General features: G+C 36.3%; 6 protein-coding genes across 10 annotated transcripts; 1 reads left to right on the top strand and 5 right to left on the bottom strand.

Moving 5' to 3' along the window:
• Positions 1–9,780: 9,780 nt before the first annotated feature.
• Positions 9,781–23,485, bottom strand: slc25a10b (solute carrier family 25 member 10b). The gene is made up of 11 exons (XM_065274350.2): positions 23,033–23,485; positions 19,839–19,958; positions 18,489–18,603; positions 16,953–17,001; positions 16,812–16,853; positions 16,677–16,720; positions 16,474–16,544; positions 16,310–16,402; positions 16,076–16,153; positions 11,449–11,505; positions 9,781–11,371 (listed from the first exon to the last, which is right to left on the bottom strand). The coding sequence occupies exons 1-11, from the start codon at positions 23,120–23,122 to the stop codon at positions 11,270–11,272; spliced, it is 861 nt and encodes a 286-aa protein (XP_065130422.1). The 5' UTR covers positions 23,123–23,485; the 3' UTR covers positions 9,781–11,269.
• A 1,702-nt stretch (positions 23,486–25,187) lies between these two features.
• Positions 25,188–27,219, bottom strand: cldn31 (claudin 31). The gene is made up of 2 exons (XM_065274368.2): positions 27,138–27,219; positions 25,188–26,658 (listed from the first exon to the last, which is right to left on the bottom strand). Exon 2 carries the CDS (start codon positions 26,523–26,525, stop codon positions 25,869–25,871), a length of 657 nt encoding a protein of 218 aa, XP_065130440.1. The 5' UTR covers positions 26,526–26,658; positions 27,138–27,219; the 3' UTR covers positions 25,188–25,868.
• Positions 27,220–31,459: 4,240 nt separating this feature from the next.
• LOC135752424 (GTPase IMAP family member 9-like) lies at positions 31,460–38,180 on the top strand. 4 transcript variants are annotated; one of them, XR_012336537.1, is made up of 7 exons: positions 31,485–31,517; positions 31,910–31,977; positions 34,005–34,111; positions 34,220–34,314; positions 35,694–35,887; positions 37,358–37,493; positions 37,984–38,180. XR_012336537.1 is itself a non-coding variant. In XM_073814284.1 (5 exons), exons 4-5 carry the CDS (start codon positions 34,072–34,074, stop codon positions 35,116–35,118), a joined length of 939 nt encoding a protein of 312 aa, XP_073670385.1. In that variant the 5' UTR covers positions 31,460–31,517; positions 31,726–31,809; positions 31,910–31,977; positions 34,005–34,071; the 3' UTR covers positions 35,119–35,135. The 4 variants fall into 4 exon arrangements, 2 of the variants coding, with proteins under 2 accessions (XP_073670385.1, XP_065126976.2); XR_012336538.1 differs by lacking the exon at positions 37,984–38,180 and having other exon boundaries at positions 37,358–37,627; XM_073814284.1 differs by lacking the exons at positions 35,694–35,887; positions 37,358–37,493; positions 37,984–38,180 and adding an exon at positions 31,726–31,809 and having other exon boundaries at positions 31,460–31,517; positions 34,220–35,135.
• Positions 38,181–39,207: 1,027 nt separating this feature from the next.
• Positions 39,208–42,573, bottom strand: LOC135760395 (GTPase IMAP family member 8-like). Its single transcript, XM_065274372.2, has 3 exons — positions 42,444–42,573; positions 40,377–41,216; positions 39,208–40,169 (listed from the first exon to the last, which is right to left on the bottom strand). Exons 1-3 carry the CDS (start codon positions 42,460–42,462, stop codon positions 39,445–39,447), a joined length of 1,584 nt encoding a protein of 527 aa, XP_065130444.1. The 5' UTR covers positions 42,463–42,573; the 3' UTR covers positions 39,208–39,444.
• Positions 42,574–45,725: 3,152 nt separating this feature from the next.
• On the bottom strand, positions 45,726–51,480 carry LOC135760393 (GTPase IMAP family member 8-like). The gene is made up of 5 exons (XM_065274369.2): positions 51,408–51,480; positions 50,839–50,877; positions 49,264–49,899; positions 49,070–49,171; positions 45,726–47,109 (listed from the first exon to the last, which is right to left on the bottom strand). The coding sequence occupies exons 2-5, from the start codon at positions 50,840–50,842 to the stop codon at positions 46,088–46,090; spliced, it is 1,764 nt and encodes a 587-aa protein (XP_065130441.1). The 5' UTR covers positions 50,843–50,877; positions 51,408–51,480; the 3' UTR covers positions 45,726–46,087.
• Positions 51,481–54,473: 2,993 nt separating this feature from the next.
• On the bottom strand, positions 54,474–57,337 carry LOC135760462 (4-galactosyl-N-acetylglucosaminide 3-alpha-L-fucosyltransferase 9-like). 2 transcript variants are annotated; one of them, XM_065274451.2, is made up of 3 exons: positions 56,948–57,337; positions 56,486–56,848; positions 54,474–55,944 (listed from the first exon to the last, which is right to left on the bottom strand). In XM_065274451.2, the coding sequence occupies exon 3, from the start codon at positions 55,941–55,943 to the stop codon at positions 54,828–54,830; it is 1,116 nt and encodes a 371-aa protein (XP_065130523.1). In that variant the 5' UTR covers position 55,944; positions 56,486–56,848; positions 56,948–57,337; the 3' UTR covers positions 54,474–54,827. The 2 variants fall into 2 exon arrangements, with proteins under 2 accessions (XP_065130523.1, XP_065130522.1); XM_065274450.2 differs by having other exon boundaries at positions 56,486–57,337.
• Between the last annotated feature and the right edge of the window lie 14,752 nt (positions 57,338–72,089).

The raw sequence follows: 72,089 nt of genomic DNA, 5'->3' as shown, positions 1-72,089 counted from the left end.
TGAGTTCTATGGTATGTTCCACAGCCCGGCAAAGTTTGTTTTTGTGGTATCATGTCTGTGTTTTTTCTGCTAATTTTGCAATTTATTACAGGAGACTTTGCACAGGTAAACTGTTTTACTTTGTTAATTTTATTTTGTGAGTTCATGTCCCTGGTATTAAAATTACGTACTAATATATATGGTTATCAATAATTTAAGAATCTCTACATGGAATGTAAGGGGGTTACACGGTAAAATTAAAATTCGAAAGGTTTTTGACTGGCTAAATAAGGAACGTGTTGATTTGGCAATGTTGCAGGAGACCCACTTAAGTGACAAGGAGCATTCTAGCCTCAGACATAAATGGATTGGTCAAATTTACTTCTCGTCATTCACTACAAGTAGCAGGGGGGTTGCCATTCTCGTTAACAGAAATTTGCCTTTTAAAATCCTAAACAGTACTAAAGATAAACGGGGCTGTTACATTATTATCAAAGGACTATTATATGGAAAACAGATTACATTTTTAAATATATACTACCCACCAAACTTTCCGACTGAGCTTCTTACAAAGGCTTTTTCGGATATGTTAGATACGGCTTCTGAGACTGTTATTGTAGGGGGGGATTTTAATTGTTTATTGAATCCTTTACTGGACAGACTTCCATCAAAGAATTGCCCACTATCTAAACAATCCAAAACAGTATCTGCCATATGTAGAGAATTAGGTTACTCTGATGTATGGCGGATTTTTAACCCATCGCGCACGGAATTTACATTCTACTCTCCTCCCCATAAGTGCTATTCTAGGATAGACTATTTTTTTGTTCCCAGTGCATTTTTACAATATGTTTCCAGATGCGTTATTATGAACAATGTTATCTCTGATCACGCAGTAGTGCTTTTGGACTTGTTAGTGGAAGGGGCCCCGAAATCTACTAAACACTGGAGATTTAATACGTTGCTGCTCAAAGATAACAAGTTTGTTTCACACCTTAACTCTGAATTTAAGATCTTCTGGTCGATTAATTCAGCCTCTACCGACAACCCTTCGCTGTTATGGGAGACTTGTAAAGCCTATGTAAGGGGTTTAACTACATCTTACTCCATTACAAAAAGACGGAAACAAGTAGAGAAGCAGGATCTTTTAGAATTAGAACTCAAAAGAGCCACTGAAAATCATGTAAATGATGCCTCATCAGATAATTTCGAGAAGTTGGCTGCAGTACGTACTTCCCTAGACGTTTTATTGACGCAACAGGCCAACGCTAAAATATTGTTTTCAAAGCAAAGATTGTATGAACACGGTAACAAACCTAATAAATATCTATCCTATCTATTGAAAAACAATTCAAACTCTCAATTTATTACCTCAATTATGGATATCTCGGGAAAGCAGTCATTCGACTCTGGGGTCATAAATGCTACATTTAAGCGTTTTTACTCTGAACTATATCAATCTGAATACTCACCTCAACAACATAATTATATGGTAGATTTCTTTGATCACCTAACCCTTCCTACAATATCAGATGCTCAAAGACAGGCTTTGAATGCCCCCATTTCAAGGGAAGAAGCCCGAGCGGCTTTACATAGTTTGCAGGCGGGTAAATCCCCTGGACCAGATGGGCTAGCGAGTGAAGTATATAGAGAATTTGAGCATCTGTTAATAGATCCCCTGTTAGCTATGTATGATCATTCATTTATGACCAATAGTCTGCCACAATCCCTTAGAGAGGCTAATATTTCCCTTATTCTAAAAAAAGGAAAAGACCCAGAACACTGCACAGTAAAATCCCCAGTGTTAAATTAACACTGCTCGGTGTTTATATAATCCACACCAAGATTGGTGTTAAAAAAACACTAAATCAGTGTTAAAGTTAATAAGATAATGAAGTGATTGAGTCATTAATAGTGAACACCTGCTGGTCATTCCGTGTCAAATCAACTCAATTTTGGAATTGTTCCTGTCTTAAAACTTTTATTTTGTTGACTCTTTTTCTGGAGAAAGTAATACTAAAATGAGGAAGAAAGCCAAATTATTAAATGCAATAGATGAAATCACCATAGTTAAATGAACACTAACATCATCTCTGTTTGAAAACTAAAATTACAACTTGCTTGCAGAGTTACATGGATGATAAGTTTAACTTCTAAAGAACTGCTGTTAATCTGGTTAATAAAGTAAGTCACCATTGCTCCGATTAGTGTTTCCTTTAGTTGGGTACTTGGGTCTTGAAGTTTAGTGTTAGATTTCTTCTGCTAATTATGGCAGTGTGTTTATAAAACACATCTGTTAAAGCAGAGGAAGATGAGAGAAATGAAGTCTATAACTAACACTATGTTAATTATTATAAAACTTGGGAGTCAATGATATCGTAAAAAAAAATTATCACTGAATGTAAGTGTCTAAGTTATGTTCTGCCAAACCTGTGAAGCTCCCATGAAATCCAACAGTGCTGTAAAAGTCCACTTACCCTGAAGAGTTAAATGTTGTTTACCCAAATCTAATCTGTGGTGCAAGACAGACACACTGAGACATCAACAATCAGCCTATAAAACACAATCATGGTGACAATTAACAACAAAGCTTCATGCCGCAATGCATGCTGGGAACCAGGAATGTAGAAAACTCATTCATAAATCCCATCATGCATTGCAACGTGACAAAAATTTAGCAACTTTCTTGCCATTAACTGTCACCATTGTTGAGATTTTTATCAGAAATCATGAAGTCTCTCTTAAGCAAAAAACAACAACAACAAAAAACACTAAAGCAATACAGCAGTCTCATTCAATACACTATCATTTGCATAGAGCTTTTTTATATGTCTGTTTCTTCATAATAAATTTGTGACCAAATGTTTCAATAATTTGTAGAGTAGAAAATAATAAAAATAAACAATCTGAGAAGGTCTGGAAGGGCTTCCCTCTACATGAAGCAATGAACAAGTGGTTTTACTAAAACATTGTTGCTATTGCTAAAAGAGGAGAGTTAGATCAGTGAAGGTCAAGGGTCAAATGCCTAACTAAAGGAAACACTAATCACAGTAATGGTGACTTCAAATGACCTCATAACAAACACAAACTTATGATTTAATATGATATATTTTGTGGCAAATGTCTATTTGACTTGTGAGACATCACGTCAGAAAGAAGATTTGTCTACTAAATCACGCGTGTGGATGCTGGAATAGTTGAGCACTTTTTTTGTATTTTGTTCTGATAGCTGTTTAGAAATTAAACTTATCCATTTAGAAAATAACTCTGCAAGTTATCTTTTTATTTTTCAAACAGAGATGCTGATAGAGAGGCAAACGTGAAAGATTGCAGCTTTTGGAGGCATACACCCAACCATATTGATCTATTGCATTTAATAATTTGTCTATCTTTATTATTTTAGTATTTTCTCCAGAAAACGAGTCATCAAAATAAAAATTTAGAGACAGGAAAATGTCCAAAATGTAATTGATTTGAATGACCAGCAGGTGTTCACCATAAATGTCTTAATAATCACTTCATTATCTCATTAACTTTAACACTGATTCAGAGTTATATTTTTAACACCAGTCTTTTTTAACACCGATCTTGGTGTGGATTATATAAACACCAAATAGTGTTGATTTAACACTGGTAGAGTTAATTTAACACTGGGGATTTTCCTGTGTGTGGGTCATACAGGCCAATTTCTTTATTAAACGTTGATTTTAAATTGCTCTCTAAGATCCTTGCTTTGCGGCTGGAGAAAATACTTCCATCTATCATTGACGAAGACCAAACTGGCTTCATTAAGGGCAGAAGCTCAAGCAATAATATTAGAAGGCTTCTAAATATCATTGAGCTTTCTCACAAAAGTGCTGCCGATACCCTCATTTTATCTCTCGACGCGGAAAAGGCCTTTGATCGCGTAGAATGGCCTTATTTATTTTATAGTTTTGAGCGATTTGGCCTTGGTGATAATTTTATAAGATGGGTGCGTTTACTTTACTCTGCTCCTCTTGCAGCTGTTGTCACAAATGGACATAGGTCAGACAATTTCCCTCTATTCCGCGGAACTAGGCAGGGCTGCCCCCTTTCTCCGCTGCTCTTTGCTATAGCAATAGAACCATTAGCTCAGGCGATCAGGGAAGAGGCGACTATTTCTGGTATATCTACGGGTACTAAACAACATAAGATCCCTCTCTACGCGGATGATATCCTGCTCTTTCTGTCTGACCCTACATCCTCAGTGCCTGCTTTAATCGATATTTTTAGCTTATTTGGGAAGTTCTCAGGATATAAAATAAACTTCTCCAAGTCAGTAGCTCTTCATTTAAGACATCCAGGCCCCAATATGAGTAACTTAACCTCTTTTCCATTTAAGATCTCAGACTCTGGCTTTACATATTTGGGAATTAACATTACCCCTATAATTAGTGAATTAGCAAGAGTAAATTTCTTCCCACTGCTTGATAAAATTCACAATGATCTAATTAGATGGTCTGATCTCCCCATTTCCTGGCTGGGCAGAGTCGCGGTGGTAAAAATGAACATAATGCCCAGGCTTCTCTATCCACTACAAATGATACCAATCTTACTGTCAAACAAGAAAATAAAGGAATTAAGAGGGTGGCTCAGTTCTTTTATCTGGAGCAAGCGGAAACCGAGACTCAAATTTTCGAAGCTACAACTTCCATGTTCTGAAGGAGGTTTGGGCTTGCCAAACATTAGGAATTACCAACTGGCTTGTCAGCTAAGATACATCGTGGAGTGGTTCACAGAAGACTTTAATTCTGCCTGGCTTGACTTAGAGGCTCTACATTCCTTATGCCCCTTACAAAATTTGTTGTTTGTTAGGAGTACCAGGATACTTAAGTCAGTTTGTGAGAATGCGATTGTCTTCAATACATGGAAGGCCTGGTCCAGCATACGCAAGATCGAGGGCAGGGCTAAGATGTCCTCTATGCTGGCCCCTATTTATAAGAACCCAGAATTTATGCCCAACCTTTCCGACTCTGGCTTTAAAATCTGGCACACGTATGGGATACGCAGACTAGGTGATTTGTTTGATGAAGGCTCTTTATCAGCTTTCGATGACTTGGTTTCTAAGTATAAGCTCCCTAGATCTAATTTTTTCGGATTTCTCCAAATCAGGAATTATATTTTTAAAAATACTAACCTGATCACTAACCCCTCCATATCAAGTATTGAAAAGATGCTCTTAAATAAATCTTTGGTGTCCACAGAACACATATGTAAAGTTTTAGACCAAAATACTAGATAATTATTTATAGCATGTTAAAATTGCCACTTTGCAAATGACTTTGAAATAACTTTTGAATGCGACATGATATAGAGTTCATTCTTTTTTTGGGTGTTTACTGTCTGCTGCTGCTAACAACCAGAACTGTCTGCAGTGTGCTAGAGCATCCAGAACCAGAGTTATACACTATCAAAGACAGTATTTACAACATAAAAAAGAAAATTTGGTGTTTTTTCATATGAAAAACAACATAAATAACAATATTTGTCACAAAGAGCAGCTTTTTATGTAACTTCAAAGGGTTTTCTTTAAAATGATATAAAGAAATTGCATTTATTCCACTGTATGTGGTTATGGGGACACTTCAAATATTTTTAGGCAGAAATTGTATACAAAAAGGGTATACATCCTCCCTTCAGATGGAGTAAAATAACTTTTGCATACATTATGATAGAGAAAAAATTCCTTTTTCTTCTGTAAGCTGACAATTGCTGGAATCAAACAAAACTATCTGCAGTTAGCCGAGGCACCCAGGGCCAGAGTTATAGAAAAAAAACACCAAAAAGCGCCTATTTATTTTTGTGTTTATTAGAGGACTAACAACACATACAACCATGTTGAGCACTTTCAACAGTGTTTTATGTAATTTTAAAGGGTTTCCTGTAAAATGATACCAAACTTTTGTATGTAAACCTCTGCATGTGGGTATGAGAAGCTTTTGAAATTGGGTAGGCCAAATCCAGGCGAAAATCCCCAAAATAGCTTCAGGGTGGAAGAAGTTAATGTCATATTCTGTTGAGCAAGTAAGAAGAGACTCAGTATATCTCAGTAGTGGCATAATAAGCAGATATTGTTCATTGATTGAATTAACACAAATCATGATTTTCATTGTGTCATTATACACAAGCGCCACTCTTCCGAATAATGGTAACCACAAAACTTAAAGGGGTCATATTATGATATTTTTTAAGATGTAAAATAAATCTTTGGTGTTCCCCGAGTACCTAAGTGAGCTTTTAGCTCAACATACCTCACTGATAACTAATTACAGCATGTTAAAATTGCTAATTTGTAGGCCTGAAAAAAAGTGTGCCATTTCTGGGTGTGACTTTTAAAATGCAAATGACAACACACTAACTCAACCCCATTCAACAGTCTCATGCGCACACATCACATGCAACACACTCATGCGCCTACAACACTCTCACGCACAACATGTACACAATTGTCTTTGTTTGCCATGTAGAAATATAAACAGAAATATGCAGACTTTGGTTATAAGAAATTTAATTTAATAATTAAATTTATTTAGAAGAGGTGTTCCTAGACTTTATTGACAAAAGATTCTGTTTTCAGAATAAAAGATTGTATCCAAGTCAGTAACAATTGTACTTTCTGTTCAGGACATTAAAGGCGTCATAGCATGAAAATGTTAGCATTGTCACTTAGTAGGTTTGAGCAAAAATGTGTCGTTTTGGGTGTGTTTTTTTAAATGGAAATGAGCGGATGAAGTGCAAACACTGATCACAATGATGGTGGTTTGTTGTAATTCAAACTCAATTGTGCTGTCAAGTCCTTCTTTTCTCTCTCTTTCTCTCTGAACTAAATGGCAGTGCAGTGGTTGGATACTGCAGATTAAGGGGGCGGTATTATTCTAATAAGATATCCTTATGACATCATAATGAAAGCCAAATTTCAATGACCTATTTTTGCTCACACTTACAAAGTGGCAATGTTAACATTTTCATGCAATGGCCCCTTTAAATCGTGACAGGATCCAGGTGGATGCTGTCTATTGAGGAAAGAGTTTGTTCAGAGGTAAGTGAATCTTCTGTATTTTAATGTAATCAGGTGTGGAACAGTAGAATAAGAGCAAAAGGTTTCAGAATAGAAAACATTTAGGGCTGAGTTTTGTTTTTTTAAGAATCTTTAACTTCCATAGTAGAAACATTAACATTAGCTTCCATAGTAGAAAAAACAAATATGTTGGAAATCAACGGGTACCGTCAACTGCATGCTAACCATCATTTATCAACTACTTCTGTTTTCCTACTATGGAAGGTAATGGTTACAATCAGCTGTGTGCTTTCCATTATTTATTAAAATATCTTCCTTTGTGTTCATCAGAAAAAAAAGAAATTCATACAGGTTTAGAACAACATGACGATGAGAAAAATATGACAGAATTTTAATTTTTAGGAACTATCCCTTTAACTACAGACCAGTGGTGTCTTTGCAACAGTTAAATTACACTTTGTTGCTATTGCTGTTGCTAGTTTTGGTTTTTGTAATGTTTTTGCTCACTTAAATGTTGTTACATATAGTCCTCATTCAGTTATTATCAATTTAATACATAATATTTGAATCTTGTTTTAAATGTTTTAAATATGTTTTGTTTCAATGAAATGGTTCAATAAAATATTGTAAAGATACAGTAAAGTACTGCTTTGTAACTATACTGTACAAATTTGTGTACTGTAAAACTGTATTACAGTACAGTACTGTAAAACCAAAATACACTACTGTACTGGCAACCGTGCTGCCAGTACCTGTCACGGTAGGTAAACACATTGTTTCCTCCGTGTCGTGTGTGGTATTTACTCACCTGTGACATCATGTGTTAGTTATCCCAATTCCCTTCAACTGTGTTGATTGTTTCACCCCAGCTGATCATCATTACATCCACTCCATTAATACTTACTTGACTCTCTGTTCTCTGCCAGATCCTTGTTCTTATGTTGGTCTTTGTTCCGTTTGGACTGTGTACTGTAGCGTGTTGGATTGTGTCGCGTGTCGTCTTCGTGTTGGATGTTCCGGTCTTCTTTGTTGGATTACTCACCACAGACCCACTCCACCAACGTCACCAGCAACCACCAGCACCCGCTCACCACCGTAGTCCTTCGTTACCATTACCATCATATGGACTCTGTGTTTGTTCCCGTTCTGTGTGTTATCTCCAGTGTTTCAATAAACCTGTTTATATTTCCTGTGACTGCTTTCTGTGCGTTTATTGTATCGTTACAGTACCATACTGTAAAAATACAGGGATATCGTTAACAGTGTAGCACTGCATCTTTGAAATGCTTTGATATGTCTGATTCTTTTGAGTATTTGGATACTGTGCTTTTCTCCTATTTAGTTATGCATTTTTGAGTTTATATACAAATACAATAATAAATGTAATAATACTATTTTTGATCTGTCAAAAAGATTCTGCTTAGAGTTCTCTGTTTTGGGTTGGAATGAATTCTATGTTGAGACATGATTTAAAAGGATCATTGCATGAAAATCTGACTTTTCCATGTATACGTGCTATAATTCTGTCTTTAGTACTTCTATCAACCTAGAAAACATGAAAAAGATCACCCATTAACTTTGTTTTGGTAAACCATTCTCTGCAAGAATGTGAATTAGGTCATTCAGATTTCGCCTGTTTTGTGACATGGTAGCAAGGCCAATTATAATAATACCACCCCTTAATTTGCACTATCCAACCATAGCACTGCTATTTAGTGCAGAGAAAAAGAGAGAGAGAAAATAACTGAGAGCACAATTGAGTTTCCTCCAACTAAACATAGGCAAATTGTCAAAAAGGCAGCTACCAACTATTTCTGTGCCAAATGAACTTCGCCAGAATTCGTACAAGTTTCAGAAAGTTTTTTTTCAAATATGGGTCCAGCTGATGTATCAGGGGTAAGCCATGCATATCATTTCTTTATATGGGCACTTCCCCTGGTAAAGCACACGTCAATAAGCGGGAGAGCGAGAAGCGAGTATGCTAGAAGTCACAGGCATCACTTCACGCGACAACTTTGTTTTAAATTAGGACTCAACAATGGCACGAAAGAAGAACTGTGTTTTTGGATGTAAGGAGAAGAAAGCCAGCATTATGGAAACAATGTATATGTTTGTTTATCTGGGATAGCAGTAGAGGTTTGCGTATGTGTTTGTTTAATGCTGGATTTGGTTGGAAAGTCCCAACCGGGTCATGAGTTGCATGCAGTAAAACTTCTGTGTTATGTTGGAAATCGGCGATTGCATATATTGTAAATGGCACGAACATGTAGGAAATCATAAGTTATCCAGTATTGTAGTTATCCAGTGTTGTTTGGCTCATGACTTGCTCCTCCCGTAGCCTGTGCCTCCTTCTTTCGAATTTTTTTGTATGTTCAGATATGCAGAAACAACATGTGTTATGGGAGCTTTAACATGTTATAATAAATTGTCTGTGGGGTATTTTGAGCTAAAACTTCAGATATGCACTTTAGGGACACCAAAGAGTTATTTTACATCTTAAAACAATCTTATAATATGAACCCTTTAACATGAGACCAAAGCCTATCAGCAACTATAAGATATTAAAATATTCAAGAGTTTGTGTTGAAATTACACAGTGAAAGAAACACATGTTAACAAACACCACTGATGGTGCAATCCCGTGAAAGATGACATCATTTATAACCTTTAAAACAAACTAGATTACAGCACACTCTCCTGTCAGTTAGAGACCATGTCAGCACAAGTTTCTTGCATTCAAAATATACAAGTCCACTCAATGATCAATTTCCAAAATATTAGTATGTTTATTTTTATCAATTGTCTTTTTATACAAAACAGCTCAGATATGACAGCTCGGATTGCAGTTCAGACCAGTTTTTGTTTGCATATTTCAATACAAGCTAAATCCATTCAGCTTTCATTTTCATATTACAGTTAACAAACACGTCAATGTTCGTACTCACGTGAACACAAATTCACTTGCAAACAAAGATGTTGCACACAATTACTGTATAACACAATCGCCCTCTGCTGGCCACCAAAAGAGACAAAATTATTCAAGTTTTCAATTGTTATGCTTAGTGTGAACTATCAAGCCTCTGTTTTTAGGTGTCTAATGTCAATATATCCAGCTAATACAATGTAGTATTTACTCTAAGTAAAATCAGGTATAGTTTGTTATTATATGCTTAAGCAAATCACTAAGATCAGGTCCAGGAATTTATGAGTAAGGTGCAATATTATATTAAATTATAAGTAATTACTAGTGCAAATTAATTCATCTAATTTCCATGTCACCAAGGTAGTAAATTAACTACAAGAACATCTGCAAAAGTTACAGTAAATTACTGTCACACCAAACATGATCCATATCCGAAATGATTGAAATTCGTCATTGGAAATATTATAAAACAGAAAACTGAACTGAAAACATAGCACCGAGTACAGAAGTTTGACTGGTCATTTACACTGATAATACACTACTGGATCCCCATATTGTGTGTGTAGATCAGGGTCCCAATATCCATCATGGCAAACTATATGCAGTTTACCATTTCACATTTTCTCTCATACTGCAAATTTTTGGTTTGTGAAGTAAAACTGTTCATTTAAATCCAATGCCTATAAATCAAATATACACACTCAAATACAGATATGTATCGTTTTTACATTTTGATGTACATACAAAATAAATTTTGCTTTTCCGTGAGAATCATTTAAGTTCATTTAGAAAGTGAAAATCTTGCCATAATTTATTCACCCTCATGAATTAAACTGCTTACTAAAAATAAAATATCTTTATTGCAAAGGAATGTAAAACCTGTTCCCTATGGGCTTTGTGTTGCACTGAGAAAAGTAATCATGAGAGTGATAAAATAAAGACAGAATTTCAATTTTTAAGTGAACTAATTCTTAAATCTTGTCACACTACAACAAAAGAATTTAAAAACAATAATCAATCTTAAATCTGTGAACTATTCATTCATAGTCTTAAAATCTTCTTCCTGACACAACACCTACAATCTATTTTTCATCATGAAAAGATGAGTGAAAGGCTGATTTAGTTTATTAAGTCTGATCGTTCCTCTCAGCTCCATACGCTGTGCTACCAGCTGATCTCCGTCCCATGGGCAGGAGTGATGTCATCACATTAATGATGTCATAACGAAGACTGCTGTGTAATGCGGGAGAGAAAAGAAGTTCCAGAAATAACGTTGTTGTCGTAATGAAAATGAATAGCAGCTTTAAGAGGAGGTCCTGCAGACACATTTAGCTGATCACTCTGATCCCAAAGTGTTGCCTCAGCTGCTCCAGGAACACAAACGTCAGGATTGTGTGAGGAATCAAGCGGATCCCGGCCGGAACTAAACCCTGCAATATGATTGGGTGGTGAGAACAAAGGTATTTAAATAATTTTAGACTGAAATAAAACGTATTGTGTGGCATACCTTGTAAAAGGCCAGGGGTCCGAGTTTGGCAGTTTCAGACAGGCAATGCACGACACCCTAATGCAGAACACAAAACATTTTAACTGCTTGGGAAAGATGCAAAAATGAATTATTGATAAAAATATGTCAGAATGTGAGCTGGTTTTAAAAAAAAATGACGGCCTGGTTACACAAACAGGACTCAAGTTTTAGTTAAATTAGGACTTTTAGTAGCGTTTATAAATCTGCCTTAAAAAAAAACATCACTGGTGTCCATCTAAATACAAAACTATATTTTACACAGTGTTGGGGGAAAGTTACTTTAAAAGTAAGGCATTACAATATTAAGTTACTCCTAAAAATATTAACTAATTGCGTTACTTAGTTATTTTTCATGGAAAGTAATGCTTACGTTACTTTTTAGTTACTTTTGCATTAATTTTTCTTGGCTTAGGCTTGATCTCTTTCAGGCCTTGCAGGTGTTTTTATAACTGAAAAGTTCTGCATTCAGAAATTGCATATTTCCTCACAAAAATGTCAAACTCTGACCTGCCATCTCAGTTTCTGACTCAAACTGTTCCCAAACAGGCATGCACGTATAGAGTGCATAATGTGACTGCGTTTAGTTTATTCAGTAATAATTTTTTTTTTCATCGAATACATTTGTTGAAAAGTAACTTAAATATGAATGTGTACATTTAAAAAGTAATGCCTTACTTTACACGTTACTTTAAAAAAGTAATATTATTACGTTATGCACGTTACTTGTAATGAGTTACCCCCAACACTGATTTTACATCTATATTTGAAGAGCTCTTTTCCAAAACGCGATAAACGCCATTTAAAAAAAATGAGTTTGTCATGTCATTTGGCTGTGTACTGAACCTATTCACTGCTCCATGAATGTTTTATGTCAAATCATTACATTTCCTTGTTAAAATGTAGGTACAAGATGCCGTTCTTTTCCAAAACGCGATAAGCGCCGAGCCTATTTTTAGCCTAAACGCGATTTATCCTCTCGACCAATCAGAACTCGATGAGCGTTCGACGCAATCCAATGGCGGCGCTGTGAACAGATGTTTGTTTATGTTCATTCATTACTCAAAATGAGGATTAATGTCATGTTATGCACCCGGAGAAGGTACCCGTTTGCAATGCGATCTTCATCAAAGTGTTTGGTATGTACAACTTTCGTTTCAGAACTGGCTCGTTTAATACCGTTTTGTACGTTTGCGATAAAGTTTTTTTCCTGTGAAGAAGCCTGCTAACGTAACATGAAAAGTACTGAATAGTTCGATAGCCTGCCTATGTCGTGCAAAAGTACAAAATGTGGGTAGTGAACAATGCAGGGACATCTGTAAAGTTTTGCTTTTTGGATTGGACATTATGAGCGCGTTGTTACATGGTATGTCATTGAGAGCAGATCGAGGGGAGCTCGCTGTGTGTGCGTGTGAGGTTAATACAACTGTGTGTAGACGAGAGAGAGAGAGAGAGAGAGAGAGAGAGAGAGAGAGAGTGAGAGAGAGCCCACCAAACATGAGACGTCCGCTCGACGTGCAGATCATGTCTACATTAGGTCGGTTGGTCCAGGCCCTTATCTGTATGTCTATACAACGTGCAGTACTGGTACAGTATCTGGACGTCTGACTATGACCCCTCTTGGACGTCAGGTAGACGTCCAAAAGGGGTCCGGGAAATCAAAACAAAAATATTTTATACAAATGTGGTCTATGAGTTCTGAGTCAAAAAACATAAACATCACGTGTATTTTTGTAGAATATTTTGTTAAGATGTTAAAATAATGTTATCTTTATATATGAATGAGTGTTCAAAAGCATAGCACTGCTCATAGATAAAGTTCCACCTTAAATGCTCTCTCTCTCTCTCTCTCTCTCTATTTAATAAAAGAGATGTATATGCTGACGTTTTATTGAAAATCTTTTGTCACCATAATGACGATCAGTGATTCCTTTAGTTGGGTAGTTTGACTCTTTGACTTTTCATTTGAATATTTGGTCTTTGTAAGAGTGTTTGCTAAAGCATGTTTTTTGTTGCAAAGAAATTTTTTTATAAACAAAACTCACATGTGGATCTTACAACTTCACTGAACATTTATCAACAGTAATACCACATATGTAAAGTCAGTAAATTCATTTTGTAAACCATGTAGTATTGTCTCAATTTCTCAGTTGACTTGAGAGGTCACATCCAACTTCTAATTTAGGTTCATACCACCACTGGGAAGCACTTATATAAAATTAAAAGTCCAGATATTGCTGTCACATATGCAGAGATCAAGAATCACCCCATGAATCACAACAGTGGTGACACTCTCTGGACTCATGAGTTTTTATAATACGCTGGTGGAATGCACGGCAACATTTAGAAAACTCACCATCGTTGTGATTCATGGGCTGATTCTTGATGTCTGCATCTGTGTCAAAAATTCTAGACTTTTCATTTTTTTATTGCAGCCATGAGGTTTCATTTTTTGTTACAGTAGGCAGCAGGATGCACTGAAGTGTGTTTATTGCAGCTCCAAACCAAACTGAGATAGAAGTTTACTTTTAAACAAAATTTATCATGTTTTATCTGTGTTTTTAGTTCAGCTACATTATACCAGCACTTCTGACAACCAATGTAATTAATAGGAAGCCACAAGCATTGGTCACAAACACTTTGTGCAATAATAATGTATTTTAGAGAATACCATCATCAAGCACACAAACTAAAATATAAAAACAAAGAGTCAAACTACCCAACTAAAGGAAACACTGATCACCATGATGGTGACAAAACATGTTCAATAAAACATCAGAATCTTTTAAATTCTCAAAAACGAGCCGTAGAAATGACAAAAAATAAAGTAAATTTGGTTTGTTTAGTATGGTCCTACTTCAAAACAATGCTTTGTAAAAACAACTGTTTGTAATGGTGAATTGTTTTAGAGAATGTACATGTAACAATTATCCAGCGAGAGCAAGCATGGGAGGAAGAGTGAAGTTCACGTCACTTCACTTCAATTATTGAACGATAGAGAGAGAAAGAGAGAGAGCAAGATTGCAGACACAGATAGTTAAAGGGGTCATAGCGTGAAAATCAGACTTTTTTCATGTTTAAGTGCTATAATTGGGTCCCCAGTGCTTCTATCAACCTAGAAAATGTGATAAAGATCAACCCAGTAACTTAATTTCAGTAAGCCATTTTCTGCAAGCATGTGAAAAATTAGGTCGTTCTGATTTCGCCTGTTTTGTGAGGTAGGTAGTAAGGCGAATTACAATAATACCGCCCCTTAATCTGCACTATCCAACCACAGCACTGCCATTTAGTGCAGAGAGAAAGAGAGAGAAAAGAAGGACTTGACAGCACAATTGAGTTTCAATTGCAGCAAACCACCATCATTGTGATCAGTGTTTGCACTTCATCCGCTCATTTGCATTTTAAATGACACACCCAAAAACAGCACACTTTTGCTCAGGCATATAAATTTGCAATTTTAACATGCTGTAGTTAATTATCTGTGGGGTATGTTGAGCTAAAACTTCACATACACACTCTGGGGACACCAAAGATATATTTTACATATTAAAAATATCTCATAACATGACCCCTTTAAGGTGGAACTTGTATATTTGGGAATTATCTATAAGCAATTTTTTTTACATTTATTCATATATAAAGATTATATATACAAATATAATGTCTAAAAGGGCCACATTTTAAATAGTTTTACTTTGCTTGGAGGTCCCCTTGACATCAATATTGGATGTTCAGAACAGGTCATAAAAAGACGTCATAAAAACTTTCATTCTGGCTCCTCATGGGACGTCGAAATGACGTCTTTTTAAGACGCTTTGCTCAGTGGGAGATGTGAAATATGTTAACCAAAAGAGGTTCCTAATGCCCTGCTAAGGAGAAAACTGAAATGGTGGAGGGAGTAATAGCAAGTTAGTTATGTGTAATTCTGTTTATTTCATACTGGCTCCAATGTATATCACAATCTGAATAATTAACTTATTCATTTATAGTATGAAGAGTCCCTGAGTATATGTTGCATATTCTGTTATTTTTTTGTTTTGTTCTTAAAGTAAAAACATACATTTATGGAAAAAATATATGGATTTATAGCATTTTGAAAAAAAATAAAATGAACTTTGAATTTATAATCAACAATATTGTTGTTTGATTTAATAATCATTATTCAACATGTTCAGATTGAGCAAAAAATCCATTATAACAGCATAAATTGAATATTCACAAAATGTGTGGGTCTAGGTAAAAAATGTACTTTTTCTGAAAACTATTGAAATGGATTTATAGCGTTTTGGAAAAGAGCTCTTCATTTATATATTAAGATACGTCAGGAAAGTAATTTTACGACACCCCAAACATGCATTTAAGTCCTCCCTATGAAACCAGCTCGACAAGTATGTGAACCTGCAAGGTAAATATTTAATAAGATATGTAGTAGTAATATATGTAATATAATATTTTGTATGCAAATATGGCTTAAAATACAGTAATATTTATTACTGTAAGAAATTTTATGTTTTTTATGTTTAGAATAAAAAGTCTTCTTCATTGATGCTTACACTGAAACAGACATGATTAAAAACAAAAATGCATGATGTCAATCACAGAAACTCACTCTGTATTCTCCTTTAGAGTTCATTAATCTGGTCTTTATCACATCCAGCGGTTGACAGAGAAATGTCGCACAACCTCCCTGCAGAAAGACACTCATCACTTGTGTTATATCACTACATCACTGCACAATTACATGTTTCACATGTTCATAACAGGAACTTTGAAAGGAATGTTGCGCAATAACCATCAAAGTGATTGTAATGCAGACTGACCAATCAGAGGCCTTAATACTCACGGCAATAAAACTTGACATGAAGTGAGTAAGTATGTTATCTCCCATGAGTCCTGTGCCCAACACCAGCTGCTTGGCCTGGTCATAACACGCCAGCTGAGAAGGAGAAAGACTGTGAGCATCTACATCATCTCATCGATCATTCCCAGCATGCATTGCTTCCTCACCTGTCCAACTGTGACCAAAGCTCCTCTGCTGGAAGCCATTGTGGCTCCTGAGAACAACCTCCTGATGCCCTCTGACAAACACGGAGAGAGAAGCAACATTAAAAAACATTTTTTATTCAAGATAAAATGTCTTTATTTTAAAGCGTAGTATTCACAAATCATAAACAAATGCACAGAAGGAGAAAAGGACAGGATGTTCTTACCTTCCCTCCAGACTCTGTAGAGTCCATCAAGTGCATGTTTATAGCTGCGAGAGAGACACAGATGATAAATCACGTTATCAGTGTGTGAACCGTAAGGACTGTGATGTGTTTAATGTGATGTTTTAACACACTCACTTTCTCCTGAGCTCTGCAGGGAGTTTCATATCATTCTGCATCCTGCCGAGATGAACAACACACAGATCAGCTATGCAAACAAGCACATGAGTAACACAACACACAGATAGGTCACACAAACAGAAATGCGACAACTCTTACCGGACGTTAACCAAGTCTGCTGGAGTCCCAATGAAACCACCTGTGAACCCTGGAGAATGACAGAAACATAGAAGCACGTGTGAGGGTATTGGGGCCAGATTTACCAAACATGGCATTATTAGCACGAGAGTTAAATAATTTTTTAAAGTGCAGATGAGAGTAGATTTTTTTGCGAGTGATTTACTTAAATCTCATTTCCATAATGACCAAGGCAATCTATCAAAAGCAGTGCAAGTTAGCGTAGTGTTTAAGACATGCTCAGGTTTCCCACACCTTAGTTAACTTTAAATTCAAGGACCTTTCAAGGACTTTCCAATGCCCTCAAATTCAAGGACAAAATGTGAGGACACATTTCAAGTGAGAGCAAGGTTACATCGTGTTACCTTTCAAGATACATTGTTACAGTTCCCTTTCGAGTGAACTCGCGCTGCGTCACTACGGTTACACTTTGGGGACACCTCCAGAAGTAAGTGGGTCTGAATGTGTATATCAAATTCAACCAATGGTGAGGCTTAACGACATAGACAGGGTGACGCGGGAACCAGGAAGTATATCGCCATCTGAAATATTGCCAAAGACGGCGTTGGAAGTATGGCAAGGGAGATGCAGCGTCTCATTCCCTTCTAAGGGAACAACAGTTACATACATAACTCGAGACGTTTTCATGCGTCAAACACAACTTTGCAAAAAAGCATTTTGGTATGAATAAACATTCGCATATAGAAGATAAAAGCATTTAAAGCGAACACTTTAGCACATGTGCTTAAAAAGTCTAGAATTTTTATGATATTATCCTACACTACAAAGGGAATAATATGGATTTTCTTTTCCCAGAAAACCTCTTGCATAAAATAGATTCAAGCATTTTCAATGACCTGTATCTATGTATATATATCTAAAAAAAAAAACTTCCCAGGGCCTTGAATTTTTCCCCCAGAATCACAAACTTTCGAGGTTTTCAAGGACACGTGGGAACCTGCATGCTTTTTTGGTGTTAAATAATGGCGCAAATACCAGCAAACTGACAAGTGCAAATCTTAGAAAATCACGTTGTGTGATATATTGAAATACTCTTCTCTCATTAATTTTGCGTCTGAAAAGAAAACTTCAACAAATGCATAAGGTCAGCAGCCAAAATACTGACACGCTATTTTTTATTGCATGTCTTTAGTAAATCCTGATAGTAGTTTAACAACAACAAAAGAGGCGCTAGTATATCTGGCCCTTGGTGTGTAGTTTTGTATGCGTGTTACTGTAAATGTCTACTGGCATGAAGTGATTGAATGTATTCTGTATGAACGCAGTGACACACAATGCCACAGGGGATTGTGAGATCGACATTAGAGTTGATCAAGCACTGGACTCAACAGGATGTGACGAAATGACAGCCAATGACTATGAAGTTTACTGAATAGTACATTTTATATGAATTTTCCATTTTTAAAAAAATAGTTTGCTTTTTATCTACAGGCTTATGGGTGGTATTGACTGGAGTAGCATCACATCAATGCACACACAAAGCTAATGTGTATTTACCTCCAAACGCCCCCAGCAAAACTTTTTGATAGAAAGGCATTGGCCCTTGACTGCTGTTGCCCATCATGTCTCTGACTGTTTCATAGATGGCAAACCTGGTGAGAGAATATGACATCTAGAAAGAGAGACAGAGAGATCATTATAAGGCCATGTGTATTTCACCAGTTGTTGCTCAACATGTTTTTTCTTGCATCATGTAAGAAAGTTGCACCACTTGGCAGCTATGCGTGCCACGCCCCCAAGTCTGTCATTTCAGTCATGCAAGACTAAAGTCCTACCTACTTCGATGGGTTAAGACAGTTAAACAACATATTTCTATCCAACAGCACCATAACTTGTTTCTTATGCACTAAAACAAATTTTGTTGGTCATTTTAGCTTCTGCGTGGGCACAGGTTGGCAAGCCCCCCAGAAAGTCTTTGATTGATGATTTTTAACTGGACAGCAGGACTCCTGTCACCTTTGGCCATATTGAGAGTTGCATTGTCTCTTATTTATAATAATAGTAGTGCTTAATCTTGCTATCTTTGCCTTTCACTCACTGTTATCATTAAAGCCCTTAATCTTACGCTGAACTACGAGATTAACTTTGATCTTAAGATCTTCTGTGTCATGATGAACAAACACAGACTGATAACAAGGACTTTTAGTCTATAACAATAAAATAAATCTACTGATACTTTTTAAATACTTTTTAACACATAAATAAATAAAAGTAACAATTCAAGTTGTGTTAAAAGTAACAAAATGTGTTGTTTCAATAAGAACACAGAGATGGGTGTATTTTGGGCCAACGCATTAAGTGTGTTGTCCCAAAACGAACACTAATTGTGTTGTTTTTAACACATAACAATTTTCAAGCATGAAACCTGATAAATTGTCATAAAATTACTACATTAACTTTCACAATAAATCATACTGTAGACATATGGCTCACACAAAAAACACTACCAAAAGTCCTAAAACTCTCTAAATAATTTTATTTAACTGCAATAAATATTCAATATAAATATTCAATAATACTGGTTAAGAAAATGCTGTTAAAAATGACCTCAACATAGGTGAAGTATTTGTCAGATCCGTTAAAATTTAAGGGATGGTAGATACATTGATCTAGCGTTAAATGTCATTGCACTTTGTTCTCATGTAACATCAGTATGAAATATTTCTGGCAATGTTCCTGCTCGACCGCCAGCATGTAAAGCCGACGTGCTGGAATTTTATCAACATGTGCTGCCTACTGTACACATGAGCTGTACATGGAAAAACTGCGTTCAATTCCAAGACAAAGATCAGCTGTTGTCTGTAATCATAGCCCATCGTTCCCAGCATTCCCAGTTGTGGGTCTCACCTGTCTGCAGAGTGAAGCACTGAGGCCGTTGTAGAGGGCCAGCACGCCATCGTTCTTCACCACGTGCATCGCCATGCCAACCATCCTCATCTTCACCTCCTGCTGCGTCTGCAGGTGCACCTGTTCAATGAAATCACCATCATTACCATCATCGTCGCAAACAGATGAAGCAGCTGAATCAGAAAGTGACACCACTTAAATTCTCATGAATAAATTCAAAAAGACTCACTATTAAATATAATCATACTGAAGTATCAACTGCTTGTCTTTAATAGGCAGAAAAACATACTGACACATACAGAAAACACGCACATAAGCTTGTTGTGTTTGGTTAGACAAAAGAAAGCAGGTCAGGCCACTTTTAGAGCTGAGCTGACTAAAGCAGTACAATAAATAAACACAGACAAAGTTTGCTACATTGGTGTTGATGAATAGCAGAGCTCCACTGTACAAGTGTGAATATGTGGAAATGTAAAACTGGGTTCATTTAAGCATCAGGTAACGTACCTGCACCAACATGAATCACATATTATTGATAAAAGATCCTGTACTCACTGACAACACAGCACATAACCAAACACACACACACACACACACATTTTGAAAGCATAGTGCCAACACAGCACATAACCATGATGATGTTTTTGGCTGTCAGATTCTTCACCATATGCCTTTATTTAAAGTACTTTAGAAGCAGTGGCGGCCGGTGACTTTTCTTTCGAAGGGCCCGAATTTAATATACGTGTTTGGAGTATCATGTGTGTTGCTTGTCATGTCAAAATAAGTGCCTGCTGCACATGTGTCAAAAGGGTTTATGATAAAAGAGACGCTCACATACACAAAATACTTGCAAGATACCAACTTAACACTAAACTTTGATAACACATGAGATTAAGCGAATATCTGAGCGTCTCTTTGATCATAAACCCCTTCAAAGCGTCTGCAGCAGGCACGTATTTTGACATGACGCGTGATGCACATAAGTTTACATGCCGCGCAAACAAATATTTTGACATGACCATCCACACACACGACGGGCTAAATATATGTTGTGACGAGCTTTGCATCATGCACCCTCGATAAAGAAGTCACCGGCCGCCACTGTTTAGAAATGAGACAAGGAGGATATTAAAGGAGTAGTCCACTCTATAGATGGGGCCCATTGACTTACCATAGTATTTTTTTCCTACTATAGAAAGTCAATGGACCCCATCTTTAAAGTGGACTACTCCTTTAACCAAATGCTCTCAGCACACATTATACGCTCATTAAATACTTTTAGTTCAAATGCTTTGGGTTTAATCCCAGCCTCAGTCCATTCAGAAATACCACTTCATTAAGAGCCTGATAAAAATGCTAATTTACAATAAAATGTTAGACCAGACGAACTTAGAGTTTTGCATCTGGGCTCTCCATTTGATATGCATAATATTTAAAATATACAAGTATTTAGGCATACAAGACATATGTACTGCAAATCTAAAACTTCATGGTACTGTTTGAATAAGACTTGACAGTATGCTGGAGTATTGTTTGGTTATGTAAAGTCACATTAAAAAAATGAATAAATATTGGTCATTTTAATGTCTGTCAGACTTTGGCTTTATATCTGAGAGTATTTTCTTGAGGAACAACACATTTAAGAAACAGAAAGATTTATTTGCCGATGCCGCTTAAAAATTACAAATATAAGCCGATATATATCGGTCTCTGCAATGCAGATCGGTCTATCACTAATTACAGTATTATTACAATCTCGTGGTGTTACTAAAGCATGGTATTACCACAGTACTTTGCTCTGCATGGTATAATCATCTCCTAGTAAACAAACAGCTCTGTGAACTTTCACACAAAACACTTTAGAAGATTTAACTATCTGTTCTTGGCAAAAGTCAATATTTGTGTGGTGTAAACAGGTTTGTGATCTGTGTTTTTCTTCTGGTTTGGTACAGCATCTAAGATAATGCCGACGTTTACATTTACAGATAAACGTGAGAGCTCTCAGACTATTTAGGTTAAATAAAAAACGTACTACGAGCTGAAACAAATACTTTATCTCTCGTTTATCCATTCAGTTGTTTAGAAATCTTTGTTCTCTCAAGTCATTCATATAGTGTCTCGTTACAAGTTGGCACTTTTATCCGCCTTATCCAGTTCTTTCACTCATTTCCATTGTGAAATTTTATACAACCCCCCAAAACACAACTCCAGTGGTCCAGTGAATCTCCTGTGCATGGAGAAGATGAATTCACAACAAAATCAAATTTCACCAAAGTGAACTTAACTGAATGTGCACACAAATGTCTCAACCAAATGTCAAGTGTGTGCTGTCTGGACATACGTGTATTTCATGACACACACAAGCACTTCAAACTTTCATTTCTCCTTCATGCACACTTTGAAGTGTTGTGGCACGCTGTGAATATCTTTCTTTCTATAGAAAGAATCACTCAGCACAGTATAGACAGTGAAGGTGAATCTTAAAATATCTATGGTCTTTAAAACAGCATGCAGTTAGAGAAAGCGTTTGTTTCAAGTATGAATGTTAAATTCTCCATTGCAATCTTGGAACATTCATCCATCTGTGTTATATGTGATCAAACAGAGGCGGTATACTGTAGAAAAGCTTAGATATAATCTGGTCTGTAATATAAGTCAGACTATAATGAGGACAAAGGCCTTTAGTGAAACCCTGTGTTACTGCCAGGACTGCAGAAGTGACCTCTCTCCTGTTATAATAAAATTACACAGCCATTCATTCGGTGCAGTTATATGGCAACATAAGAAGCTGTACTATCATAGCTACAATTATCAAAGTTAAGCTAAGCTTGCTATAGTAAAAACATAGTACATTTGTAAATGGTTAAATTACAAACACCGTATTAAATATATGTCCAAAATTACAAAAATATTTTACTACGGTAAAAAAATGGTGTTATCACAAAACAATCATTGCTACAAAAACTATGTATGAAGCATTCATGAAACCAGTTTTGCATCAATACACACACAAAATACTACAAAGAAAAAATATTGTTAATGTTCACTAGGGTACTGTATAGTACCGGTTAATGTTCCGGGTCTGACTGAGTTACTTTGACAACCCCTAAACTAGTTACAGTATAGTTTCCCATCCAACGTATAGCTAAATACACATACACACACTTCACGAGACAATCATGTGAGCGTCTCACCTTGACCAAGTCCAGCGGGTGCGTGCAGCACGCGGCTCCGCACGACGCGAGCCCGCCGAAATACCAGCGCGACATTCGTTTTTCCGTCATCTCCCCGGTGGCTGCAAATCTCTCTTCCTTTCTCTGAAAAAAGTGCACTGGCCTGTTCGCTTCTGACAGCGTGTGTGAGGGGGTTCGCCTTTGATCTTCAGCTCAGTCGGTGCCGGTAATTCCGATGTGCGCGAGACATTCCGAATGCGAAGACAAACACACGCTGCAAAGTTCACCCGCAGCCAATTACTCGAGCGGGATCGGGAACGGCCTTCCGGTGCACCTGATCCACCTCCTACCGACGCACACCCATTATAACAAACAAACACAAACCGAGGAAAAAAAACATGTATTTGAGAGCTCAGCTTTTCTGCAACAGCGTGGCTGTGATACACGCTAAACTCTTAAAGAGACAGAACGCTCTGACATGACGGGTGAGTGGTCTGAATAACCGCGCTTTCACTTTAAGAGAACGGTTCCTGAATAACGCAACATTTTGGAGGCGGGTACAATAGAAGCGCACTAGTGTTGTGTAAAAATGTTTAGTGTGTCATTATACAGTAGTCATGTGGATTTTATTCTTTTGTCCTTACTTCACACTAGTTGAATGATTTCAAATTTAAAGACAATAAAACTGAATCTCTCTCTCTCTCTCTCACACACACACACACACACACACACACACACACACACACACACACACACACACACACACACACACACACTCTCTCTCTCTGTGAACGCAGTAAAATGCTGTTATCTTCTTATCAGAACCTTTGAAGTAAAAAATATAAAGATGTATAATATTAATAATTACTCTTAATATTTAACAGATACCCAGCTAAAAACATTGTTCCTAAAACGTTCCCATAACGTTATTACTTGGGTTCCACAACAATATTTTTCAAGGTTTGTTTTTGGTGAACCAGGACAGTTTTCTTTATAAAAATAAAATGTTATTTTTAGGTTAGTTAAACGTTTTCATAACGTTGAAATAACCATTAGAGAACGTTATGTATAATTTATTTTTAGGTCATTTGAAAATAACCAACCCCAAACATCATGAGAATGTTATTTTATGGTTCGAAAAAAAACAAAAATAACTATCAGAGAACAAATATATACGTTATTTTTAGGTTATTTAAAAAATAACCAACCTGCAACGTTATAGGGACGTTATTTTATAGTTGAAAAAATAACCATCAGAGAACATTCTGTATACGTTATTTTTAGGTTATTAAAATTAACCAACCTGCAACATTATATGAAAGTTATTTTATGGTTGCAAAAAAAATAACCATCAGAACATTCTGTATACGTTATTTTTAGGTTATTTAAAAAATTACCAACCTGCAACGTTATGGGAATGCTATTGCAAAAATAAAACCTAAGAAGAATGTTCTCAGAATGTTATTATTTGGTTCCCAAAAAATAACGAAAAGGGAAAACATTAGTTTTTTTGTTTTTTTCCCACATTCTTTGTTTGCTGGGTAGAACCTCATCCTATTTTAAGCCAGTTAAGTGATATTAGTGTTCCCACGTTTGTTGACGTCAGTTTGTGTCACTATTGACTTTTCTAGGACCTTTGACATCTGTCTGTCTGTACCCATTTGTCTGCACGTACACTGCATGTCTCTGAACCTACATGTAACAGGCCATGCATAAACTAAAAGTTCATAAGCTCTATGTATCCCTATTGCATCCTTCAACAAGGCACTGCACAAATGTTAAAAACGTAAGAGCAGTGACATTTTAAAACTTTAACATTGTTGATTCTTTCATTCAGGCACAAAGTACAGAAATGGAATTAGCAGGCTTGAATTTGCCCGATTGTTCCATCTTGTGGACATTTCAGGCGTTACAGTTTTACTACAGTTTAAATCCCTTCTCCTCACGTTGCCATTGTGATTGTTTCTGTGCATGGTTTGTAAAGGAGGTCTGTGAAACATAACTCCATATTTTACACTTCCTCCGCAATTATGACATCATTGGGTTCTTGAACACACTGTTCATTGTGTTTTTCATGTATTCTGCTATTGTGTTGTGTGATGGCTGCCAACGCACAACACACACTTACACAACACACGTGCACATACACTCGACACATATAAACATGTTCCATATGCAGATCCATGCCACAATGCATTGTTTCATTAGATTTATTAGAGAAATAATACACACTTTAAAATATAAATAAATAAATATTTTACAATTGTTGAAATGAATAAAGAATAAAACATTCACGAAAAAATTCATGAAATGCACCAACCCATAATTCAATAACAGATCTTAAAGTAAACATCTTTGCATTATTAATAAATGGTCCTGGTCTTATTGTGAATAATCCTTTGGTGTGTATAATTTATCTGGAACTAAGTTCATAAGTGAAATAATTTTTGACTGATGTCACTTCATGTTTTAACAATTTACATCCAACCATCTGTTACACAGAGATCACTTTATATCTTTATATCAAATCATTTTCTTACAGATAACAATTCTTCTTTTCCTGTTTCAATAAAAATGTTAAATTATTTTATTTTGGCCATCAAGGGGCAGACAAACACAGGACCATCTGTCTAACAATGTAAAATCATAAATACACAACATGTTATTAACATATGAACAAACACATATGCCATTTATTAATATATTGTTAGTTATTACAAAGAGCACATATGAATTTGTGCCAAAACTTTATAGAGATTGAATGTATTGACTGGATGCACGACCTTTGACATTAGCAAAATATGATAAATTAAAAAGATGTACGACCCCAGTTTATCCAGAAGTTCCTGCTGCTCCCTTATACAAATACTTTGTCTGGTTTGCTTTCTGTACCTGTGGATGGAGGATTTCCTTTCACCCCTTTTCCAAAAGCAGGCATGGGTGGAACTCCAGGGGAGGCGGAGCCCAAATAAAGCAAAGCTCCTCCCACCAGCATCAGCACAGTCACACACCATCCCAGGTAAAGGGCAGGTCCGAGTTCACGTTTGAGTGCGGCAGCGACATTCGGGTCATAGAAATCTCGTACCACCACATATGCGGTCCAAGAGATCGGTATAAGGAAGAAGAAAGCAGCCACAAGGAAAACTATCGCCCCGATTCTCACCAGCCGAGACTTAGACTCTTGTGCATCGCCAAGGCATCGCGTACACTTTAGGCCGGTGATGATTAGCGGGAGCGCTAGCAGGCAAAGAAGGAGGGACACCACGCAGAGGGTGCGGCACATCTGGGCGGAGCCTGAGAGGGCGAGGCCGGAATCGTACACTTTACACTGCAGACGGCCCCACTGTGATAGGCAGGTCATCCATAGACCCTCCCACAACACCTGCGACACCACAAGCTCATCCCCTACAAATGCAGACACTCGCCACCAGGGGACGGCACAAACCAGGATCTCAAATGCCCAGCCCGCAATGACCAGAACCAGACCCAGCATTTGAAGACCAGTGCTTGCCATGGCTACTAAAAAATGTATGTGAAGATCCTCTTGGCTTTAGGGATGTTATTTTTTTTAAGGAAAATGTATTTTATTTGTAAATCTCAAATCAGTTCTTGTGCAAATTTTTGGTTTGATAATTTGTTGGTTTCTCCTTTAAGAAAAACAAAAACAAGGTATATTATTACACAAAAATAGGCTTACTAAAGTTAATACTAAAGTAAACAACTATTCAAAACATATAGGCCTACCACAAAATATATTATGTGATGTATTAGATAAATAAACATAACAGCATTACAAAACGGTACAATAATAATTGTACCAAGATATACCATTATTACTTTACATTATTTCTATAATAATAATAATCAAATTACTACAATATTGTAAATTAATATTGTTATAGAAAATAATGGTTTCATTATAGATGTAGGCATAATTATACTTACAGACATTATGTCTAGAAGTGTCATTTACATCAATATTAATACTAAAATATAGCTTGAGTAGCTTAACATTTTTCCCAAAAGATTGTTCATGAAATATCTGCTTTTTCATTTTTGCAATAACATAATAACAAATGAAACTGAGAAAATACAAGCAAAGTAGATGAGTTTTAGAAGTACTTACTGTTGTTTACCAGCATCTGTGTGTGTCTGAGATGATGTGACTGAACTGTGGTCTGTGTTTGTAGAAACACTGGCTTTGTTTCACATGTGGGAGTCGATAAGCATCTGGCCCACTGAGAAAATCATTTCATAATTATGTCCACACAAACAAACACAGAGCAACGGCATGCACTTATGCAAGCGCCTACATACATTAGAGCCACAACCATGCACATATGCAAGCGCCTACATATTACACTAATATATTCACTGAAAGTCCACATTTTAACAAATAGACACACAAAACATTTATTTGTTTACTCCAAAGCAGCAGGTGGCAGTATGGTGCAATTATATAGAGACTATTCAGTTTTACAAAGAAGGACATGAAGCTCAGAGGCGTTTCAGTCCCTCCTTTCTGACAAAGTGGGCTGTGTACTTTTACACAATATGGGCAGTTTAATTTAGCCAATCTTTTGCGTGTATTAAGATGTTTGTATGTATCCGTGTTTTAATCTATAACAGAAAATGAAGAGTAATAAAAAGACAAATAAAAAGTAATCCCCTCTAGCCTTCCTGCACTGCAAAATCCCGGGAGTTAAATTAACACTGCTCAGTGTTTATATAGGTCCACTCTCCAGAGTGTTAAAAAAGTAACAACAGAAAGAGTTAAAAGCTACAATCTGTGACTTTCTACTCTCTATCACCATCTCTGTTTGAAAACTGAAATTGCATTTTAGATCTCACTTGTAGAATTATGTTCTTATTTTAGGATTAGATGTTGGCTGTTTCATTTAAAGTCACCATTATTGTGATCAGTTGTTGTTTTAATTGGACTCTTGAGTCTTAGGCTTAGCTTGGCTGTTGTTATTACATGTGTTTAAAACATGTTTGTTGATGCCAAAGAGGAGACACTAGTGCATATCTATGATTGTAATGGTTGTTAGGATATACTTTCAAATAACACTTAATTTAAAAATGATTTCTTACTAGAAGTATTTATTTCTGTCAATAATAGTATGTCAACTGTAGTATGATATCCAGACCTTTCATAACAGTTTTTCATCCTGAACCATTTTTAAACACTGACACTTACAGATTAACTGCCGTATAATGTAGACACACAAACATCAAGAATCAGAGTATGAATCACAATGATGGTGACAATAGAATGAAAAGCTTCATACTGCAATGCATGCTGGGTATCAACAAATTACAAATCTCATCCAGGACTCCCAGAATGCACTGGGGCATGAATAAATAATGAACTTTTATACCATTTTCTTTGTCACCATTGTTGAGATTCATACTCTGATTCTTGATGTCTGTGTATCTACATTATGTAGTGGGTAATGTTTTATGTGCACACTATCAAAATCCTTCAGATTAACAAACTGCTATGAGAGTTCTGGACCTTACACTGTAGTAAAAGTTGTAAAACGATGCTTTTGATGAGTGAGGAAATCTATATTAATAAATCTGTTCATTTAAATGTTTATGTTTGACAATGTACATTAACTATCAATATTCACTTACACAATTGATTTTTCTTTTCTATAATAACGTGTTTTAAACACAGTCAGAAAAAGCTAACAAGTTAGCAGTCAATAGTCAAGTCCAACTAAAACAACCACTGATCACAATAATGGTGACTTTAAATGAAACAACCAACATCTAATCCTAAAATAAGAAAATAACTCTACAAGTAAGATGTAAAATGCAATTTTAGGTTTCAAACAGAGATGGTGATAGAGAGGAGAAAGTCACAGATTGTAGCTTTTAACTCTCTCCGGTGTTACTTTTTTAACACTCTGGAGAGTGGACCTATTTAAACACTGAGCAGTGTTAATTTAACACAAAGTTAACACAACCAGAGAAAAACCACCAAGTAGAAGTCAAGGATCAAGAGCCCAACTAAAACAAACAGTAATCACAATAATGGTGACTTAAAATGAAACAAAACATCAACATCTAAGCCTAATAAGTGAATTGTGTTTTCTACAGCAATATATTTACTGAACATTCAGAAATAATGTTTTATAAAATAATAAAATGCAATGTTTCTCTATCATTTACATAACAGTCAAACAAGTCAATATAATAAACAGTTGTTGTTTTAAACATTGTGTGAACATTAAAACATGACATTGTCATAACGTTTAAAAATGGATAAATGTAACATTCCTTTAACGTTGAGACAACACAAAAACGTTCTTAGAACGTCAAGAAAACTGGACACTTTTTCCGTTGGTAGAACGTTTTTGGTAACCTTGGGAACTTTCAGGGAACGTTCTTAGAACTTTTTTCTGTTAGCTGGGGCCCGTTTCAGAAAGGTGGTTAAGTGCAAACTCTGAGTTTGTTAACCCTGAAATAAGGGAAACTCTGAGTTTTACGTTTCAAAAAGGGAGGTAGGTTAAACCTGAGATGGTGGGGTAAGTCAAGCCTGTTTCAGAAGGAGATGTAACTTATACTCAGAGTCTGTTTCCGGAGTAACATACTCTCTGAACCTAACCTGGTCGGGAGCAGGTTTTATCCTGTAAACTCTGAGTTTCTTGTGGTCTCCTCCCCTTTTTTAAAGGAGTAGCATTGTTTAATCTTGTTAGTTGCTTTAGTACATTCAATCATTGCGCACATTTTTATTATGTACACTGTAAAATATTTTTAGCTGTCTTTAAGTTATAATTAAATTGCCAGTGCAAACCATTTTAACTTACTACTTTATATGTTTATATATTACACTAAACTTTCAACTAAAAATTAAAACAGTAAATTGAAATGACTTGTAAAGCTAATATGATATACTTAGGTTCATAGATCGTCTTAGTGACTAAAATGTCATGTACTTTTATAGAGAATCTTGTAGATGATGATGTTGCATTCATTTGTAGAAAGTTAAATTTATGTCCCGAGAGGATTTTGAGACCCCGAGTGTTTTTTGTCATATTCGCTTACATTTATGTGAGCGAAATTATTATTTTTTGCAGTCATTTTAGATATATAAATATCATTATATGACTAATATCAGTCTTTGTGGTGCTCTTACATTTATACAGTTGCCTTGACATTTCTTACGTATCCACTCGTCATTATCGCTGGTCTAGTGGGTAGTGCTGTGTGTAATAGTTGGGCCAGACGTGTGATCGGAGATCGAATCCCGGCTGGGCGAATTTTTGTTTTATTCATGACAAACATTTGTAAAGTTCGTAGCCTTATAACAAAGTATTATGCTTAATTTTATTTTAGCTGCGCTGCTGTCATCTTTTTGTCCATGGGATTGCATCTGCATGTAAATGAATATAATAACGTAAAGTCCTCAATTTATTTACTTCTGATATTTTAAGTTTGATGGAAAATGAAATGTACACATTAACTAGAGTAGCAATTTACAAAAACAACTCTTTTCTTTAAAATATATGCTCGTAGTTGCTGTACACTTGCAGTAACACTTTCAGTTTTAGTAGTAAAAATGATTAAGACCTCTTTGTCACGTGCTGTTGCCACGGTAAATCGTAATATCTGAGCTCCATTGATGATGGCTTTTCATTGTGGCTGTGCACGCGCTTAACTCAGAGTCAATCTACTCAGAGTCGATTGAACTAACTCAGATCAGCTTTTCTGTAACCAAAAACTCAGAGTTTACTATCTCAGAGTAAATCAACTCAGAGTTCAAGTTTAAACTCAGAGTTGGTTGAACCTCCTTATTGAAACGGGCCCCTGGGTACATTGGCTCCACCAATAATTTCTATAGAATGTTTGTAGTTGTTGTTTTTCTGCTGGTCTTTTGTCTTTATTCTCTTCTTGTTCATCTTTCTTTAATGATTCTGTTTATTACCAGCAGGTGTTTATCATTAATAGTCAATCATCACTTAATTCATCTCTTCATTATCTAATTAACTTCATCACTTCTTCAACCCAACCACATGGCTTTGGTTTAGTTCATAGTTTCTACTGAAGGTTCATGTGGGCTAAGTCAGATGGGGCCAGCATGGAACCCGCGCACAAACCCACTTTGGGTCCATATTGCAAGCCCATATGGGGCCTACATTGGCCCCACAAAGCAATGTTGGCTGGAAATGTGTAATAGTATGCTGTCACCAGCAGTGTTTTTTGCATATGTTGTAGTGCCCCGTCACCAGAAGTATTTTTATGGTGCGCCATCACCAGTGTTTTGTTTTTGTTGTGGTGAGCAAAATCTATTTCTGATTTTATTAGTCATCTCAACTCTTATATACTGTGTCTCTATGATCCTATCCTGTCCTATTCATATGCTACAGTTCATATGACAAAGCAATGGGTGTGTCTGTCTGTGCGTTAGTTTTCCTTTCACATAAATGGGAGGGTGAAGTGGAGTTCCCCTTCATTTAGCCTGCTGAACTTTAAACAACAACCTGCTGAACTTGAAGTAAGATTATTATGATGTTAAAAATACTGTAAAACTTGATGCTAATGTAGATTTATTTACTTTAAATTAGTAGTCATTTATTTTTGTTCAGTGAGAGAATAATATCTTTATTTTACCTTATTTTATATAATAGTGGATTTACCTTGCTAAGTTGAAATAACCCTATACTTTAACCCTTGTACAATTCACCTATAATATGTTCAAACAGAATGAGTAAAGAGAATGAGGGAATAATTGAGCTTAGGAACACTAGACCAGAACCCATCCTACACAAGCAGAAAAAGAGCAGAGAGTAAAGACTTTAAAGGCTTGGTGTATTTATGTTATTTTGTCATAACATGCAGGTTGGGTCGAAATTCTTTTTGTCTCATTTCAATCATTTTGTCCTGTAGGAACTTACAGATCTGATATCAAGCCAAAAGACACAGGATTCATCAAAACATGCATTCAACAAAAACAGGTATGTTTGAAGTAATACTAAATAATTCGTACAAACTGAAGTTACTGTAACAAACAGCTGTGGTTGCCAGAAAAAGTTGGTAAAAATACTGTTTTAAACAGTACAAAAACAGTTTTATGCATTACGTTAAAATTTTTAATATTTTACAAATCTTACATGTATATGGAATTTCTTTAAATAATTTATAAACTGTTAAGAAATTCTTGTTTTGAGGGTAAATAAACAAATTTTGTTTATCTCATTAACTAATATAATTTTGTTCATAGCTTAAAATATGCAGAAAACCAATATAACCCAGGTGATGGAATAGTCAGCTATACAATAAAACAAGTCTGTAATGAAATAGTTACAAATTGTTTTATAATTATTTTCCAAAAACTAAAAAGACGCAGTACATACACAGAGATTGTATCATACAAACAAATACAAAACAACATCAGCGTATATTATTAAATGGCTCAGTGTCTACAGGAGTCCATTTTACAGAGTTAAAAATTGACACTTAAATAATGACATGATGAATGAACATTAATGATGAAATAGAGAGAAGTCAAAACACAAGTACAACTGAACTACAGACAAAATCTTAAATGAACATTAACTGTAAATAACAGATAAACACATTCAAGTTATCACTTGAATGTGTTTATTTTCACCTGTTAAAAAGTAACAGGTGAAAATAAAACATAAATATATTGTTCATAAGAAGTGTAGTTGATTTAAGCATAATCATATGCTAGAAGTGTCTAATCTCATAATGTTAGGCATTGCCACATTGTAGGTGTGAGCAAAAATGTGTCGTTTTGGGTGTGTCATTTAAAGGACAAGTTGGGTATTTTACACTTAAAGCCCTGTTTTCAGATTGTGTGAAATTTGCGGCTGCCCTGAGAATTTTCGGATGTTTGTGTTTCACCTCACGCCTTTACAATGGGTTTAATGGTAAACTGGAACAATCCTTTCTAAAATCCATTAAACTTTCGTTTACAGAGACGTGAAACTCGCCGAGTGGTCAGGGGTGTTCACTGATATGCTCACACAAAAATCGCTGCAAAAGATGCTTTCCAACAGCTGTTTTAGCATTCGTTGTAAACTTGTGGACCTATTTTTCCAAACGCCTCACACCCGTACATTCTTCCACTTAGAGCTTGAATAATAGACACTCCAGCCCAGGTGGTGGCGCTAATCCGCCATTGCCAATTGCAAGAATAGAAACAAAGTTCTCAGTGCGGCGTAATACCGTACCTCACAGCACATCTAATACAAGTCAATGGTGTTGGCAAACACTACGATAAAACATGTTGGAATGCGTATTTTGCAGTGATTTTTGTGTGAGCATACCAGTGAACACCCCTGACCACTCGGTGAGTTTCACATCTTTGTAAACGAAAGTTTAATGCATTTTAGGAAGGAATGTTCCAGTGCACAATTAAACCCATTGTAAAGGTGGGAGGTGAAACACAAACACCCAAAAATTCTCGGGGCAGCCGCATATGTCAAAATTTCAGTCAAAACCGTTCTATTTCATTATAAACAATCTGAAAACAGGGCTTTAAGTGTAAAATACCGAACTTGTCCTTTAAAATGCAAATGAACAGATGAAGTGCAAACACTGATCACAATGATGATGGTTTAATGCAATTGAAACTCAATTGTGCTGTGAATTATCTTTTCTCTCTTTTTCTATCTGAACTAAATGGCAGTGCTGTGGTTGGATAGTGCAGATAAAGGGGTGGTGGTATTATTATAATAAGAGCTCCTTATGACATCATAAGGAGGGCAAAATTTCAATGACCTAATTTTTGCTCACACCTACAAAGTGGCAATGTTAACATGTTCATGCCCGGCATAGCGTTATTAGGAACTTTGGGAACTTTCATTAAACGTTCTTAGAATTTTTTCTGTTACCTGGGATATCACTTAATTCTGAATTATAATCCATTTTAAATTACACATACATTTTTAGTTTTTCTATTTAAAAAAAACTAATTTTGTCTGTAATTATGTGCATTTGTTATTTTATGATAAAGGAAGAAACAAACAATAAGGAGAAAACTGTAAGTCTAACTGAACTCACAAAAAAATTCTTTAACTGAAATGGAAATGAGGAGGAACAGCGCGGACATACCTCCTGTATGTAAGTATTTAATAATATCTGTCTCTCTCATGTTTATCTGTGCCTGTTTGTCTATTTATCCATCTATCCATATTGTCTGTCTGTCTATTTGCCCATCTTTATTTACAGCATTAAATCTGCGTATTGTGCTGTTGGGTAAAACTGGATCAGGAAAGAGTGCATCAGGAAACATCATCATAGGTGGAGACAGAGACTCATTTGAAGTAGGTTTTTCACCTGAGTCTCACACTGAAATTTGCCAGGCAGCACATACAAAAGTGAATGGACAAAACATTCATGTGACTGATACTATAGAACTTCCTGACCTAGAAAAAAATAAAAAAATAGAACAGATATTTGAATGTTCACGTGAGGGTGTTGATGTGTTTTTGCTGGTGATTAATTTGGTGGAGAAACTCTCAAAGGAGCAGCAGGACAATCTGAACTTGATGTGGATTCAGGACATTTTTGGGACAACAGCTTTAAAACACACAATGGTGCTCTTTACTCATGGAGATCTATTAAATGAGCCAGTAGAGATATGTTTGAGTAAATCTGAAACACTGAGGTCACTGGTTGATCAGTGTTTCGGCAGATATCATGTGTTTAATAACAAAAGTGAAGATCAATCTCAGGTCACTGAACTTCTGAGAAAGATCGAGTCATTGAGGATGATGAACGGATACAATAAATATGCTAAACAGGACTATGAGATGCAGAAAAAAATTCCAAATGAAGCAGAAAGAAAAGAAAGATTACTGAAAGAAAAAAGGGAAAGATTATTAAAAGCAGTAGCAATAGTAGTCCATGGATTAGGAGCAGGAGTAGGAGCAGCAGCAGGAGGAGCAACAGTATTAACATTAGCAGGAAAGATGGGAGCAGATACATTAAAAGAATTTAAAGCACTAGCTGGAGCAGCAGGAGGTGCAGCAGCTGTGGCAGGAGCAGTTAGTGCTGGAGTTTTCTATCTTGCTGGAAAAAAAAAAAAAACAGATGAAAGTGATGGAAAGACCCCACAGCATAACTAAACAATGCTGTATATAACATTTAAAAGAAACACCATACAATGATAAATTCAATGGCAGTTTTCACAATTAAAATTAATAAATAAATTAAAATGCCATCTATAGAATCATTTTGTACTATCATGATTAAACGTGGTTTGTTTGGTTTATGTTTTTTTTTTTACTTTTATTTTATAATTTAGTTTTACTTTCATTTTCTAATCATATTCATAGCTTAATTTACATTTACATACATGTTTAACTGTTTTGTTGTTATGTTATTTTGTCATGAATCTGTTTTTTTTAAACTGTAATATTATTAGTATTTCTCATGTTGCTGCAATGTGATGCAATGTGATGCAAGGTTAAACTAAAGAATAAAACTAAACAATAACTTAAAGTAATAATTTAGAGAAAAAACAACTGTGATTATTTTTACATGTACATATCCATAATTTTATTAGTCATAAATGTGATGTTCAAGCTTTGGACTTTTCGATGTGGCATTGCATTATGTAATCTTAACACACATCAAGCAAATTAAATGGTTATCAAACTTTAATTATTATTATGAGATTTTTTAACTGTCCTTTCCACAGATCAAGCTTTCGCAACAATGGTGATATAACTATGTTGCATTGCATGATGGGAGTCATGTGTTTTATACTACGGTAGATCCCAGCATGCACTGCAACATGGAATATGCCACCATGTTTCATTTGCTGATTCTTGATATCTGGATGTGTGCTGTAAAGGGATAATCCAACGTTGGTTTCCAGTGGTGTGGGCAAAGGTATTAGTGTGTTTTGTTTTTTCTTTGTGCTTTTGACAGAATTGTTTCTGTTTTGTTATCAGACTCCAATTTTGAATATCATAGTTTAACAATAGTTACTTTACTCTAGAAATGTAGAAGGTGTGATATTATAAGATTTTTTAAAGATGTAAAATAATTCTTTGGTGTCCCCAGGGTGTTTGTGTGAAGTTTTAGCTAAAAAACAATCATTTGTTATAGCATGTTAAAATTGACACTTTGTAGGTCAGAGCAAAAATGTGCTGTATTGGGTGTGTTCTCTTAAATGCAAATTAGTTGTTTAAATGCAAACACTGATCACAACGATGGTGGTTTGTTGAAATTAAAACTCAATTGTTCAGCCAATTCTTTTTTTCTCTGGGAACACCAATGAGGGGCAGTATCATTATAACTGACCTTGCTACCAACAAAACAGAACAACCTAATTTTCACATGCTTGCAAAGAATGGCTTACTCTGTTTGACATTTCACCATAAAGAGTTGTGCTATCGTCTTCTCTCTGCCATAACAAACATGCCTTAAACATACAAAGTTATGTAAAGGTAAAAGTCAAGTTCTACTAAAAAATCACTGATCACCATAATGGCGACTTTTAAGGGACCATGTCACTTGACTTTTTTAAAGGGGACATATAATGAGATTTTTTTAAGATGTAAACTAAGTCTTAATCTAGGTCTGAGCAAAAGTGTGCCGTTTTGGGTGTGTCATTTAAAATGCAAATGAGCGGCTGAAGTGCACACACTGATCACAATGATGGTGGTTTCTTGCAATTGAAACTCAATTGTGCTGTCAAGTCCTTCTTGTCTCTCTCTTTCTCTCTGAACTAAATGGCAGTGCTGTGTTTGGATAGTGCACATAAAGGGGGCGGTGTTACTGACTTTTTTCATGTTTAACTGCTATAATTGTGTCCCCAGTGCTTCTATCAACCTAGAAAATGTGAAAAAGATCAACCCAGTAACTTAGTTTTGGTAAACCATTCTCTGCAAGCATGTGAAAAAATAGGTCATTGTAATTTGGCTCTTATTGTGATGTTAGAATAGGATAATACCGCCCCCTTTATCTGCACTATCCAAACACAGCACTGCCATCTAGTTCAGAGAGAAAGAGAGAGAAAAGAAGGACTTGACAGCACAATTGAGTTTCAATTACAACAAACCACCATCATTGTGATCAGTGTTTGCACTTCAGCCGCTCATTTGCATTTTAAATGACACACCCAAAAAGGCACACTTTTGCTCAGACCCTAGATTAAGATTTAGTTTACATCTTAAAAAAATCTCATAATATGTCCCCTTTAATTATTTAATTAACTTTAACACACCATCAGAGTTACTTTAAAACACCCTGCCGGTGGTTCCCATATGAACACCAACCGGTGTTAAATTAACACCAGGGAATTAACATTTCAAACTGCAATGGGTTCTGACTATAATTATTCATGTTTTCAACAAGGTAAAAATTCCACAACATATTTGCTGATGAGGATGGGATCGCAAAGCTGATGGACTCTGGATGAAATAATCGACTGATCATTCCGGATAATTCCAGACTGAAGATGAGATAGTTATTATGGCTTCAGCAAGTAATGGTCAGTCCCAAGGAATTATGACTCCATAGCTAGATTTATAAAATACTGATGCTATAATGTATTATGTACTCTTTCACATTTTGGTATTTTATAGCAGTTATAGATACAACAAATATAAAAATAATATTTTTAAACATCTTCGGCAGTTGTAGTTTTGTTTTGAGTATGGAAGATATAAAGCTGTACTCATGTCATTATATCATTAGTGTATCATTAGTGTATTAAACAAGTATTTTTTTAAACAATACAGTATGACGTTACCAATATTGTAAAATAGACTTGACATTCATGTCAGACATACATCAATACATAAAAGGACTGTGACACACCTAGTTATTGATAACATTGATTCTCATTTCTCTAATAATAGATCACACTCATTGTTACTTCAACACCCTGCTGGTGTTCCCATATGTACACCAATCTGTGTTAAAATTAACACCAGGTAATTTACTGTTATAATATTTAAATGTCATTTACTGTTTGCCAGAACATGATCAATCACATGATGTACACGGGCTGAGGATTGTGTTACTGAGAGTCTCTGGCGTTGGTAAGAGTGCAACAGGTAATGCAATACTGAGCAGAGAGACCCGAGATAGCATGCGTGTGATTGTCAATGTTATTTGCACTGAATCAATATCAGGTTTGCAACCTCAACCTATTGAAAAAAATATTGAAATTTCAACAAACCACCATTGTGATGATCCATGTTTGCTTTAGTTGGGCCCTTGACTCTTGTGTTTTAATGTTAAGTTTTCTTTGCAGTGTTTTAAAATACATCTGCCATTGCAAAGAAAACCAAGATCTAATGTAATCAAATAATAAAAATTTTTGTAGATATACCCAAATAATATTAATGCAATATTGCTAATGGGGTCATATTGTGAGATTTTTTAAGATGTAAAATAAGTCTTTGGTGTCCCCAAAGACAACCTTCAAAGGTGGTTTTTGCTATTCAGCATTTATTTTATTAACAACATTAACAAATTTTTTACATATAATGGATTTCTTTATGCAGTTCATTAATAAACAATCGGTTTCGGCCTTTCTCGTGCTCTTGCCGATATGCCGATGGTTATATATATATATATATATACACATACTACTAAAAAACACATGGACACAATTAAAGTGGCCATGGCATGAAAATGTTAGCATTGCCACTTTGTAGGTGTGAGCAAAAATTAGGTCATTGAAATTTGGCTCTCCTTATGATGTCATAAGGAGATCTTATTATAATAATACCGCCTCTTAATCTGCAATATCCAACCACAGCACTGCCATTTACTGCAGAGACAAAGAGAGAGAGAAAAAATAGTTGACAGCACAATTGAGTTTGAATTGCATCAAACCACCATCATTGTGATCAGTGTTTGCACTCATCCTCATTTGCATTTTAAAGGACACACCCAAAACAACACATTTTTGCTCACACCTACAAAGTGGCAATGCTTACATTTTCATCCCATGGCCCCTTTAAAGTTGGGAAACAATACAAGAGCTACAAAGACCATGAACAGAAACTACAAAACAGAACTTCAAAATAAAAGACATCAACAAAAACACACAAACAAAATACATTTTATTCAGATATATTGAATATGTTTAATAATACAATTAGGTCCAGCCTAATAAATAAATATGAAGAAATAATAAAGAGTTTCATGTGCTGACAATGTTAGAGTCTGTATTTATATTACTCAAAGAAAATCAGACACAACATTAAGCAAATAAATATAAATTAAAAAGTTAAATAAATCTGCAACCAATTCCTAATTCCTATTCATATAACATCAACAGGGTCAGTAAATAACTGCATATAATTGAATATAGATTTGATTATTTATATGCTTCTTCGTTTTTTTGTTGTTTTTATTATTTGTGTTTGCAGTTTTCTGCCATTATTTTCTGTTAATTATTTAAGTTAATTATTATTATTTTTGAAAATTCATCCTTCCAGTCCACTTGTAGCTACTGCTGCAGCTGCTAGAGCTCCTATTAGGAACAACAGCCCTCCCTTTATCCATTTAACTCTGTTTTCTTGTGCTTTCTGTTCTGTCTCATTGTCAATCTTCTTTTGTAATCTAATGTACATTTCATCAGCGTAGTGCTTCCCTCCATTTCTCTCCACCATCTTCTCAATCTTCTCAAGCAGTTGTGTGACCTGAGAGCGGTTCCCCACATCTTCATTGTTAAATGAGTGATATCTGCCACCACATCTCTCAATGAATGTCTGTAAATCTGAACTCTCGCTGATATATTCATCTAATGATTTACTCTTCAGCTGATCTACATGAGTGAACAGAACAATGGTGTATTTTAGAGCATCTTCTGAGAAGTTTTCTTGAATCCATTTAACTGTGTTCTTCTCCTCCTCTGTGATTCTCATATCCAGTCTGGTGACCAGCAGAAACATATGAGGACCAGGAGCAGACATCTCCACACACTTCTTAATCTCAGACTTCATTTTCTCTTCTGTCACTGATGTATCAAATAGTCCTGGAGTTTTGATCAATGTGATGTTTCTTCCACACACTTCTGCTTTTTGTTTCTCACAGGTCTCAGTAACTGAAAGAAATCTCTTATTCACTGTAAACACTTCACTGCCCAGTATTGTGTTTCCAGTTGAACTTTTAGATGATCCACTTTTACCCAGCAGCACAATCCTCACATCTGATCATGCAGAAATATTATATGACATATTAATTCATGATGCATGTTGTCTCAAATCATTTATTATTGCATTTATATAATTTAGTTTTGTTTTATGATTCTCAGATGTATGAATGTCTTATAATCAAAATATATAAGATTTTAAACAGCACAACTTTTTATACATTCCCAACAAAATGCAAAAACATATACTCATATCCCATTTACCTGTTTTTAAAGTGTTTAATGGTTTCACATTCTGCACTTCTGAAGTCAAACATTTCTCTGTATGTGGAGATCTTCTATCTGGACTGCATGATCCATCTCTGTCATTTATTACTTTTTGGTCTTTGTGAACACTTTGTTCTTCATCTCTAATCAAACACAGAGGTCTGCTGTGGGCTGCAGTTTTCATCTCAACTGTGTCTTTTCCTTCTTGTGATTTCCTCCTTGTCTCTTCTTCTCTCTTCTCCATCTTCTGGTAGATCTGAGTGGAATGTTCTCTATCATTCTTCTTCACTATTTCATCAATATTCTCCAACATATTTGAGATCTGGTTCTTATCACGCTTTCCTTTATGATTTATCACATAACATTTCTCCTCACAGAAGCTTAATAGTTCTCTAGTTTTCCTTTCCAACCTAAACTCGATCCATTCTCTTTTGGACATCACCTGTTTGCCAGTAAACAGCACCATGGTGAACTTGAAAGCTTCTTTTCCAAAGTTGACCTGAATCTGTTTTAAGATCTTTACAACATCACGTTCTGTAAATGTGTCTGATCTGATGATGAGCAGGAAGGCATGAGGACCAGGACAAGCGAGAGAAAGACTCTTCATCATTTCATTCTGTAGAGCTTCATCAGTCATTTCGGTGTTGAAGAATCCTGGGGTGTCAATAACTGAGATTTTTCGATCTTCTACTCTTCCTCTCTGTACTTCACTCACTCTTGTGCTGATCTCTTTAAACGCCTTTCTGCCCAGTATCATGTTACCTACTGAACTTTTGCCCACTCCATGTTTTCCCAGCAGCACAATCCTGAGCTCCTGTAAATCAGATTCAACAGGATCTGTGAAATAAACACAATCATGAGTTATAACGGTGGTTTCCTGGACAGGGATTAGACTAGTCCTAGACTAAAATAAATTTATATGATATATATACACAGCATACAAAACAGTACTTTACTTAATATTCCAAGTGTACCGAGGCCAAACGATTGATTTATTTGAAGAACGGATGCAAAAGTGATGACAATCCGCTGTAAATTTCAGATCCGGACGTAAAAACTGCAGCAATGCCACGTCATCTATAATTGTGAAAAGGCATTGGCTTTCGTGTGTCTCGTGACCAATCGCGACATTATGTCAGCTAAGAATGTGAAGCGCTATTGGCTCTTATGACAGACTCCGTCATGCTGGTTTATGTTTGAATGAGATCTGACTGTGCATTTTGAACACAGAGTTTTTCATATAAAGTAATTGTATGGCTTCAGTTTGCAAGGCGAATGGTTTTACTGTTTTATTCAATAAATACCTGACTGTACTTTTACTTGCGTGTTGTGTTTTATATGGTTGTATATTAAAATGATTTAGAAGACCACAGTATTACCTAGAATACCATGACCATTACACATTAACTTGTACATTGTTATTGCTAATTCATTTTAGCCATAACCCTCCAAACACCAGTAAACCTTGAAAGATTTCAGTGCTGATAACAAGATAAACCCTAAAACCAACACATGAATTTCAAAATGTTTAAATATGACAGATTGCAAAAAACAACCCTGATAAAATATTCAAGAGATCAGAATGATGATCAAGTTTTTAAGACTTTTTAAAGACTTTTTAAGAATGTTTTTATGTACTAGATTGCTTAACATTTAACCTTTAAATACACAACTAATTCTCCAATATACAGTGACTTTTAATAAAACACATTCATAATATTTGTTAGTATAACCCAAACATATAACCTATATCAAGATCAATGTTTCTGCTAATAATTCATAATTTTTGTCTTTTCCTTGAGTACTGTTAATACATGTAAATTCCTTTTTATTTTAATTACTTTTTGGTTGATGTAAAGAACTGTATTCAAACTGTATTTCTTAAAATAGTCACTTGCCAGCCAACACCCACTTTAACAATGTGTACGACACACATGTGAACGTCAATGAGCTAAACTGTAGTCTATTTTAGCATGTCGTGTTGGGTGAAGATGTTAGATATTTCAATTTTAAAATGATTATAAGTTTAGTTTGTTACAAATTATTTTATGAATTCAGACGTACCTTTATAAGATGAATTCATGTCTTTTGTATCTCTGTTGGTGAATAAGATCTGTATGTTCCTGCGGTACAGAATCAGTCGTAGTGAGAGAGAATGAAGTTATTTCAGTTCGACCTGTTACAACAAGAAAACTCCCTCTATTGTGATGAGTAAATATATTTATAAAGATGTGTTGTGTGTTTGGAATGCATCCTGTGACAAAATAATGTTAGATATGATACGGTGTGGCTTATTTGAATATTTTCTAATATTTTTAACTTATTGTGTTTTTGAAACTGTACTGTATAAAACTATTTCAACATCACTAATTTACACAGAAGTGTAAAATAAAAGAAAAACAAATCACTTTTAGAGAATTGAAGTATCTAAGACATTTCTTAAACAACATAGACTGTCTTGTTACATAGACAGAGATTGTGTTTATTATTTCTTCAATATTTTGTACTTTTTTGTACAATATATTTTGTACAATATTTTATAATGTTCTTGCTTTGTTGGAAATAATCTGATTTTACGTGATGTATTGTCATCAGAAGATCTTACTCAAACAGATCATCTTTAAACTGTTTAAAGTTCTTCTCTGGACTTCAGTCTCTCTTGAGCAGATCTGAGTTCTTCAAACCAAAACGAAGCTGTTGAATGTCACGTTATTGAATGTTGCGGTACACACTTTACCTTCACCACATGCTAAACCTGTTCAACAGCATAGCAGAACAACACATGACAGCTGAGGAGAGCTGATATCAACCAAAAAAGACTAAAAGAATAAAAGTCCTGTAGTCGAAAGTGTTTGTAGTTAATAATTTTATCACTTAAAGCTCATCTTTGAGCATCATAATAGCTGATGTTAAAGTGTTTTTATCCTTTGAGAGTAAACTCTTTATGCTGTAAACAGCTTGAATGTAACTTTACACGCTTTCCTCATTTAGTATAAGTTGAAAAATAAATATGCAAATTAGTCAATGGCGCAGGTCAGACCATATATATTAAATTAGTCCTGCCTCCACTGTTTTGCCTAACCTCAGAACATAGATATAGCAGTTTAAGACACATACTTGTAAATCCGGTTGCAGAAATGGAGCAGCACCAACCAAATCATTTCAACACCAAGTCTCATCAGTATCCACACATACAGTACTGTATCTGTAACTACTTCTTCTTCCTTTATTTCTTAACGCCATTCCAGCATCTGCGGCTATATTCATGGCAAGAACCAGGTAATCCATACACAAGTTTTATTCAGACAAGTTGATTCATACACAAGTTGGGGGAGGGACAGTTTGGTATCTCCAATTTGCCTAACTTGCCTGTTTTTGGCCTGTTGGAGAAAACCGGAGTACCCGGAGTAAACCCACGCTGACACAGGGAGAACATGCAGAAACTCCACACAGAAAGGCCACCTTGTTGTTTGCATCAAGATTACAATGTTATAAATCCACCCAGCAAAAAGACATCAAAAAGACAATTTACCAAACATACGCACACAACCCAGATAGCATGCAACCATTGAAACAATCTTAAAAATCGTTGATTTGTCAATGTTAATACCATTAAATCAATATCGCGTTTGCACCCTCCATTAATATTGTAAAAATATTGAAATTTCAACAAATCACCATTATCGTGATCAGTGTTTGCTTTAGTTGGGCCCTTTATTCTTTTGTTCTAATGGTAAGTTTTCGTTGGTTGCTGAAGCAGTGTTTTAAAATACATCTGCTATTGCAAAGAAAAGAAAGATCTAATTTTATCAAGTAGTTTCATTCTTGTAGATATACCTAAATAATATGAATGAAATACTGTTAAAGTTATGCAAAAATTTATTTTACAGTACTAGTTGGAAACATTTATTTTGAGGATTACCAAAACACATTTATAAAGTTAAACTACTGAATCTATCTCTGACATCATGAATCGGTCTATGAATCTCATCAATGCTGACGTTCAACAAAAGAAAGCTTCATGCTGCAATGCATGCTGGATATCATCGTAGTACTAAACTAATTTATAACTCCCAGCATGCATTGCAGTTGATCGTTTTATATGAATTTGTTTGATGATTGTCACCATTGTTGAGATTTGTAGGATGAGTAATGATGTCTGAATGTGTCAGCATTTTTTCTGTTTGTCTCGTCACAGTGTATTTACAAACCAAAACAATTATAAATGTCAAAGATGGATCAACATAATCATGTAAAGCAGCTTAATTTGATATAATCTTGACTTCTTCACAAAAAGCAATCAGTTTAAACTTAACTTTGAAACACATTTTTCTTTTCAATGCAGATGAGTTTCTACATAAACACATACAAACACTAAAAAAAAGAAAAGAAAGATTTAACTTAGTGAATAACAAGAGTCAAGGACCCAACTGAAGCAAACACTGATCACAATAATGGTGATTTGTTGAAATCTCAATATTTTTTCAATATTAATGGAGGGTGCAAACCTGATATTGATTCAATGCAGTTAACATTGACAAATAAACTGTTTTTAACATTGTTTCAATGGTTTGCATGCTATCTGGGAACACTAAGATTTTGTGGGAAGTTCAAAGAAGAATAACAAAATAGAAAAGTTTTAAAATAACAAACAATTACAAAAAGACATTAATAAGCAGCATAAACTCAAAAATGGTGACAATCAACAAAAATGCTTCATACTGCAATGCATATCAGCATAGTACAAAACGTATCCATGTCTCCCAGCATGCACTGCGGTTAATCCGTTTATCTTATATTGCTGACTGTCGCCAATGTTGAGGTTTGTAGGATGTGTGTTGATGTGTACCTGTCACCTGTCAACACTGGGAAATGAAACCAACCCATTCTTTACTATGTTGTGGTCTGCCATCTAGTGATGAAAATAGTTTAGATGCTCATTATGTAGTGTAAGTGATTACCAGACAGATAATTTTATAATACACAAATTTCATATGTTTCTTTAATCTGTATTACAATAAAGTGAAGTATTTGTCAATGTATGGTAACCCATACTTGGAATGTGACCTCTGCATTTAACCCATCCAGTGAATAGTGAACACACGCACTGCAAGTTGTGAACACACAAACACCCAGAGCAGTGGGCAGCTATCCCTGCAGCACCCGGGGAGCAATTAGGGTTAAGGTGCCTTGCTCAAGGGCACCACAGTCGCAACCCACCAGTCGTGAGCCTCGAACCGTTAACGCTCGGGTTACAAGCCCAGCACTCTAACCACTAGGCTACAACTGCCCCAACCACTAAACCCTATATATATATACATATATACATATACAAACTTCAGCAGTAAATGAGTATTTATGATTTTTCTTCTAATCATTTAACTTCTTTGGCATGATTGTGACTTAAGATGTTTTTGTCTTCAAATCACACAAATGTTGATATGTAATATGTTGATAAATGTCTGCTGATTTTATTTTTACCAAAGTCATCTCAGTGCAGTTTTACATTGTTGAACTTTATTAATTCTTTATTTTTTACATATATTTTATTATGTGAATCTAGTTCGTTTATATTGTGGACATAGCAGAATTTCCCACCCAGTTCTTAGCCATTTACTATAGTAAATGTTAACATAATATAATTCAATTGAATATTGTGTAAACAAATTTTTGACTTATGCGCTGATTCTTCAAGCATCTCTCCTAAATTAATGTTTTTTGTTTAATTTTTGCAGTAGTGTGATTTTGTCTTGATCTGTCATAACATTTTTGCTTGTTTCTTCTCTGGCAGCAGCACCTTTAGGAATTAAATCTGCTGGTACAGCAACAACTATAACTCTGTCACCTCTTTTTCCCCTTACAGACATCCTGACTAAATCATTTCTCTTCATTTCTGCATATAGCTGTTTCAGTTTCTCTTGTTTCTCTTTGTGTCTTAGTTCTTTCTCTCTGTTTTTCAGTTTTTCCTCTCTGTTTCTTAGTTCTTCCTCTTTGTTTCTCAGTTCATCTTCTAGTCTTCTTATTTCTTCCTCTCTGTATATCTGTTCTGTGGTTTTCTCTCCCTTTCTTTTTTCTTCCTCTCGCTGTCTCTCTTCCGTTTCTTCCTCTCTCTTGTTCTTCTGTTCTTCTATGATTTTTCTCTCAGCTTCCTGGTACATCTCATTTGTGTAATGCTCTCCTCCGTTCTCTTTCATCAGTTTGTCTATCTTCTCTAACAGTTCAGTAACCTGTGCTTGATTTTTGTCTTTGTTATTAAAAACATGAAATCCAGCTTTACATTTATCAACTAGTTCTTTCAGCGGTTTATTTCTCTTCAGAAATTCCTCGAATGGTTTGTCTAACTGATCTCCTCTAGTGAACAGAACCATAGCATAGTTCATAGCATCTGCTGAAAAGTTCTCCTGAATCCATCTCACAGTCATCTTCTCCTCATTTGTGTATCTCACATCCAGTCTGATGACCAGCAGAAACACATGAGGACCAGGAGCAGACATATAGACGCATTGCTCTATTTCAGACTTTAGCCTTTCTTCACTCATTGATGTATCAAAGAGTCCTGGAGTGTCGACCACTGAGATGTTTCTACCTTCAACCATCTTCTGATGTGTTTCACACTGTGTGGTCACAGATTCAGATGACATTTCTTCTTTAAACAGGTTGTTTCTCAGGATTGTGTTTCCTGTTGCACTTTTTCCAGCTCCAGATTTTCCCACCATCACAATCCTCAGATCTAACATTATAAAACAAATACCGTATTATGGCGTGTGAGCTGTTTGAAATTAGGTTCAGTCACAACTAATAAAATCTAGCATGATCAGGACGTCAGTGAATGTGGTCTTGGTGGAACTAGATCTGAAATTGATCTAGTTTGAAAGTTTGGAGTTTGTTGATAAGATTTGCTACTGCTAATACACACATGCTGCTAAACATGCAAGTGATGCTGATGCATTGTTAAGCATAATGTCCCATAAACAGATCTAGACAGATGGAGCTGGGGATGGGGGTGGGTGATCGTTCGTGCTCTGATTGAGCACTAATGCTTACAGCACACTAACAATACTATTTAAAGGGGCCATGGCACAATACTTTTTTAAGATGTCAAATTAATCTTTGGTGCCCCCAGGGCACATATGTGAAGTTTTAGCTCAAAATACCATATAGATAATTTATTATAACATGTTAAAATTGACACTTTGTTGGTGTGTGCAAAAATGTGACATTTGGGGTGTGTCCTTTAAAATGCAAATGAGCGGATGAAGTGCAAACACTGATCACAATGATGGTGGTTTGTTGCAATTGAAACTCAATTGTGCTGTGAATTATTTTTTTCTCTATCTCTTTTTCTCTGCACTAAATGGCAGTGCTGTGATTGGATTGTGCAGATTAAGGGTGCAGTATTATTAGGTTACACTTTATTTTGATAGTCCACTTTAGACATTCTACTAACTATAAATAACTTTGCAACTACATGTCAACTAACTTTCAATATTTTGCAACTATACGTCAACGAACTGTCATTAGTGTATTAGTAGACTGTAAGGGTTGGGGTTAGGGAAGAGGTTTGGGTTAGTGGAATAAGTTGACATGCACCTGCAAAGATACTTATAGAAAGTTGAATGTCTGTTGAGATATCATCGCAATAAAGTGTTAGTAGATATTAAGCAGACATTCTACTAATTCTCTAAAGACTGGTTGTTGATAAGTAGTTGCAAAGTTACTTATAATTAGTTAAATGTCTAAAGTGGACTATCGAAATAAAGTGTTACCTATTATTATAATAAGAGCTCCTTATGACATCATAAAGAGGGCCAAATTTCAACTACCTATTTTTGTATGGGCTTGTACAAGGTTGATCTTTTTCAAATTTTCTAGGTTGATAGAAGCACTGGGGAATTATAGCACTTAAACATGGAAAAAGTCTCATTTTCATGCCATGGCCCCTTTAAAGACAATCAGTTTAAAACACACTTATGATCTTTCCTCATTTCAGTTTGGAATCCTGATGCTTGTTTACTATCTCAATTTCAATTTAGGAAGTGAATCTGAATTTAAAAATGAAATATCATGAAAACCTGACTCTGTAATTGAGTCCCAATTGCTTCAACCAACCCAGAAAACATGAAAAAAGAGCTTCAGAATATTTAGATTTTGGTCCCAATGTGATATAGTATGGGGATCTAATTATAATAGTACCGCAACTTCATCTGCACTTTCCAACCACAACGCCGCCATTTAGTGAGAGAGACAGAGAGAAAGACTGACTGAAAGCACAAACACATACAGTATAATCTTATAATCTTATGCAGTTTTAATTGTCTCTCTAAAAGTTAAACATAAGGATTAACTCGAGCGAGAGATAGAAAGAGAACACTGCGACTGTATTTACTTCCATCAATATGCAAGATTTCACTGAAGATTATAAAAACTAGCATTTAAGGATATTTCAGCAATTATCAAAATGATCCCATGATTTATTCAACCTTAAGCAATCAGAGATACATATGTCCATCATCTTTTAGAGGAACACATTTGGAGTTATTTTACTAAATGTCTTTGCTCTTCCAAGCTTTATAATGGTATAAAACAGCTCTCAACCCTTGTCAAAAGTGATTGAATTGTGGCAGGTGAGAAATTCGAGTTATGATTTAATTTTATAATGATAGAAAAGCACATAAAGGTGATGACTTTACCTTGAAGTCTTGTATGAGGCTGATGCATTACACCAGATGCTATATCTGTACGTGGTCTGGCCGCAGGAGGCTTCACTGGTGGTGTATATGTGAATCTCTGATCTGCAGAAAAAGATGCTTAAGTAGACTAATGTGATTTTACTTTTAACAAACAAACATTTTCTCATTTAATTAAATATTTTGCAAGCACTCACCTGTTTTCTCCACCTGAACTGTTTCCTTCTGCTCCTGTTTTTGAATTGGTGGCAACTTTACATAATTCTCATGGTTGTAATGCTGGTTATCATTTTGTTTGACAAGTTCCTCGATTCTTTCCAGTAGTGTTGTAATCTCTTTCGTCTCAATGTTTATCACATGATATTTACCTTTACAATGGCCAGTGAGTTCCTGAAATTTTTTACTGAACTTAAAAGCCATCCATTCTTTATTTGACAATTCTTCTCTAATAAACAGCACTAGGGTGAACTTGAACACTTGTGCTCCAAAGTTCATCTCAGTCTTTTTAAGAATCCTTTCCACGTCATCTTCTGTGAATGTGTCTGGTCTGACTATCAGCAGGAAGACATGAGGACCAGGACGAGAGAGATAAAGACTCTTTGTCATTTTATTCTGTAGATCTTCATCAGTCAATGCAGTGTTGAAGAATCCAGGAGTGTTAATAACCGAGATGTTTCGATTTTCTACTCTTCCTCTCTGCACTTCACTCACTCTTGTGCCAGTCTCTTTAAATGCTTTCCTGCCCAGTATCATGTTGCCCACAGCACTGTTTTCAACTCCATTCTTCCCCAGCAACACAATCCTGAGCTCAGATGGAGATGGGATATCATAATCTGCAGCAAGATATTGGTCATTAAAACTCTTTTTATACACACAGCAAAACTCATACAAACATCTGTTATATGGCAAGCATGTAAAACACGTGTTTATTTATGGATTTTACAGATATAAAATATTTCAAGTACTTCATGGAATACATATTTCAAAAATTGTTGCACATGTATTTGCCAATTGCAGCTTTACTTCTTTTTATTAATATTGGTACTGAACTGTGAATTATTGTCATTAAGATTATATAGTAAATTGACTGCATTTATATAGTGCTTTTAACAGACCTATGGCCATCCAAAGCGCTTTACAAGTTGCCTCACAATCACCCATTCACTCATTCATTCATACATCGACGGCGGTGTCGGCCATGCAAGGCGCCATCCAGCTCGACGGGAGCAGCTGGGGTTAGGTGTCTTGCTCAAGGACACCTTGACACTTGGTCAGGTGGAACCGGGGATTGAACCACCAACATTCTGGTTTGTAGACAACCTACATGAACCAGTGAGCCACTGCTGCCCTCAACTACGGTATATTGTTAAATCTGCTTCACATTTTATTACATTAAATTATATTTATGATTTCTGTATACTGTGCCTAAGAAAACCATGCAAAAGTCTCATAATCTATATCATTTGGGGTGAAAATAAAAACAGTGCCTGATGGTGTAAAGGTACAACATGGCTATAATCCTAAAGCTTTCTCACTATCAATGCATACCCTACTAAGCTACATTTAAACAAAAGTTTTTTTATTTGTTTGTTTTTTTGTTTAAATGTAGCTTAAATAAATTGATTGCACTTACCTTAACAAAATTTAGTAAATTAAATGAATCATTTTTTTTTCAGTGGACAACAAAACTTCACTCCTATAAATAAATACCTAAAAACAATGATAAAAAATAACAAGACCTGTTATTGATTCTTGATTAATTTCATACTCACCCATTGTAGCTGAAGAAAATGTTGAGAGTTCAGCTAAACCTTCAACATAAAAAACATGTAGTGCATGTTTATGAAAAGCTTTAAACAACCCACAAAAAAGTTGAAAAATAAAAGTACCAAAGTTGAACTTTCACTAAAAGACCCTGAATTTGGGGGCTTCTAAAAATTACACATAAAAATGAACTAACAACAAAAGAGAAAGTGAAAGAGATTTGTGTGATCAATGATCATTAAAGCACTTTGAATCATTTTTTTATATTTTAAGTGCAGGCACTTAAAACAATCACAACATTTCATTCAAAGATCAAACAGTGGCATTTCCATCAAGAAAGCTTCATTAAAATTAAAATCAATTGTAAAAAACAATTACAACATCTTAGATCAAGGCTTGTTCTATATAATATTGTACAGCAGCAAATCTATTGACTATATATTATACTTAGAAAGGGTGAAAAATTATATATTCAGTCTTTCATGTTCTATGTTAATATAACCCAATGGGTTTCTCTATTTTTTGAAACAACCCAGCAATTCTGGATTGTGTAATGGGAATCAGAAATTAAACTTACTTGCATTTATGTAAGCTTGATTTGATGGTCAGATTAAAACATGTCTTTCTGTCTCGCTTATTTGAAGCTCAATAGGGAATAAACATCCAGGTTCATACCAGAGTTAACAACTCCTCCTACTCATATCATCTGATAGTTAACAGATAGTTATCTGTAAAATTTTAATGTTTTAAATGTCAATTTATATCGACAAATAACTTGTATAATAACTTGTTGGTATTGTTTAAAGTCTGAAACGCTGGATTTAAGATTCGATCGTAATTATGACAAAAAAAATGCTATTTAAAATCTTCACAACAAAATGTTGATCATTTTGCTATTAAAATCATGGAGTTTACTGTATGCAATGGATTTTCATTGAATAAAAATATTTTTCATAAATAAACAAACAAAAGAAAATATTGTTTGGAAATTTTTTTAAACAATTTTCCTCATTTTGTTAAATCCTGTGCAACACCTTGAAATAGCCTAAGCAATGGCATTTTAACTGAATGCATGTGTGATATGAAAAATATGGATCTTTGTCAAGACCATGATGTGGTGATGGACACAGATACACCTTTGGAAATAAAGGTGTTAAGGTTCTTCACAGTTATGTCCGAGCAAGTACCTTTCGAGAAATTACTTTCAGGAATGCAGCAGGCCAAACCTGTTATCCAGGATGAACTTATTAAAAGTTACGGTAATACTTTTTTTAGCCCTAACAACATAAGAAATGCTTTCACTTTGAGCAAAGGAATCAAAATAAACAACATACAAATGTCTTCAAACGAATCACACACTGTAAAAAAATTCTGTAGAAATTGCAGCTGGGTTGCCGGTAATTTACCGTAGATTTAAATGTATGTTTTTTACTGGCAATACTTTGTTCAAAGTTAAATGAACATTAAACATTTACAAGTCTTTGTCTTTACAGAGTAAAACTAAAAAAACAGCATCAAGCAAAACATTCTGGGAAACAAAATCTGAAGCAAAAAACAGAAAAAGGTTGATGATGATTTCTGGTCCCCAGAATGCTTTGCATGAGGCTGTTATTGTATAGTTTTATTTTGTAAAGATAAAGACTTGTTAATATTTAAAATTTATTAAACTTTGAACAAACTCTTGCCAGTAAATAACATAAATGTAAATCTACGGTAAATTACCGGCAACCCAGCTGCAATAACATTGAAATTTCTACGGATTTTTTTACAGTGCAGTGTGTTTTACATGAGATTTAAGATTTACAGTAATCACATTACAAATACATTTGCATTATCAAAGTGAAATATGTTGTGTTTATGAAGGACTGAAGAGTGTGAAGTACAGATCAGCTGACTGATGTACTGTTTTCACTGATCATTTTGAGTGTACTTTACCTGAGGGGTTTCTAGAAAACCAGGGCTTTGTTTTTATATATATTTGGTTATAGATATTTGGTTAAGATGAATTTCAGCAAAGCCTCAGAAGACACAACACACTGCACTGCATCTCTACCAAAATGAAATCAAACACAGAGACCTTTTAATTATCCAAATAGCCTACTGTTAGATGAGAAAAATCATACTTTCATACCTGAATCATAAATGATCATAAAATGACATCAATTTAAACAACAGTACAATGCATTAAACATGTACCTTTCTCTTTCAAAGCCTTTTTTTGACTCTGAATAGTTTCATGTTCAACATTGTAATAAAAGTATCTGCCAAATTCATTCAATTTTTGAAATACTTGGCACTTCCTTAAAGAAACACTGCAGATTTACAAGAAAAGCCCCAGGGTGCATGGGTGGAGCGAGTATGTAAGGCAACATACAATTCACTGTAAAACATTTCTCACTCAAACCACTGCCCACTGCTGCTTGTAAATGCTATTAGATAGAAAACCTGCTCCTGGTCTAGTATCAGTTTTTTTCACCCTACATCCAAATAAAGCATCTGGCTTGGGTCTGTGGGAAATGCCTGCACCTGCAGAGAGAAAATGCTTTCCAATACTGGCATTAAATGTTGGTTGGGCTGCAGCCAATTTTGCAAGTTGAAATAATAGACATGAAAACATTTATCAAGACAAATAGCAGACAAAGAAGCAAAATGATAGCATATTAGGGTCTTTCCATATCTTTCCAGTCCAAATGCAGGGCTTTTAAATAAAAATATTTATTATTCATGTTGGCTTCCAAACATCACATACAGTATTTTTAACAAATAGTTCATCTGGAGCATTTATGCTGTGGGTGTATGTTGTTGCCAGGTAAAAGCCAGGTTGAGGTTTTCGTATGCCAAGTGTGTGTGTGTGTGTGTGTGTGTGTGCGTGTGTGCGTGCGTGTGTGCGTGTGTGCGTGCGTGCGTGCGTGCGTGCGTGCGTGTGTCAGTCTAACTAGAAAAACAGATTAAACAGGTGTTTTATACCAGCAAAAACTGTGGAAATTTACTAATTCACAACATCATCTTGTGAGAGATTCTCTTCTCATCCTAACATAACTAGTAATAAAAAATTATGGAAAATTGTACTAACGATAAAAATCATTAAGATCAAATAAAGGTCCAATAAAATAAATCTATACATTTATTTGGGTATTGGTAAAAGTATGTGTGACAAATTGTGTCATGTGTTGAAAGTTGTGATACTTTTTGTGAAATATCAAGGCCTTCTTAGCTGCACAGAAACAAATATTAATACAATATGCGACAAAAATTATTTAAAACATCCATAAGAATCAGCATATCATGTCTTCCGCATAATGTCTGAAACAAAGCAAAAAGAGACAGTACAGTATGAATGACATCTGGTGGACATGGTAAATTAATAGTATAGGCAGAGTTTCATGTTTGTGTTTAGGGCCATCTACCGGCAAACAAGGGTACTGCAATATTTTAAGATTAACGAGAGAGTGTGGCTTCATACAGTCTACCTACTAAAATGAAAAATGAACAAATTAAGATAAGACAAATAATATGAATTCTTCTATTTCTTTAATAAAATAGTGGGGTGAATTAACTGGAAATATCATCTCATATCATTCAAACTACTAGTCATCATTTGTTTGAATTTCTATCCTGAACTGGGTCTTAGTTTTGCAATGAAAATTCTTTATCTTCATTGAAACATTTTTTTGCTGTAATATTACAGGTTGCAGTATGTTTCAAGTTTTATTGGTCACATACACATCCATACAGTACGACATGCACTGAAATGTTTAGTGTAACAACTCTCCACAGTTTACTATAATCATTTTACAGATTAGAAAAAAGGAATTTATAAACGAGAATGGTATTTGTTCTGCAGAAAACTTACAACACAATGGGCCAAGTAAATGTCAGTACAGTAGAATATATGTACAAAGTCTTCATATGAATGTATATGGATGAAATCTTTTATTTAAACAGAGATGGCGATAGAGATGCCAGAACTACAGATAGCATCTAATCTGATGTGACGTTAACTGAAAAACCACTCATAAATATCATGAGCTACGTTATATTCCCTGTGTTTTCCTACATAATCACAGGCCGTGCAAATAGACAGAATAAACTCTTGGTTCTTTAATATTAAATGAGGTTGTGCTGAGAAATATCTCCTCCAGTTAAAATACTTGCGATATGCATCATTATTCATGTCCAGGTACAAGAGATATTTTGCTAGTGACTTTGCATCCGGGAAGTCGTTCACATGAATAAAGGAGTCACTTGGTACAAACTTTTCATAGTTTTTTCTGGGAGGTCCCAGCACCACAGGTACCGTACCTACTGACAGAGGTCCATTTAACTTCTCAGTGATGTAGTCCTTGTGAATGGAGTTCTCAAACGAGAGATAAAATTTGCAGCTAGCTATGGTGGGATAGTAATCCTTATAATCCATGAACGATCCACGTACTTTTCCATAAACGTGTATCTTGATGTACCTTCTAAGTGTTTTATAGTAAGTGATTCTTTTCCGGACACCGGTTGTAAAATTTTTGTTACTTACTATCCAACAGACCAATTTGTCCTTCTTGGGGATTTTAAAATTGTCATCTGGGATCTTTTTGCTGTTTAGTCGTAACCGCACAGGAATGTCAGAGTCCTCTCTATAGGTGAGAGTCAAATTAAACAGGTTTTCAATCCCTGGCACTTTCTTTGTGTTAGTTGGGGATTCTACATTCATCCATATCCACTTCTGGAACGGGGGCCGAGGAGAAGGTGGAAGGTTGGTCAGGTTCTGACAAATAGCCTTATGAAAAACAAGGACAGCGTCTGAATTGTTGTAGAGAGATCTGTCATCAGTCAGCTGACAGCTTTCAATATTGTAAATAGTTTTACAGTCACTCAAATCGAATGTGTAGTTTTCAGGCCAGACCCATAACAACAGTATTGGTTTCTCTTCCTTCGTAAAAGAGAGTTTTGTCTCTGGATTGAGTCTTTCTAAACATTGTTTAGGTGCAGGCAATGGGGGTGAATGGTTGATCGAAATTCTAGAATTATAGAAACACATGGGGTTTAAAGAGACAAAACCAACAACCACCACAATACCAGCTAGACGACACAGCAGAGCTCCAGTTGAACTTGTTCTCAACATTCTATGATATTAAAGAAAAAAATATTAGTCTTATGTTAATCTGAACAGCAAATATTTGAAAACAATAGAATAAGAATATAACATATTTGAAATAGTACTTTGGCAGATGAATCAATTTTAAAGCAAATAAGCCCTTTGTGTGTGTTTCATGAAAACAATTCACTACTATACTCACAAGCAAGAATAACAAATACATTTGTATGCAGTAAAAGCTGTGTTTCTAAAGAAGATCCTAAATGCATTGTTGCAAGTCTTGAGGTATTTACCAATGCATGAGAATTGATGTAAGATACCAACCAATCAAAGTTCAGTATGTAGATATTACAGTGACATCATCACAAAGATCTGCAACTCTAATCTACACATGCACTAGTTCATCAATATCTTCATTTTTGTTTAATTAGGGGTGGGAATCATTGCAATCAGATTACAGTTAAAAGGACTGAGATGCGATTATAAAATGCATTTTGTTTTTATTTAATCATTGTCGTGTAAACATTGCCTTAGTTTATCCACTTCATTCACAAGAAAATCACATTTACCTTTTGCAGACACAGTTGACAGCACTCAGGGTTATCAGATAATCCTCTTTCAGTCGACGGTAGATTAGTACATCGGTTGTGGTGCTCCAGGGGTGTTATGCAGTGATCTCTTTGTCGTTTCTGAAGGTTCTTTATATGTCTGATGTGTGTATGCGTTACCTTGTGTGTATTCACATCAGGTATTTTTTAAAGCCCTCATTCCTGTTGTCTTGGTTCTTTCCAGCATACACCTGTCCCCAATGTGTGATGTTGTTTGAGGTAAAAGTCTATTCACTGTGTATTCATCTCTCACCAAATAACTTAACGGATGAGTTACAATGATGAATTCGAGGTCAGACCTTAAGGTGTGACATTTAAAAAGCGCTAAAAGAATGAAATATAGAGTGAAATAAATATAAATGGTGTAACTTAAAACAATACAATAAAAACAGAAACTTAAGCATGAGTCCATTTGTACCATACCCTGAAACAGTTAAATAAATGTATCCACTAATTTATATGCAATCTGATCAAATTTATATCCAAAGTGTATTCCGGAATGGAAAGTTTACACCTTTGTCTTCCTTATGCTGGTACTTCCTATTTCCTGTCATGTGACTACTCACATGACAGGTAGACCAGGTGAGATTTAAAGACATATACACATAAAAATGTGAATAAATAAAAAAACTCAAATTGAGTTATTTAAAAAGTAAACTATATTGAAAAAAACATTTTATTAGTTTATCAGGTTAGACATGCTTCGGCTTTTGCCTTTTCACCTCAATTCTTGTAACTGCCGGTTGATGCCAAAAAAGCTTTACAGATTTTTAAGCTTGACAAGACAAAGATAATGGCAAACAAAAACACTGTCACGTAGCCTACATGTTCAGACAAGCATTTGATTGTTTATACTGTATAATATAAGTTTTTTTTAAATCAAATGTAATGGAAAAGACTGAAAGCTCTATATTTCGTTTGATGTCTATGTGTGCACAAATTTCTGTGAGCTGTGCACACTGTAGGGCTGTCAAAATGGCTGAACAAGTACATTCGAAATTCGTCCTTGAAAAATAATAAAATTCGAATTATATTCGAATTATAAAGACCTACTTTATCTTGGAGAAAATACTCCTAAAAGCCCACAAGAGGGCGCAGCACAAAGCCCCAATAATATAATCATGCACAGCATATTTTTTGTTAAAACGAATGTTATAAACACTACTAATGAAATCAAAATTAACCAGTATAGTTGTGCACCTGTAAATGTACAAAACGAATGCCATACATAGACAATGCATATTAATATAGGGCATTTTATATAAGTAGATAAATTAACGTGTTTCTAAAGTATGGAAACGAATTAATCTTTATTTAAGCCAAAATAAGTGGGAAAGATCATTAGTCATTTAAATTTTGTCAAGCTTAAACGCTATTCACAGCAACTTATATTATATTTTGTGTGTTCCTTGGTTGAAACTATGTAGAAATATATGAGAGTAATAAAGTACAGAACAGAAATGTTTAACTTACGCGCAGAGCGAAGCCGTTAATAAAGCAGACTCTCCATAATTAATAGAGGACGTGCTTGACAACAGTCGAGTTGGCAGATGATCATCATGTTTATATTTCACGCAGATAATGTTGACGAAAAACTTGCATATCAAATGTCCAGGTGAAAGTCAAGTTTCCAGTCAGTTATAAAAATAAAGCACCGCGGCGTTACATTGCAACTCTCTCATATGCGGTGTGGACTCTGTAGATGCACATATGGTTTTAATGTTGCTAAACAAGCAGCTGTATTATGGCACTTTCGTGTTGATCAGTTATTTTAAACTTTAAAACTGCATTTAGAAGCAGACGACAATAATTCATCTCAGTTAGTTTCACTTTGCGGTTGAATTCCAGTTGATGCTCCAAAAACCAAAGCAGCATCACACAGCCCTTTTAATATGTATTCTGTCCGACTCGTAATCCCCACTGTCTTTTCTTGCTGTTTTTCAAATGAATAACGCTGGCTTACTCCGCATAGTTGGCTGAGCCGCTAACGCTCTGTATAACAATCCGAGTCAGTTATGCATTATCACGTTGCGTGAGCTTCCTGACACAGGTAAAATTCGAATGCAAAGTTTTACGTTCGAATATGCATATTTTTTTTACATTCGACGAATATTCGAAATTCGAATTAAAATTTGACAGCCCTAGCACACTGTGCCCCCTTGAAGGGGACATATTATGAAAATCTGACTTTTTCCATGTTTAAGTTCTATAATTGTGTCCCCAGTGCTTCTATCAACCTAGAAAATGGGAAAAATATCAACCCAGTAACTTAGTTTTGGTAAACCATTATCTGCAAGCATGTGAAAAAATAAGTCATTGTAATTTGGCTCCTATTGTGATGTCAGAATAGCATAATACCGCCCCCTTTATCTGCACTATCCAACCACGGCACAGCCATTTAGTACAGAGCGAAGGAGAGAAAGAAAAAATAATTCACAGCACAATTGAGTTTCAATTGCAACAAACCACCATCATTGTGATCAGTGTTTGCACTTCATCCGCTCATTTGCATTTTAAATGACACACCCAAAAACGGCACACTTTTGCTCAGGCCTACAAAGTGGCAATTTTAACATGCTATAATTAATTATCTGTTGGGTATTTTGAGCTAGAACTTCAATTAAGCACTTTGGGAACACCAAAGATTTAGTTTACATCTGAAAAAAACTAATATGTCCCCTTCGACGGCACACGTTTGAAAAAAGAAAACTAGAAAACAACAACGGAGTTATTTTAAAAGCCTCTTTGTTTGGGAACTACTTTCTTCCGCCACGGATTTGAGGTCGGCCAGAATGACAGGTAACACTTTCGGCTGCTTTGAATCTCATAATAACTCAATGGACGGAATAGCCGTATCTTTATACACTAGTCAACATTCGAAGTGGATCAAAACCATTCAAAAAAGTTTACATAAAACCAATCCCTAATACCCATTCTTGTCTTGGGACAACTTTGATAAACTTTTTTGATCCACTTCAAATGTTGACTAGTATATTACCGTTTCTTGGTCACAAAGTGTAGTTTTAAGATTAGTTCAGTCGAGAATATATATGTATTATATTTAAATCTGCAGTCGATTAGTAAAGATAGCGCCTGTTTGAATGTTTGCTTAGTAAGATTCGGTGCGTATGAGAACCAGAGCATGAGCGGACGTCACTGTTCACTCGCCCCGCTGACCACCGCCCTCTCTGGGCTACATCTCTGACAGGGATTCCCTGGCTCTCATGTTGGCCCTGTCTGTGTTTGATGGTCAAAAATGAGATCAAATCAGCAGTATTTGGTGTCATGATGAAACTATTACTTGGTTTCTTATTCATATTTAGTGTCTTTTGTGTTGTTATTGTTTTGGCAAGAGGTTAGTGTTAATAAAACTATACTTATATAAAGTTACTATTGCTTTCCCATTTAATCTTAACGCGATACGAGCACTCGATTATTATTAGACTTTGTTCTTGTCAGTACTATATAAAACGGTTTTTTATAAGTGTCAGAGAGATGTTTTTTGCATGCTGCTTATAAATATATCAGTGGTGATATCTCATAACGTGTGTTAATATTCACGTCATGATAAAATAAATTATCAATTTCCACATTTAAAAGCTGAGGTGCTTACTTGCAGTTCCACTGTGTTTTCGCATTCTGGGAATAGATATCGCTCCTGAAAATGAGTGTTTACATTCCTCTTTCCAAGTGTTAATTGTCCACACGATGTGACAAGACATTACTCCCATTAAGTTTAACGTAACATCCAAGAGCGCTGATCTTTGACGGAATAGTCGCTTCCGATTGGGATTCACACATTGATTTACGAGCTAGTGGACTAATGAGAAACACAGAGAGTGTTTAAAAACAACGAGAGGGGTTCGAGCCCCGGCTAGGGCAGGTGGCCTTTCTGTGTGGAGTTTCTGCATGTTCTCCCTGTGTCAGCGTGGGTTTACTCTGGGTACTCTGGTTTCCTCCCACAGGCCAAAAACACGCAAGTTAGGCAAATTGGAGATACCAAATTGTCCCTCCCCAACTTGTGTATAAATCAACTTGTCTGAATAAACTTGTGTATGGATTACTTGGTTCTCGCCATGAATATAGCCGTAGATGCTGGAATGGCGTTAAGAAGTAAAGGAAGAAGAAGAAGAAAAACAGCGTCTGTGTGTGCGTCCAGTTTTTCCATTCAGGGATGAGCCTGTTTAAAGGACCTCCATTTACTAGGTGGCGGAATGATACCAAAGGTGAAGCGGTTACTGTGCCGTTATCAGTAGAATATCGCATAGCTCCTAGCCAATATATATACTTATACAACAGTTCTTTCTGGTTCTCGAATCTGATTGGCTAGGAGCTATGCGATATTCTACTATGCGATATTCTATATATATATATTTAAAGATATAGACAGAATGTAATCCATATTCATACAACAGTTTATGTTTCTGGGTCTTCCTATGGTATATATTAGGACACCTGCTACTACAGATACGTCCTACCCAGCTAACAGAAAAAAGATCTAAGAACGTTCCCTGAAAGTTCCCAAAAACGTTCTGCCAACATAACAAGTGTCCAGTTCTCTTGACGTTCAAAGAACATTTTCGTGTTTTCTAAACGTTAGAGGAATGTTACATTTTACTATTTTTAAACGTTATGACAGTGTCATGTTTTAATGTTCACACAATGTTTAAAACTACAATTTTTTTATTATATTGACTTGTTTGTTATGTAAATGATACAGAAACATTGCATTGTATTATTTTATTTTGAATATATTTTATTTACATTATTTTCAGTAAATATATTGCTGTAGACACAATTCACTTATTAGGTTTAGATGTTGATGTTTTGTTTTGTTTTGTTTCATTTTAAGTCACCATTATTGTGATTAGTGTTTGTTTTAGTTGGACTCTTGACCCTTAATTCTTTGCTTGCTAGTTTATTCCATGGTTGTGTTAACTTTGTGTTAATATCACAGGGTGACTTAGGGCGGAACCAAAAATAGAGAGGAGAGGTTCCGCCCGGAGCAAATTTTTCAAACCCCCGTTTACTTCTTGGTTTCCAAGGGCAACACAATCAGAGCTTTATGAGCCACAGGTGCGAAGAATTACAGAAGCAAATTGTGATTGTAGGCAGTGTGAAGACAAGACACATAAATAGCTCTGCAGGAACACAAGAAAAGGGCGATTGACACGAGAGGCGATCGACACGGGGGAAAGCTCCTTATTGCCAAGGGCAGAATGAAGACACACACCTTTTGAAGAGCCCGAAGGCTCTGTTGATCCGGGTATCGCGGGAAGCGAGTGGAAAGAGGACAGAGCCACAGGAGGCGAAGAAAGATATGCTGTGGATCTTCTAAAGGAGCACCCCGAAGAGGTTTCGTTTTGTGCTGTTGTGTTGCGCTTGTGGGTGAGCTGTTTTCCTCTCAGGCTGAAGCTGGCGTGGCTGTGTGGGACGTAGTAAACCTTAATGGTTGGTCGACGATCGGAGAATACTGGGAACTGAAACAAAACAAAAGGAGAAGTGGAGTTAGCGTGAGTGTTTTCCATATACTGAAGATATTGTGACGACAAATGAATTTGCTGTGCAACCCTGTTGGGGGAAGAAACGCCCCGTTCTGTGTGGCTAGAGTTGATCGCCTGTGTGGAACAAGGAGGAGAACATTAGAAGGAAGCTTACAGCGATTGTGAGTATAAAATATTAAGTTTGAAGACACACTTTGCACTAACCTGTTTCGTAGTGAATAACTCCGGAAAAAGAAAGAGGACGGCCCTACCCCTAAAATAGTGTGGTGGGCGAGCTGGAGAAGGATCAACTGGGGCTATCACAGCGACATAAAAACGGACTGGGCCGTGCCAAACATCGCCAAACAGATCCCGGTGAAGTGGAGGAAGACGGGCGTCCTAAGTGTTCACTTAAAGTGCGGTGGGTGAATTTGTGTTGTTGTGGAGATTTCACTTTGACGTGGTGCTGTGAAAACCCCCGCCTTCGCTCACCTCGCCGTGGGAGAACGAAGAGGCTGCCGGTCCCAGTTACTATTATCTGGCATATGTTGTGAGCACGCTCTGGACATATAGTATTATTGTGGTGTTTGTAGCAGTCGTTTCTGTGCATCCGGGTTTATTTGAAGAGTGGTGGTGAAGAGTTGGACCACTAGAGGCTGCGTGAGTACAACTAAGAATTAATGCTGCTTGTACATTCTTCTATAGACAAGTTTCCTGGGTGAAATAGGCGGGCCGCCATTAGCCTTTCACTCTGCCAACGACTTCCTGTTGTATCTGCCAAGCACTTCCGGTTAGCGAGTTAGCATCTTTTACTGTCTGTGGTTAGCGTGCAGAAAAAGTAAACCATGGATGAACATTCAGAAATAATAAAATATATAACAAATATAATAAAATAAAATAATATAAATATAAAAAATAAATATAATAAAATGCAACATTAACATAACAATCAAACAAGTCAATATAATAAACAGTTGTTGTTTTAAACATTGTGTGAACATTAAAACATGACATTGTCATAACGTTTAAAAATGGTAAAATGTAACATTCCTCTAACGTTCAGACAACCCAGAAAAGTTCTTAGAATGTCAAGAAAACTGGACACTTTTTACGTTGGCAGAATGTTTTGGGAACGTTGGGAACTTTCTTAAAACTTTTTTCTGTTTACTGGGGAATTAATTAAAGCACTGTCAAACACCCCCGCATTCTGCGCTCATTGTAAACACCTTGCTGTTGTCTTAAAAGTAACTCTAAAAGTACAAGTAACTCGCAATGTATGCAAAGTGTCTCTCTTCCTATCAGCGCCGATCAACGAGCATTTAAAATGCTAGACAGGAAGGCTAGAGGGGATTACTTGGGAAACTTGTCTATATAACACTTACTGTTGCAGAGAGCGGTGTAGTAGATCCTGTCTGTCCCGAGGCCTCTTCAAAGGGGCACCCCTGTCCGGTGTTCTACCGCCTAGCAAGTGGCGAGGAGAGGGCAGCGCTCGGCATTTTTCCCTCTGCAGCCGCAGCGATCATCGAGAGGGCTTGTCCCCAACGTTACATCACTACGGTCTCGAATCATCTGAGTGTCGCGGTGGAGAGAGAAAGAGAACGAACACAAGGAGAATCCTGTCTGTGCCGTACTTATTGTACGTTGTCCCAAAGTAGGAGAGGTGAGAACCAACCAGCGTTTGAATAATTGTATCTGTGTGTCCCAGCACCCAGCCTGTGGAGAGAGAAAGAGAATGAACACGAGGAGAACCTTGTCTGTGCCGTACTTACTGTACGTTGTCCCAAGTGGAGAGCCCGCAGCCTGTGGAGAGAGAAAGAGAACGAACACGAGGAGAACCCTGTCTGTGCCGTACTTGCTGTACATTGTCCCAAGTGGAGAGCCCGCAGCCTGTGGAGAGAGAAAGAGAACGAACATGAGGATGATGTCCTTTTAATTATTTAATTTCCCCCTAAGAGATTTTAATATTTAATAAAAGTTGACAAATTTTAACACTGTGTCGGTCTGGTCATTGGGGTGTTTTGGGACCTCCTTGGGGTGGAACTAGGAGGAGCGTGACCCGCGACAGGGGCGGTCCGCTTCTCCGACCTGTGACATTAATACACCACATTTGTTATGAACGTGTAAAGTTTATAGTGTAATTCTGTGGTTCTTGGTACATAATGGTAAAGTTCATCACCTAATTAATGTACTAATCAAAAGTTTATTTTCTGTCAATAATGTAAATGAGATCCAGCAGTTTGTCATTATGTAGTTTTAGAAACTTTGGACAAAAAATATCTGCTGTGTAATTGGAACGCACAAACATCAAGAATCAGAGTATAAATTTCAACCATGGTGACAAATTAAAATTGTAAAAAAATCATTATTTATCCATGCTGGGAGCAGAGTTGTAGGCGAGTCCAAGCCGAGTCCGACTCGAGACCGGGTCAATCACGCTGTGTTAATTGAATTAATTGATTTCACCTGCAGTGTGTTAAAGTAACATTGAAGCAGTGTTAGAGTCAATTGGATACTAAAGTGAAAATTTAAGTGATGATTATTTGATTATTGAAGACACTACATTACTCTTTTTACCTTTGTGGGGATCACAAGTCGAATCCAGTCTGTTTCAGATTATCCAATGACCATTTTTGTCTACAAATGCGTATAATCCATGAAATACAGATGTATAGTCTATTGTTTACATCAGATTTCGCATGAACGTCTGGTAATACAATATAATATACAATCTGAAGACTATTTACATCGTAACATGTAAGGGTATATGAGATTACACTCCATTAAACACATAAACCCGCCTTCAAACTTTGTATTTAAGGCTCTGTTTACACGTACATGGTTATTTTTAAAAACTGAGAGATTTACCTTCGTTTGTGCCCCTCGTTTACACGCAAACGTAGAACTCGCCTATGAAACCGATTGTTTCTAAGAACTCCGGCCAGAGTGGAGATCTTGAAAATCTTCGCTTGCACGGTTGCATGAGACAAACAGATGTTTAAGCAGGCAACGTCACAGAGTATGCGCCAGAGCACGCACCTACGTCAAAAGTGCGACCTATGTTTACATGTGACTGCTACTCTGAACGCTTCCAAGATCACATTTATGTTCGTGCAAACTCGTTTCGTATGTTTGGATTTGCAAATACAGCTGCTCCATTATGTCGAGGAGCAGAGACGAGTGCTCGGAGGTCAGCAATCTTGCGCGTGTTTGACTTCATGCGGCGCTGCAAGAACCGACAAACCGATGATGTCAAAGTACCGCGAGAGAGATTCGAAATTAGACCTCTACGTATGATTCCTCAACTCGCTCTCGCGGTACTTTGACGTCATCGATCACCTACTGCAACAACTCCTCCCTCCAACATGAAAAACCAGTTCGCGTCACCACCAGCGCTGCTGGTGACGGCATATATGCACGGGTACGTGTAAATAAACACTTTTCTGAAAACTGACATGTGTGCACGACATTATTTTTGAAACCGGAGAGGTTGAAATGTCCGTTTATGAAAATAACAGCCCACGTGTAAACATAGCATAAAACAGAGAGGTAATATAATAGATCATCCAAACAGCGCTGTCGAAAACGTGACGTCCTTTAGAGATGTTACCAATCGCTCGCACGTTCCTCCATCAGCCAATGACTTCATGGAAAATATTGATAGACAAAACATGTAGCCAATTATATAAAGAATACAACGATCTCTGAACTTCTGTGTGTTTGGACTCATGCTGCGCTGCAAGAACTGACAAAGAGATGACGACTAGGTACCGCCAGAGCGAGTCGAAATTAAACTACTCCGTAAGATTTCTTGAAGAGCTCTTGCAGTACTTTGACGTCATCCGACTGCGGCGCCGCATAAAATCAGTGACACGGCTGACGTACGATGCGGCTGACTGTTATTTGTTCCGCCCCAGCTTCTTTTATTTTTCTTTTGTTTTGTGTGCCCGAGCTTTACAGTCTGGGGAGACGCATGCTATAAGTAAAAAAAAAAAAAAACTTAGCAAACATGTCTGAGGAACAGGGCACTACAGTCACGTGACTTCACGCTCGAGCCGGAAGAGAAGACAATGCTGAATAAAGTCGTAATTCTTGCTATTTTTGGACCAAACTGTATTTTCGATGCTTCAACACAATCTTACTGACCCACTGATGTCACATGGACTACTTTGATGATGGTTTTATTACCTTTCTGGACATGGAAACCGTACATAGATTTTCAATGAAGGGGACAGAAAGTTCTCGGACTAAATCTAACGTTAAAACATCTTAAACTGTGTTCCGAAGATGAACGGAGGTCTTCCGAGTTTAGAACGACATAAGGGTGAGTAATTAATTACATTATTTTCAGTTTTGGGCGAACTATCCTTATTTAGTAGTCACGCTGTTCCCTTTGGGGCCGGAGGCGAAAACACAAGCTTATACAGTATGTAAATATACACACAGACAATGACGCCCCCCGCTGCACGCTAGATCCAATCCCGCCCCCTCGATGTTGTTTTCCGCAGTGAGGACCATCTCAGAATCTCCAGAAAAACAAGCCTATTTAACCGCAAAATGTACGCTTTTAAATATACATAAACTGCTATCTCAAACATGGAGAGGCTTCTTCGTGATCTCAACTAACAGATTCTGCAATAAAACGAAAATCACAAATTTTGAAAAAAAAACTTTGTTTCTCATTTTCTCGAAACTTGTGCTGCCGACTTGTGTCACTGGTTTCCGTGACGGGTCACATATTGTATTGACTTTACAGCTCATGAGGCATTAAAATATAAGCAAAAAAGTTAATACAGTAGATAATATATAAAAATATAAGAAATATTGTTTGTAAATCTACAGTTTAGATTTGTTTAACTTTTCTGTCTTTTTTTAAAGGGGCTATGGTATGAAAATCAGATTTTTTTTCCATGTTTAAGTGTTATAATTGGGTCCCCAGTGCTTCTATCAACCTAGAAAATGTAATAAAGATCAACACAGTAACTTAGTTTGTGTAAGCCATTTTCTGCAAGCATGTGAAAAATTAGGTCGTTCAGATTTCGCCTGTTTTGTGAGGTAGGTAGCAAGGCGAATTACAATGATACCGCCCCCTTTATCTGCAATATCCAACCACAGCACTGCCATTTAGTACAGAGAGAAAGAGAGAGAAAAAAATTATTGACAGCACAATTGAGTTTCAATTACAACAAACCACCGTCATTGTGAAAACTTCATTTATGCACTCTGGGGACACCAAAGATTTATTTTACATCTTAAAAAAAAATCTCATAATATGACCCCTTTAAAGCGTAACTAAACCCCTCGTCAGAGCCTGACTCCACCCACTGGCAATATTTGAAAAATGCAAGAAAAGTGGGCAAATCCCAAGGAGAAAGAAGGGACGAACTAAAGGTGTGTTCGACTTCATGCGGCGCTGTGCAGACCGATTGGCGGCTGACTTGAAGCAGTGCATTCCGGTTAGTAATTTTGTCCGACTTCAGCTGGCGCTGCAGGCACGTGACTGTGTCATATGGTTTTTAAGTACCGCAAGAGGGATTCGAGAGTAACCAGCTAGCTCAGCCGGTGCAGCTTCTCCAGAGCGGCTGCACGGAGTTGTGATGACGTAACAGCTTTACGTGATTGGTCGCCTCACTGATGACAATGATCACGTGCGTTTCAAGTTTAATCCAACCTTTAGTTCCACTAATAAAAATTATAAATTCATGTTTTAAAACAGGAAAAACACTTTAATATGCTTAAATATGTTATATTGTGTCGTGTAATAAATTAAAAATGAAAATAACAAACTCAAATGGTATTTTAATAATTAGGGGTCAAGCCCCGAAGGGGCGAAGACCCCTATTGTATCCGTTAGTTTTCTTATAATTAGGGGTCAAGCCCCGAAGGGGCGAAGACCCCTATTGTATTTGTTAGTTTTCTTATTATTAGTTATTCTTCCGTTTCTTCTTCCGCCATTGCGGTCTATGGCAGCCCATAGAACCGTACGTAGGAAAGTTATGAAATTTGGCACACTGATAAAGGACAGTCCAATGTGTCCCCATAGCAAATTTGGAGTCTCTATCTCTAACCCGCTAGCGCCACCAACAGTCCAAAGTTGCACTTATGTTTTTGCTTATAACTTCTGATCCGTAAGTCCTAGAAACAAAATTCTTGCTTCCTCTGATTCCTTGGCTCAAGACGATTCGATTGGACCCTATGACGTCATTTTCCGTCATGAAAATTTTTCCGCCATTTTGAATTATTCGTAAAACCTACTTTTGCGAACTCGTCCTAGAGCTTTTGCCCGATTTCAACAAAAATCGGTATGTAGCATCTACAGACCCTCACGGCAAAACGTAATGGAATTCATGTCAATTCGTCAATCTGTTTTCGTAAACCGCATCAACGAATTTTACGTAGAGCGCAAAAAAACGGATTTGAGGCTGTATCTTCGGCAAACTTAAGCCTATTGACACGATACTTGGTACTTGTGATGCCGGTCAAGAACTACGAGTGCATGCAGAGTTTCGTCACAGCGCCACCTAGTGGTCAGACTTATTCTTTACACGCCTATAACTTTGGCTCTGATTGACGTATTTTGAAGGGACTTAATTTTTAGGAGTCCTGAGTAGTCGCCGAGTCCAACGATACCAAACATGCCAGAATTCACCTCACAGTTAGCCCTGCGCAGCAAAATAGCACTTAAAAAACACGCGCGAATATCTCCACAAGCGTTATTCCGATCGACTCGAAAACACCATAGGAAGAACATTGCATTACCTTCTGAACAAAAAGTTCTATTGGCGTTATATTAAAATTTTCATCAGAAATGGCCGAAAATTGCAAAAAACTAAAAATTACCTTTAGATTTTGTGGTTTTTGCACATAAATGGTTATAACTTTGCAACGAAAAGAGATTTTTTCACCAGATTTGATACGCTGATGTATGAGCAGAGTCTGGGCCACACAAAAAAATTGGTATGCCTGAACCACTAGGTGGCCCTATAATTGAACATAATCTTTCATATCAAGCAAGCCCTATGGTCATACAACTATTTCTTTGCCGAACTAAAGTGTATAGTCATGAAACTAGCTAGATGTAACGCAGTCATGACCTGAGGTTGCATGCACGATTCTGTCATAGCGCCACCTAGTGGTTTGGAGATAGAAAATAGCTATTTTTGCCTAAAACTACTGCAACAGCACATCTAAAACCATGAGTCATCATGGATTCTTCATTTCATGGGTTGGACTATAATCACTGGTGGATGTGAATTTACTCTCTAGCAACCAATGAGAAAACCTTATGAACCGTTTTTGAAAGAGCTTTTTCTCTGCATCAGAACATTGTAGAGACATGGGGATGGTCTCTTTTGACTGATTCAACGTGTTGTAACATGTTGTGACCCATATTATGCCACTGCAAACATCACTCACATGTCCTTCTGTGCTCTAATGTTCCATGATTGTCAATAACATAGATTATTTTTGTTGATTACTTTTGCGGTTTTTTCATCTGAAATCATGAGGTTTACATAGGTTCTTTAGTATTCTTATCCAAACTCAACTTTACACCCTTCTGTGCCCTTTTCGGCTTGACCCCGGTATTGCTGCTTGCAGCTATATTTAGGGGTCAAGCCCAGAATGGGCGAAGACCCCTATTGTATCCGTTAGTTTTCTTTTTCTTTTTCTTTAGGGGTCAAGCCCAGAATGGGCGAAGACCCCTATTGTATCTGTTAGTTTTCTTTTTATTAGGGGTCAAGCCCAGAATGGGCGAAGACCCCTATTGTTTCTGTTAGTTTTCTTTTTCTTTTTCTTTTTCTTTTTAGGGGTCAAGCCCCGAAGGGGCGAAGACCCCTATTGTATCCGTTAGTTTTCTTTTTATTAGGGGTCAAGCCCCGAAGGGGCGAAGACCCCTATTGTATTTGTTAGTTTTCTTATTATTAGGGGTCAAGCCCCGAAGGGGCGAAGACCCCTATTGTATTTGTTAGTTTTCTTATTATTATTATTATTCTTCTTCTTCTTCCGCCATTGCGGTCTATGGCAGCCCATAGAACCGTACGTAGGAAAGTTATGAAATTTGGCACACTGATAAAGGACAGTCCAATGTGTCCCCACAGCAAATTTGGAGTCTCTAACTCCAACCCTCTAGCGCCACCAACAGTCTAAAGTTGCACTTACGTTTTTGTTTATAACTTCTGACCCGTACGTCCTAGAAACGAAATTCTTGTTTCCTCTGATTCCTTGGCTCAAGACGATTCGACTGGACCCTATGACGTAATTTTCCGTCATGAAAATTTTTCCGCCATTTTGAATTATTCGTAAAACCTACTTTTGCGAACTCGTCCTAGAGCTTTTGCCCGATTTCCACGAAAATCGGTATGTAGCATCTACAGACTCTCACGGCAAAAAGTTATGGAATTCATGTCGATTCGCCAATCTGTTTGCGTAAACCGCGTCAACAAATTTTAAGTAGAGTGCAAAAAAACGGATTTGAGGCTGTATCTTCGCCAAACTTAATCCTATTGAAACGACACTTGGTACTTGTGATGCCAGTCAGGAACTGAGAGTGCATGCCCAGTTTCGTCGCAGCGCCACCTAGTGGTAAGACGAATGTTTTACACACCTATAACTTTGGCTGTGATCGACGTATTTTCATGGGACTTGTTTCCTTGGAGTCCTGAATAGTCGCCGAGTCCAACGATACCAAACATGCCAGAATTGGCCTTACGGTTAACCCTGCGCGGCAAAATAGCACTTAAAAAACACGCGCGAATATCTCCGCGAGCGTAATTCTGATCGACTCGAAAACATCATAGGAAGAATATTGCATTACCTTCTGAACAAAAAGTTCTATTGGCATTGTATTAAAATTTTCATCAGAAATGGCTGAAAATTGCAAAAAACGAAAAATTACCTTTAAATTTTGTGTTTTTACACATAAATGGCTATAACTTCGTAACGCAAAGAGATTTTTTCACCATATTTGATACGCTGATGTACGACCACAGTCTGAGGCTACACAAAAAAAATTGTATGGTTGCACCACTAGTTGGCCTTATAATTTAACAAAACCTTTGAAATCAAGCCACCCTATGGTCATACAACTGTTTCTTCACTAAACTAAAGTGTATAGTCATAAAACTAGCTAGATGTAACACAGTTATGATCTGAGGTTGCATGCACAATTTTGTCATTGCGCCACCTACTGGTTTTGAGATAGAATAACGCATTTTTTGCCTAAAACTACTGCAACAACACATCTAAAACCATAAGTCATCATGGATTATTCCTTTCATGGCTTTGACTATAATCACTAGTGGATGTCCATTTACTCTCTAGCAACCAATGAGAATACGTTATCAACTGTTTTTGCAAGAGCTTTTTCTCTGCATCAGAACATCGCAGAGACATGGGGGTGGGCTCTTTTGACTGATTTAACTTGTTGTAACATGTTGTGACCCATGTTATGCCACTGCATACATCACTCACATGTCCTTCCGTGCTCTAATGTTCCATGATTGTCAATAACAGAAGGACGATTGCATTAGACAAGAACATAGATTATTTTTGTTGATTACTTTAGCGTTATTTTCATTTGAAATCATGAGGTTTACCTAGGTTCTGTAGTATTCTTATCCAAACTCAACTTTACACCCTTCTGTGCCCTTTTCGGCTTGACCCCGGCATTGCTGCTTGCAGCTATATTTATTATTATTCTTCTTCTTCTTCCGCCATTGCGGTCTATGGCAGCCCATAGAACCGTACGTAGGAAAGTTATGAAATTTGGCACACTGATAAAGGACAGTCCAATGTGTCTCCACAGCAAATTTGGAGTCTCTAACTCCAACCCTCTAGCGCCACCAACAGTCTAAAGTTGCACTTACGTTTTTGTTTATAACTTCTGACCCGTACGTCCTAGAAATGAAATTCTTGTTTCCTCTGATTCCTTGGCTCAAGACGATTCGACTGGACCCTATGACGTCATTTTCCGTCATGAAAATTTTTCCGCCATTTTGAATTATTCGTAAAACCTACTTTTGCGAACTCGTCCTAGAGCTTTTGCCCGATTTCCACGAAAATCGGTATGTAGCATCTACAGACCC

This window comes from Paramisgurnus dabryanus, chromosome 4 (assembly GCF_030506205.2).
Source record: "Paramisgurnus dabryanus chromosome 4, PD_genome_1.1, whole genome shotgun sequence".
NCBI classification, from domain to species: Eukaryota; Metazoa; Chordata; class Actinopteri; order Cypriniformes; family Cobitidae; genus Paramisgurnus; species Paramisgurnus dabryanus.
This window is presented reverse-complemented; position numbering and strand designations above follow the sequence as displayed.

Coding starts and splice junctions, on each gene's coding strand:
- slc25a10b (XM_065274350.2), bottom strand. CDS start 23,122: ATGACGGAAAAACGAATGTCGCGCTGGTATTTCGGCGGGCTCGCGTCG. Junction 11,506..16,075: donor ACTCTAAAGGAGAATACAGA/GTGAGTTTCTGT, acceptor GTTCTGCATTAG/GGTGTCGTGCATTGCCTGTC. Junction 11,372..11,448: donor GACCCCTGGCCTTTTACAAG/GTATGCCACACA, acceptor ATCATATTGCAG/GGTTTAGTTCCGGCCGGGAT.
- cldn31 (XM_065274368.2), bottom strand. CDS start 26,525: ATGGCAAGCACTGGTCTTCAAATGCTGGGTCTGGTTCTGGTCATTGCG.
- LOC135752424 (XM_073814284.1), top strand. CDS start 34,072: ATGGAAATGAGGAGGAACAGCGCGGACATACCTCCTGTAT. Junction 34,112..34,219: donor CGCGGACATACCTCCTGTAT/GTAAGTATTTAA, acceptor CTTTATTTACAG/CATTAAATCTGCGTATTGTG.
- LOC135760395 (XM_065274372.2), bottom strand. Junction 40,170..40,376: donor ATTAAACACTTTAAAAACAG/GTAAATGGGATA, acceptor CTGCATGATCAG/ATGTGAGGATTGTGCTGCTG.
- LOC135760393 (XM_065274369.2), bottom strand. Junction 49,172..49,263: donor AGTTCAGGTGGAGAAAACAG/GTGAGTGCTTGC, acceptor CTTTTTCTGCAG/ATCAGAGATTCACATATACA. Junction 47,110..49,069: donor GCCTCATACAAGACTTCAAG/GTAAAGTCATCA, acceptor TTATAATGTTAG/ATCTGAGGATTGTGATGGTG.
- LOC135760462 (XM_065274450.2), bottom strand. CDS start 55,943: ATGTTGAGAACAAGTTCAACTGGAGCTCTGCTGTGTCGTCTAGCTGGT.